The sequence below is a fragment of the Dryobates pubescens genome, chromosome 12 (genome assembly GCF_014839835.1).
Source record: "Dryobates pubescens isolate bDryPub1 chromosome 12, bDryPub1.pri, whole genome shotgun sequence".
NCBI lineage: Eukaryota > Metazoa > Chordata > Aves > Piciformes > Picidae > Dryobates > Dryobates pubescens.
In genome coordinates, this window is record NC_071623.1 from 17551991 (window position 1) to 17622007 (window position 70017).

Below are 70017 nucleotides of genomic sequence, written 5' to 3' on the forward strand. Positions count from 1 at the left end.
GAGCCAATCCTGTCTGATGAAACACACAGGGAAGATGACCTTTCCCCAGTGGGAGATACCAGCAGCAAGTGAGCAGCATGACAGTGGCTTGCCTCTTGTGGCAAAGAAGGGGGATTTCTTCTGCCCCCTCTTTGGCAAGACAGCCCACAGAAGCTGACCACAGTATTGCCTGCTGTTTGTTTACATGACTTTAACTCCAGGCAGAGCTTGGTTCCCAACCTTTACAAAGTCATCAATGGAATCGAAGCTCTTTTGGTGTTGTGCTTATGATGCAAGTGTACAACAGAAAATGTTTCTGAAGCTCCTGTTAAGAACTGGCCCTCTCCTCTCCTTCACAGTCCTTTACCTTGTATTCATTCTGAATACTTTGCTCTTGTGAGACCCCACATCAAATACTGTGTTCAGTTCTGGTGTCCCCATCATAAGAGGGACACAGAGCTGTTGGAGTGAGTCCAGAGAAGAGCTGCAAAGTTGATCCAAGGGCTGGAACACCTCTGCTATGAGGATAGGCTGAGGGAGCTGGGGTTGCTCAGCCTAGAGAAGTCTCCCAGGGGACCTTATAGCTGCCCTCCAATATCTGAAGGGATTCCACAGGAAGGGTGCAGAGAGACTTTTCATAAAGGTGTCTAGCAATAGGACAAGGGGGAATGGTATGAAGCTGAGGGAGACTAGGCTCAGACCAGATGTTAGGAAGAAGTTCTTCAGTACAAGGGTGGTGAGACCATGGAATAGGCTGCCCAGGGAGTTTGTGGTTGTCTGCTTCCTGGGGGTGTTCAAGGCCAGGTTGGATGAAGCCTTGAGAAGCCAAATCTAGCTGAGAGGTGTCCCTGTCCATGGAAGGGATGTTGGAGTAAATGATCTCTAAGGTCGTTTCCAACCTAAGCCAGTCTATGATTCTGTGACAACATTTGTCTTCAGAAACATAAACAGCCGTCACATGAACACCTATGCAAAAGAAAACAAGTACAACACCCCTTTCAGTAGAAGAATATATTATTTAGCAGATCAGTTTAAAAGTTAAAAAAAAAAAAAATCTGTACATATTTAAAGATTTTTCTTCTTCTTGCCTTTTTTTGTTGTTGTTGTGGGGTTTTTTTTGCATCCACCAGGATGAAAATATGCTTGCACAGTGGTTTCAGCTTTGTGCTCCCTTCTTTGCTTGTGCTGAAGGATCCCATCATGTCTAGCTGCACCAGGCCACAAAGCAGAACTGCCAGCTCATTAAGGTTTCTTTGAATTTCTTCTAGTGTACAAAGCAAACAAAAAAAAATTTGTATCCACTATGCTGGGCTTCTGAATGTACTTGAACACTATAAAATTCAGAGAATAATACAGAGAAATGTGTCATTAGGGCCTCCTAGGCAAGCAAAAATATATGCCAGGTCCCCTGTCAGAATACAAGCATCTGTTAAGCTATGCTGTAATTAGCATACTGCTGTACACACACAGACAGTATTTTGACTAAACCAGCTTTTTCCTTCATTTGTAGATGCCAGTGGATCATTTTCCAGAAAAGGCTTCTTAGCTAAACTCTGCTTTGTCTCTGCAGGCTGCAGTCAGTGTGGTCACAAGAAAAGGCAAATCTACTGACGGTCTGAGCAGTGCAGCAACCTGTGCAGTGTCCACAGAGGAAGTCCTGCTGGGGGGTGCTGTGGTGGGCATGCCAGAGAGTCCTTGGTGACCAACATCAGCAGTGTCAGTGAGAGCAGGCTCCAGGCTGCAGACAAGGAACCCGGGCAGGCAGGCAGGGCATCCTTGCATGCCACCTCTCCACATATATGGTCCCAGCTGGATTTTGTTGTAGCCACCACATCTGTTTGGCAAATGCAGCATTTCTCTAAACCAGAATAACCTTAGGGCTTATGTTTTCTCAATGACTTTTTTAGTCTCACTTTTCAGTGCTGCTGCTGGTCAAACTTTCACTTTTCTTTTGCTGCAACTGAAATGAAAAGCAAAGCAGGATTAATACTCACACAGTGCTGCTTTCCACTGCACTGAACTGAACACTCACTCCTGCACAGATCATGTGCAGCATTTCTCAGGAAAGAGCAGGCAGCAGCTTGGTATATCACACAGGCACCTTTCCACCCAAACAGCTGAAGGTGTATGTCCTAAGTAAACAGCGCTCGGTCTTTATCTGCCATGCTAGGCTCTCAAATTATTAACTAACTCTTTGTGTTTCAGAATATTCCTGACTTTGGGCAGCTGTTTTTGTAAAACCCCTTGTGCCAGTACAACATAATTAAAGCTCCATCAGGTTGTATAAAAATTCTGTTTTGACAGCTTCTGTAAATTGGAAGTAACATCTCAGCTCAAAAGATGAGTAGGACTCGGAAAGCCTGGCACTCATATCTGAGTTGTTCTTCCTTCCTTTGAGAAATGCTCCTCTCTAAACTGATGAATGTCCAAAAGACTTTCTTCTTTATAACTTAGTGTCCTCAACACGTGTGCTCTTTGATTAGGCAGTCTTAGTATCACAGAATCACAGAATGTTAAGGGCTGGAAAGGACCTTGAAAGATCACCCAGTCCAACCTCCACTACCAGAGCAGGATCACCTATAGCAGGACTTGTGCTGCTGATGGGCTTTTCCTACAAAGCACCTGGGAGGAGGTAGGAGCTACACCAGAAAGCTACTCTTCTCACCCAGTCAGAAATAATCACATGAATGAACTTGAATCAAATAATATCAGTGCTCCAGGGCACTGCCCAATTTATTTTAATGATGGAGTGACTGATAGTATCCTGTCTGTGCGATAAATGTGTTCCTGTCAGAAAACCTCTAGATTATAATGTCATTTGAACTGGTTTTGCTGTCTGTCTGGGCATGCAAAAGAAGAACTTGAAGAGGTATGCAAGGAAGGCATGCAGGCCCAGTGTCACAGGCTGCAGGGTGCTGCAGGAGTTGCACCAGCACACTGGCTGCTGCACTGTAGGCACCGGGGACCTGTTTACAGTGCCTGAGCCTTGGTCTCTGCCCTGCCTGGCTCCTCAACTAATGCACTCATGGCCAGAGACAGCAAGTGTGGTTATATCCTACTGTTCTTAAGCTAAGGGTCAATGTGAGAGAAACTCTGTACGCAGAGATCTCTACTCAATCCAGGCCATAAAATGGCTTCATTGGTTGTGTGTTTAATCCTGCTGGCTGCTGTGTATGAGAGAGCAGTTCCTCATAAAACTTCAAACACATCCTTGATAATAGATATGTGAGTGGAAATTTCTACTGGGAAAATAAACTTACGCACTGGTGCTTTAGTGCCTTGAACTGCCTAACCCCAAGGACATTTTGTTGCAAGCTAGCCCAGGCTAACTCCTTCATAGGGGAAGATAGCTCCCTCCAGGAAGAAGTGTTTGCTGGTGTGTTCTGGTGGTTATCTCTGGGGTTTGTCTCTATGTCCCTGCCTTGGAAGCAGCTCCCTTCCCATGGCTGTGCTTGTGTGGTGGCTGCTGGACTTTGCAAGGACATACTCTTGTGTAAGTTTGCTGCTTGTGGTTCATGCCTCTCTCCAGCCAGGTATGATCAATGTGTTTCTCATCACCGTGATTATACCATAGGCATTGCTACTATTTCAGAATGAAGTTGCTATTAAGTTACAATGTTTGACTTATTCAATCATAATATTTGCTTTATCAAAGAGATATTTAGAGCTCACCTCTTTCATAGCATCATCGATCTGTTTTAACTCCTCATAGCGATCCCTGGATTCCCAAAGGGGCTGGAGCATCACCTCCTCCACTTCTGGGAACAGCTAGGTGAAAACAAGAACATCAACAAACACTTCCTTTTGTATTCATTCACCCATACCTGCTAGGAATGGGGTGAAAGGCAGGGTGTGAACTGTACATCCCTATTTCCCTGGCTTACTAAACACTTGTTGGAGCAAACAAGAAAGCTCTTTATGCCTCCTCTTTTGGTTGTGGCCTTGAGTGACTTACCTTTGTTACTGTTTCAAACATGGGGATCAGAACAAACTTCAGGAAGCCAATCTGTGCTGTTGGCTTGGTCACTTTATCACGGTCCATGAATGGTGCCACTGGAAGCCCTTCAGATTTTTCTCGGTCACTCTGGAACAAACCCAGAGTTAATCAATGTTAATCTAGGCTAGAAGCCTGTGATGTGTGGCAAGGTACCAAGACGGTCAGTAGCTAAAGAGCAGGAGACTTTGGATACAAATCTTAGTGGTGTTTGAGGACAGCACAGAGTAGCAATATGCTTCCGCTATGTGAATGCAACCTGCTTTGCTGTGGGCATGCATCTGAATAAAGAGCACTCCCTTCAGTTACACCTGCACAGGGCTGGCATGAAAGCATTCACCTCCAGGCCACCTGTTTCCCTTTGCAAATCCATGGGATTCATGAAGTAAAATATTTCTGAGCATTCAGAAAGGTGGTAATGGCTTTTGTTGCTCTGTAAGAGAAGGTCTTTGATTCCCTCATCATTCTCCAGAGTGCTTATTTGCAGGTATTCAACCAGAAATTACATATCCTTCTTTATTAGTGATTAAAACTAGTTTCAGCTAGCAAGGTCAAATGAGAGCAATTTCACTGACTGCAGTGAGTGGAACATCTTCCTTAAGAGGAGAGACTGAGGGAGCTGGGTCTCTTTAGCTTGGAAAAGAGGAGACTAAGGGGTGAGATCATTAATGTTTATAAATATGTAAAGGGTGAGTGCCAAGAGGATGGAGCCAGGCTCTGCTGGGTGATGCCCAATGACAGGACACGGGGCAATGGGTGGAAGTTGAGGCATAGGAAGTTCCATGGAGACATGAGGAAGAATTTTTTTCACTGTGAAGGTGACAGAACTCTGGAACAGCTGCTCAGGGGGGATATCTCTGGAGATATTCAAAACCCACCTGGATGAGTTCCTGTGTGACTTAGTCTAGGTGATCCTGCTCTGTGAGGGGGTTGGACTAGATGATCTTTTAAGGTCCCTTCCAACCCCTAACATTCTGTGATACTAAGCTGCATACCTGACCACATAGCTCCCTGTTTCTTTGTGAGTTCAAAGAGGTTACACACTTCACATGCAAATAGATATGCTACAGCAGACTGTATCTCTCAATAGTAGGTCTTTCACTAGGTAACCAAAACCAATAAGGCACACAGACACTGCAATTTTGAGTAAAAAGCTGCAGATGAAGTCAGCAAGGAGTGTTTCTGATGCATCATCAGAGGCCTCTGTGTCTTGTGAGAAGCCCTCCCCAGCAGGCATCCTATCAAGGTACAAACAAAACGCGTAAGAAAGCTCTGGCATCTCATCCTCAGAGTATTGCAGCTGTATGTCTCCTGAGAATTCCACTGCTGCTGCATGTACATAACACATGGTAGCTCATGTGCTGGAGGCAGCTGAGTGCTGCTTTTCAGGGATCCTTGTTTTAAGCTATCTGAAACTGTGTCCAGATGGGAATCCAGTGAGGAACAATGGTCTGAGGAGCTTAAAATCTGACCTTGCACACCTCAGCAACTTGTCTGCTTTCTCTTTAGGCAAATGTTCACACAGAGTGAAATTTACCTAAACTGGTTCCTGTGTGACATGTGATGTATTTTACTTGACAACTTTCTCTTGCCACTGCTCTTGTCCTCAAAAATTATATATATGTCAAACAAACTTGGGAGACTGTGACTTTACACAGAACAAGCTTCAATCTGATAGCACTAGGATTTCTAAGTTGCTATTGTCTTTCACCTGCAAATTACAGTCAGCTGCATTCACTTGCTTTATGAACAGCTTTTCTTGCTGACATCCTTCTCGCATGTCTGTCAAAGAAGCCTTTCTATCCTAGAGGCAGATCAGGCTGTCAGACAGCAGAGCACCTGTAGCAGAGGTGGGATTCAGGAAGAGCAGCAAGTTGTGCAGTTGCACCTCTCTCTCATTCTTACCTGCATAAAATATTCCTCTAGTAAGCAATCTACCCAGGGCTCTGCTACTTCCATTGGGCGGACTTCATTGGAGATATCACAGCATTTTATCAGTACCATCTTCAGCTGAAAGAGGAAAATACTTTACTGCTGCAGCCTTATTGCCAGCCCTTTTTCCCTTATCCAGAACCTGCGTCTTTATAATGCAGTGGGAGGTAATGTATATTCAAACAGAAAGGACAGTAGGTCTTAAATGATCTGGATTATTTACCATTCTCTCAGTTACCCTGTCTATATCCTCCCTCTGTCTTGGTTTCCCTGTCAGTAGCACTGGGATGTGTCACAGCAGGACACATGATCTTATCTGCTGCATGAAGAGATTCAGCTACAAATGACCACGAAGTTGTCTGTGGAGCACTCAGAGGCAGTGGGGAAGCTTCCATGTGCATCAAAGACGATTGGATTACGAAATATAGAAGACTAGAGTTTGTACTTTTGCGGATACTTTTTACCTCTCGGTAATGGATAACAAGAATTTGTATCCTGACAGAGTAATTGGTAAATTTATTCTTTTTCTTGATGAGAATCCAGGATTTCTAAAACTGGATTAATCTGTTTTACACAGAGCACTTCCGAATTTCACTTCTTTGTGGTGGGGCAGAGGATGTAAGAAGGATTGGGGTTTGATAATGTATATTGACTCTTGGGTTTTAAACAAGCAAATGTTAATCTGCAAGCTTTCACACTGTGCACAGACAATGAATAATTGACAAAGCCTCCTTACACAGGTCATGTGTTCTTCATTGGAGTAATCAAAATTTTCCATTTTTTCCTTGAAAGAGTCCAGTATTTCTGCATGTCTCGCCATGTCTGTAGCCAGGATTAATGTAATTATCCCCTAGCAAAGAAAACATGTTCACATATTACCTTGACATTCTTTACAAAGTCTGCTCTTGCAGAGCCAAGCATGGTCATTCTTACACACAAAAGTCCTCAGATCCCTTACATTGTTGACATTGAAAGGGCAACTTTCTGACTTGAAACTGCCAAGCAAACTGGAAGAGAGTTACAAAGAGCTCATGGTATAAAGATCATGGTTGGCTCAATCTTTAACACTGGTGTAATATTCCAGAGGCATCAAGGGTTTTCCTTCCTGATTGTGGAAAAACAAACTGTACTTCAGGATGTCAAAAAAACCACACTCTGTTTGCCAAGATCCACTTTCAGCTCCTTGGAAAGCACTATGGGTTTTGCTGCTGACTCTTAGTGACCCTAGGAAGAGGCAGAGATCAGTAGAAGTGGATGTCCTCTGTGCTCATTCTCTTTGGGTTAAGGGCTTTGAAACACACTGAAGCAGCCAATGTGTTAGGAACTCTATATCCTCCCACTAGGCAGAGTTTATGATAGGAAAGCCTGTAGTTAATTTAAAGCTGTGGGTTTTCATGCAGATGTATCTATTTGTGGCCCACGCCTGATTCCCATGCTCTAGCAGAATCACTAACTTCAACCAGACTGGTATTTGAGCCCTTACACTGGTCTGCCTTTTCATTTGGTGTGTAGGGAAGGTGCAACATGGCAACTAAGACTGAATTTTGGCCTGTAGTGTTCTAATGGGCATTGTAGCACTGTTCACTCTCTGAGAGGAAACTATGGTGATTCCTAGCCCACCAGAGTCTCTTCCACAACAGTACAAGTGCTCTGCTATTGTCTTTTCCTGTTTTGAAGCCCCCCTTAAAATTAATGTCCTCTTAAAGCATAAACTTTTGCCTTGAGAGCTTAATTTTTTTCCCAGTCAGAGCCAACCTGCTCTCTCTCTAGACCATATCCGCATATATATATATGTGTGTGTGTGTGTGTATATATATGTGTATATATGCTCCCAAAATAGAGGGTTTAAAAGTCAGGATATATTAATTATTTCTCAGCAAGCCATTCCAGGGAGTGCTGTTAGGGAAAATTTCCAAGAATTCCTCTTGGATCCTTTCAGTGTGAGGGGCTTTCTGAGTCCTTTCCTCTAGGGAGAATGATTCACCCGCGTTGCGCAGCAGGGACCTCTGCACATGCTTACATCTTCAGGAACAGTGTGCAGAACACAGACGGGAGCAGCATTCATACCTGTCTTATCTGTTTGAATTGGTCCTGGTTGACGTTGGAGAAAATGTTGTACTCTGGCTGGGAAATGATCTGAAAAGCTACAGCACAGTGGTGGTTCTCCAGTGGGGAGATGTCATTGTAGCGTACCGCAAGCTCCGTTCGTGCGTTGATCTGATAGCTGCCGTGAAGGAAATCGGTCAGAACTCCTGCAGACGTGCACCAACTGTTCTAAACCCTGCTGCTTACTACTGTTTACATTCTTCTCAACACTTACTCCGTTAGCTGCAGTTTGGTTTTTGATTGCTAACACTAACCCAGATTTCTAGAAAAGATAGATATTGCTTTAATGTCTTCCCAGGCACGATTCCCTTGTAGGTTCTTGGTGGGTTTGGTGTTTGGGTTTGTTGGTTGGTTGGTTTTTTGTTGTTTGAATTTGGTTTCTTTTAATTTATTTTATTTTATCAAGTCTGTGTATCTTCAAATGACATAGAACAAGCACAGAAGGAATTGTCTGGGCTTCATTTGACCCCCACTAGTGCTGATGGAGAGATTCTCGCTGATCCCAGTCAGAATTGGGTTCTGCCCTTATTGAATGAGTGGCTACAAATAAATTAGATTCTCTCTCGTTCTTTTTTTCACACATACATACATGCAGACAGAAGTGTCCAGAGGTCAACAATTCTAATTTCCTCATGTCATAATAAGCAGAGTAATACGCACTTCAGGACTGACAATTAGGAAATAATGTGTAAGCTGAATCACCCTTTGCATTTTAGTGTAACAATTCCATTTCAGCTGATGGAGCTATAATCAATTATGTCCTCTCTCTCAGCTGTAAAATATTTTACCTCATTTCTCAGGAGTGGAGGGAAGTAGAATGGAAATCTGAAAAAAACACTTTCCTGACATTGCCAAGGACAGCTAGCAACTCCAACCCAGACCTGAGTTTTCTACATGAAGGTCTGCTTTGGTCCATGTGTGAGTGAACAGCAGGGCACTGGGGGAAGGTCCAGCTCAAGCTGTGAGAAGGAAAACTTAATCCACTAATAATATTGCTGTCTACAACAACCTGAAGGGTGGTTGTAGCCAGGAGGGGGTTGGTCTCTTCTCCCAGGCAACCAGCACCAGAACAAGAGGACACAGTCTCATGCTGTGCCAGGGGCAGTTTAGGCTTGAGGTGAGGAGAAAGTTCTTCACAGAGAGAGTTGTTAGCCATTGGAATGGGCTGCCCAGGGAGGTGGAGTCACCATCCCTGGAGGTGTTCAAGAGGGGATTGGACGTGGCACTTGGTGCCATTGTCTAGTAGTCATGAGGTCTTGGGTGACAGGTTGGATTTGATGATCCTTGAGGTCTTTTCTAACCTTGTTGATTCTATGATTCTATAATACCAGCTGCTGTTGCCTTCCCAGTATAGCTGAAGAGAAAGCAAGAGACAGGCTTACGTATTGTTGTAGCCTGGATGGTCCAAGTCATGGCATACTGCTGCAGTCATGAGAATCAAGATGTCAATTTGGGAAAATTTCTCCTGTAAAACAGAAAATATTAACATAGTATTATGATTTCTACCTCCCCTATCCCCAGGCAAATCTGAGCAAAAGGAAATATTTTTCTATAGATCTATTTGCTGCACTCAATAAAGAGAATTCTGCTGTCCATTCCACTACAAATGTTTCAGATTTGCCTTTGTTGCATTAAATAACAGCAGCTCCAAGGAGGCAATTTGCTTGTAACTTGCTTTTACTGGAGAGATCACATAAAGGCACTGAGATATTATCATAGTCTCCTGTTCATTTAAGCATCCTGACTAGTTAAAGGAAGCCTGGAAGATAGCTTTGTTGCCATTATATTCTACATGAATTTAGGTTATGAAAAGAGGGACAAAAAGGAACTATTGTGTTCCCAAAGCTCCTGAATAGGATGAGCTTTCATTAAAGCAAGTATTTCTTCATATTTTCTTAATTTCTCTTACTGGCAAGAAAATAGACTTAAGCCAGTAACTAGATGTTTAACTACGGGGAAGCAAGGTGAGGTTTCAACAGAATAAAACTGGTTTGTACAGAAGTGAAATTAATATATAAACAGAGGTTATCCAGCCAATGAAAGTAAGCAATGCCTATAATCCTGGACAAAGTACAGGTCAGATTTGAATCTTGATACAGTACATGCAAGTCATTATTTGCTGTAGCCTACCCAGGTGCAAACAAACATTTGGAGAAAACCTTTTGTGGGAACATTTTAGTGTCATGGATGAGGACCATATCCACAGACTACAGCTCAGCAGGCTTCTGGATCTGATCCACAGATATTTCATGCAGAGTGTCATAAGTTCTCCAGTGTACAAATTTGGGATATCCAGGAGGTGGAGGTAGCTTCCTAGCAGCCTCAGAAAGCCATGCAGGTTCTTAGGGTCTGGGGTGGGATGACTGGGTGGGCAGTCAGAGGTGGAAACACAACAACTCTCCTCAAGTGAGCTACTGCAAGTGCAGCTACTGGGAAGCTCATCACTTGCCAGAAAGATGGTGGCCTGTTTTGCAGGAAAGGTGGTGCAGGTGTCATTGTGCTCAGTAGATGAACATGTGCCCCATGATGGAAATGGAGGGATCCTATTGAGGTGGGGCTGATACCTGGAGGCTGCAGAGTGAGATCATGCTGTACATCATCTGGGTCACGCAGAAGCAGTGTCGGAAATTATGAAAGGGGTTGTTCCTGTAATTGTCATGAATGCACAGCTGCAGAGAGAGGGAATGAAGCAGTCAGAGAGAGGAGAGCTCTTTCTTTATGAAGAAATCATTACACAGATTTGCTAACCTCCCTGGAAGCACTATATAGCCCTATAGGAGCCCTATGGAGCCCAGTATTATCCTCTGCTAGGACAGAGTGACAGCACAAAGCTGTCTGACACAGCCTTGTCTTCCTGGGGGAGGGTGAGAGATTACTACCTTTCAAGAATTTGTCAGATGGTGAAGCTCATAGCAACTTCTCTCTCAATACCAGCTATCAATGAGCAAACACTCCAGCACAGCTGCAAGTGTATCTCAGTCTTAAGACAAGGCTCTGCTCTCATCCTGATTTTGCATTTCAGCCTGTGCAGTGGTTAAATGGTGAGTTTAGGGTGTGTAAAGTACTCAAAGTACATCCCAGTTCCCCTCTCTCACTGAATGTAAATTGCAGTTTTGAAATCTTCAAAGCTGAAATGCAGTTATTATTTCATTTGCAAATGCTCAGAGGTGACATTTTGGGAGGTGTTGCTTGGCAAAGTGAGGATGTGAAGGCACATGTACTAGCATATCTTTGTGGATTTCCAGCACTAGGCATCATGGGAGAGATGTAGCCATACAGGCATAAGGCACTGATCTTTTCTGTGGTTTAACTTTCCACAGATCCTGGCTATGTGCCCTTCTTACAAATGCAAGCTAAAGCTTGTCTTTCCACATGTCTTTGCTGTGGTCAGCCAGGCCAGCTGAGTGAGGCTAGCACAGCTGGGTTAACACATGTCACAGGCATTCTTCCAATGCACTGGATAGTTTTTGATATCCTGTCCTGCACAAAACAGCCAAGCATCAGCAGCATTGCTGGACCCCTTCTGCTGAATCCTCTATAGCCTGGACCCAAGAGAGTCCTTATGCACATGCTTCAGTTACCGAGCCTGAATTAATGACACAGACAGAATTTGTGTCTCCTTCTTCAGCTAAATAGTGAATTTACTTCAAGAGTCCTCAAGCCTCATCAGGATCCCTTCAACCTGGGATACAACTTTTAGGAAGCCTCAATGCTCTGAATGAGGTCAAGGGGTCTTCAATGCTTATTCAATATCTGGGAACTTCACTGCAAAAGTTGTTCATACCATTCTGCAGCAAGTACTTTAGAAATGTGTGACATTGTTTTAAAATTAATAACCAACTAATAGTTAATGGCATAACACTGTTGACAGTCAGGTACATAGGCACTGAGCAGTATCTCACAGCCTCCACATGGACACCATAGTCATATCCTGTCACTATATGACACTGCATAGATGTAATATATACATCCAGCAGTGGAGCCCAAAGCATCCCAGAGGACTCCTGACTCAGAGCATTGAAGGGCTGTATTAGTCATCTTTTCCTCCCCTTTCTGGAACATTTCTGTAACCATTGGATATGGGAGATAGAAAGCAAGCATCTGCCTGACTTGGCTGTTTCTTGGGGCTTTTAAAAACCATCTCTTTTTCTGCAAAACTAGTGTTTAAGAAAGGAAATCTCACCCTGTCTTACCTTTGTAGAAAATACATAATAAACTCGCCTCAGTCAGAGCAAGGCTGCCTTGAATGCTAGTGGAAACAAATTGCTTGGAGATAGAAGCTAGCAGGAAGCTGCCTGCAGTTCTATGTGTGGGTGGCATGTTGATGTGTGTTGACATATCACCTTGTGTTCCCATGTTTTCAGGCTGTGAGACAGGAGGAGGAAATTTTCTGTTTTATCTACACTGTGCTAGCCTTGATTGTATTGAGTTTCATCCCAGCACTTCTGCTCAGCTGCTTTATAAGGTAAATAATACTGAGCTTTTCATCTACCTTCTTTGGGGAGATATTTCCTAGGTCTTGGCAATTTTTTCTCTCTCCCTTAAATGTAATCATACAGTTTTTCAGAAAAGACTTAACCAGTCCTAGGCATAAGTTCCAGGTAAGCCTTATGCCTTCTATGGAGACAACAGCTCATTTTATCTCTTATCCCAGTCACTGATCAGCCTAATGCCTTGTTTGCTTCAGCCAGAAGCAGCACACCGTGCAGTGGCTGTCACTGCCTAGTAGGTGCTGGTGCTCAGGTGCTTTTTGCCCTTGCTATACTTTGAAATGATGAATCCAGTGGTTGCTTTGTGTTTTCTAGACACCTTCTGAATTAGTGAAATTCCATCCTGGGAATGTACATCAAGCACATAAACCAATTCCTGCTCTTCTACTCCTTGTGATTTAGGACTTCTGAATGGCTATTGCATATTCCAGGTTTTTGGGTCGTGCCTGAAGACACACATCTTGTCTCCCTTTACAGTAGGTACAAAGAGCATTCACCAGAAATGAACTGCTTTGAACAACAGAAAACTCAGCAAACAAATGTGAAACAGTGGAAAAAAGGCAATCTGTTACCACAAGAATGCAAACATTTGCTGAAATGCTTAGATATTAAGAATTTGTATGGATTGTATAGATGCCTGTTTTCAGGGGGATTATCATGCAAGTCAAGCTAATCCCATGACTAAATGCTTTGCTTATTTTTTTTTTAAATTAGAAAGTTTGCAAATATTAGGAATTTTGAATACTTACCAACCACCTCTTTAACGTGATGGGATTGATGTTGAAGTCTTTTACCAACCCAAGGTCGTGGTACATATGTTCCAAACAACTCAGCATCTGCAGCCAGGAACAGATAGGTTGTTGGCTTGGTAAAGATCCCTTTACTTTATGACACATTGCAGGGTGAATTTCCTCCTTGCAAAGCCCACTTATTAAGATGAAAGAAAGATACTCAGACATTGCAAAAGGGGGAGACACAAAGGTTCTGAAAGCTTTTGCATTAGACATCGCTGTAGACTTCATAGGTTTTGTGCAGGGCTTTGAATCACACCAGCTCTCTTTAAGTAACTGTGATTCATGTGTATTGTAGCAATTCCTTCTCACAAAAGAAGTATTGCCATTTTTCTGGTTCAGCTGACTCCAAAGGCCCTAGCAGTACAGAAATGGATCAGGTTCTAGCTGTATAGCAAATGGCAGTAGAAAACAGACACTCTTAATGAAACATTCATTCTAGGTAAGTGCCAGTATCCTCCTTCTTTGTGAATTTTTGCTGAGCTCCTTAATCCACTATCTTGGATTTCTTGTTTAACACCATGAAATAGCAGCAGGTTTATGACCATCCACTCCCATGGATGAATCTCACTAGCTGAAATGCAAAGGCAGGCTCGTCTTCTGAGACAACATCTGCTCTGTGGTAAGAAGGTGGATGCAGATCGTTTAGCACTACCACTCCTGCTTAATCTTCCAGGTTTGAAAAGGTTGTAAAAGAAAAGTAATGACAATTTCATGTGTCTGGACACTTCACAGCTGCCACCAGTCAGAAATTAACAGAATTCCAAGAGTTCAGGAGTTTGTGTGTCTCCATTCCTATTTCTGAAGGCAAAATCTGCAGGGGATGAAATTTAGTCATTGCATTACAGGTCTTAGACTGTAGCCTGATCTAAGAGTTTCTAACATGATGAGTGTAATGTCACAGATATGGCCTTGGAGAGATTTTTAATTAGGTTTCTGTTATTTAGGCTCTTAAAAACTCCCCAGAAAATTATTCAATCTAATGAAATTTTATCTGGGGAGCACACACAGTTCATCAATAATAAGAGGGTTGGTTTTTACATCATCCAAACAAGAAGAAGGAGACTTTCTTGCAATACTTGAAGGACTATATCATAAGCTAAACTGCGCTCAGATCACACGGCCAGCATTTTGCTGCAGACCACCTTGTCTGGTTCCCAGCTCCTGTGGCAGAATCTATAATTTGCAATAGTTTCAGGGAAGATTTTCTGAGACAATAAACCTGATCTAGAAGGGCTGGATTACTCTCAGAAATGCCTGCCTCTCTCCAGCTGTTGCCAAGAGAGCTTTGAGTGAGTGACAGAGTGACTGAGTCCCAAAGACCCTCTCCCTGACCATGTAAGAACCTCAGTTTTGATTTTCATTTTTCTTGGCCAAGAGCAAAAGCCTTAATATTGAACTCTACTAAGGCTTAAAAGTGGCATTAAGAAAGAGAAGACAAGTTTGCTGCATAGCTCTCTTTACAGAGATGCAGAGCACAACATTATTAATTTGCTTGCAGAACACTGTGGTTTATAACCTGCTGTCCCACACTGAGCATGTGGGCAAGTGCTCATTGTTAAATAAGCATTGACACCACTGAAATATTCTAAGTAAAAGTAAACCAGAGGTAAAGGAGGAGATAAACCTGTATAGTGCCTAGCTCACCAGATTTTGTGCTGTAGCTTATTTTTAAGCAGCACTCCTCCTTCCTCATAGGGCATGTCTAATCTCTGCACCCTCTTGTTAGCCTTTTTCCTGCCACCATATAGTATTTCCTAGTACTCTGAATGAATTACTGTGCTAAAATACTATGCTTCAGCATGCAAGAATCCGTGGAGAACTTTTTTTGTCTCTCCTTATTCTTTCTTAATAGTCAGAACAACAATCCAGCAGAGTTGTGGTCCACCTGGAGGGCCATAATTCACTCTTGATGTAAAGATCTAACAGGCATTCAAAAGCTGGGGGTGAGCCGTTTTGCCTGAGCAGTTGTATGGCCATGATACAGAGAAATGAGGCTGGAGAGGAAGCAGCAACTGCAGAGCACCAGCCTCAGGTTGGCATGGACCACACAAGGGAAGATCAGACAGCCTGTGTGAATAGGAGATGGACCTAAAGCCACCAGAGAGTCCCTCTGTTGTTCTACCAGCCAGAAAAAATATCCTGAAGGCAATATGCTTTTCCTGTGTGTGCAGTATGGGGTATTTTTCCTTGTCATGTTGATCTACTGCTGCTGAGCCAGAATGACTTGTGTGCACATCCAATCAGAAGGTAATTAACTGCTGCTGGGTCTGCTGCTAGAATCCTAGCAGGTGCTACATAATCCTTCCCCTGGGAAAAACCCAACACTAAATCCCTACTAAATCCTTAAAACTCTGTCCTCCCATTCGTTTTTCCTAGGTGAGACTTGCTCCTATTTGCTCAGTCGAGTTTTACATTGTACTATAAATTGGCCGTTACAGAAACATCTTTCTCCTTCATGTTTCTGCAAAGGTTTACACATCAGCCTTCCAGAACCTCTTGCAATACAAGTCATGAACAATGAATAATGCTAATAACAACTAAAAAAAGAAAATGAAGCAGTAAGAAAATACTAATAGGCCTTGCATGCACTTTTGCAGCCTCTTCAGAAAGCATCACAGAAAACCCCTTATCTCAAAGGGTGCGAATCAATGGATGGATCTCTGCCTGGCTTCACACAGCACCGTGCACCTTCATTGATTTGAACAGAGTTATTGGTTGCACTCTGCTGGGCATTGATTTATTCAAATGAAATAGCCACTCACGTGGCAGCAATGACAGTGCACTGGTTGTTGTGGGATGCTACTGGGAAGACATCGAACTAAAAATAAAGAGGGATTGGATTATGACAATTAGCATAATCTGGCTCACATCTGTAGGGAAAAAGTACTGTATTCTGATGTGACATGAAGATAAAAGAGAGAAAGAGATGAAAGGGCAGAAAAGGGGAAGAAGTCTGCAGACCATCTCAAAGGGCTCTCCTGGTCTGGCTGGCTCTCGGAAAGAGTGCTAACCCAGCTAACATGGCATCCTTACCTCATTGGGCTCCCACAGCCAGACGTCAAAGGTTGGTTTCCGAAGTGCTTCTATGGTCTCCTGGGACAGCATGTACTGCAGACAAAAAGGCAGTCAGTGTGAGGGTCCTCTGTCCCAGTGTAGGATTTGCCATTGGCATATCCGTGGGACTCCTGGGGTCCCATCCACACAGGATTTAGCTGTATATGCCACGGATAAAGCACCTGATCTCTCCCTCTGCCTGCCCAATCCTCCTCTCTCTCCCCACTTGTGGTCATGCCAGGATACCCACATCTGGTGGCCACCAAGTCTCCAGGCAGCTTGTTGTCAGGGAGGTGGAGAGTTTGGGAGAAAAGGGAGGAGAGTGAGGGTGTTACAGTCAGGGTAACAGGCAGATTTTACAAGGGGATGCAAGGACACAGGGCACAGATCCATCACTGGCTGCAGAAGAGCATCAGTGACAATGCAGCCAGTCATGGCTGGGTGGTGTGAAGTGTCTATGCTTGTAGTGTTACATTAGCTGGTGGGCACGATAGATTTACTTTCAGATTATTTATGCTCTCATTTAGAGTATTTTTTCAACAACACCCTTATTTTCCAATTGGTTGTCAGCCTGCAAGATTCAAGTGATGTTTTTTTATCATTATGCTCAGAGGTTTCAAATAAATTCAAGCTCACAGGCCAGTTATGATTTCTATAAAAAAATACAGTAAAATACCCAAACAACCAAAAAATTAATGTGGAGAGTTAAAAGACCAGGGGAGATTTGGACTCTTAACAGTTCATATTTTTGAGGCTCTATTGATCAGAGTCTTTCTGGGACACAAGCTGCTCGTAGCTTTAATTGCCTAATTTACCACTGCTGTCTCTAACTAATTTTGTCTTACTGTACTGAGCAGGTGAACTAATTTTTCAGAGTCATCAAACTGCTGATATTCAATCCAAAGGAGAATAACACTGCAGATGAATTTCCTTCCTTGAGAAGCCAATGGTTTTTGCATTTGCCCCTATAATGTTCATTTAATATGATGTTCTGCAAGAGACCCATGGATTAGCAGCACAGATCTGTTATTTGGCAACACTGTGGTGATGACGTTTTCTTTCAGCCGACTCATTACTTCCTCATCTCACTGACACTGAGCAAATCCATCACTTGACAACTGAGAACACATTTCACAGATCGGCCAGATAGAACCCCAAACTCCTATAAGCTATGGTGTAGGGACAACGTGGACGAACAGTTTACTTTGCAGTCAGTAAGTAGAATTCCTTTTTGTACTTGTTGTTAATTCAAGATCCTAATATCACAGCAGTAGATCAAAGGTTGATCTGACACACATATCAAAGGAAAAAAAAATAATTTGTAGAGCTGATACAGTTTATGAAAACATGTCTTAGTGTCAGATGCCTCTTGGGCATAAGTTAATTAAAAGAGATGTTAAGTCTCACGGTGCCTGCTTTAGAGACCTAGAGATCACTTTTGTTACGCAGAGCAGAATAAAGAGCAGCACCTATCCTTTGTTGCTCTGTAAGGTCCTGAAGACAAATATGGAAGGATGCAGGTCCACATCACACACCTGCATCACATGGGGACCTTGAGAGCAGCTCAGACAGCTTTGATGTGTGCAGGTGAATACCCATGTCAACTATGATCTGCACGCGTGAGACACTGTTTTGTCACAGTGTGAGCTGGCCACTGTGCGGACAAAGTCTAGCAGCTTTAAGCAACTCCTGTGCAGACACTGCTGGTGCTAGGACCAGAGATCCTGTGTTCTTCAGGATTTCAGCCTCATTTATCACTGTGGATTTGTACTTGCACTTGCCCAGTAGACATTTTTCTTCAAGCACTGCTTTTTCTCTATCAAATACAGTAAGTCATTTTCACAGGGCCAATGAATCATTCTGGAGACAATCCAATGTCTCATTTTCTCTTGGTTTCCCTAGGCTAAGCATCCCCATAAATTGCTTTTGAAATTAAAAAATAATCCATTAAGTGAAAGCAGACATCAGCACTATTTTTCAATTAGAGTGCATCATTACAGGATATTTTTGATTGTTTGCTCAGAAGACAGAGAATAAACAAATATGACTAGATAAAAGAGCATTAAATGTTGACGAATGCAAAACGTTCATTAACATTTCAAACACTAACAAGCTTTCATGTTATTAAAGACTACTGAGGATCCAATTTTAAACCATTGCAAGCAATGACAGTTTTTTTCATTGGCTTCCAGGGATTTTATGGTCCAGGCCCTGGGTTTAGAATGACTAGGAGGCAGATGTCTAGGGAGTCATGCATTGTAAACAGCACTCGTTGGGATGGCAAGCCTGTGGTGGGATTCTGGGATGAGCAAGCGTTGCGTGGTACCTTTGGATAGGATGGTACATCCCGCCAGGGAGTTGGCCTCTTGTTTTCATCCAAAAAGCTGTACTTGCAGGGACAGTTAGTCCTGAAATGAAATAATTAGCTCTTAATATAGTGGAAAGATAACCAGAGTGCCTCAGAAAGTGCTGGAAGAGCTCTAAGTAGGCATTGCTCAGAGAATTGCCACACTCCCCAGCCTCTCCCTTTCTAATGTGCTATTGCTCAAGTGGTTTAAAAGTGTGATCTTCTTGAGGATTTCCTCCCCTTGTGCAACACCACCATTACTCCTTCTCCATCTATTTGAATACAAGCAAGGAGCATCTGTCTTCAGGCCTGTATCCATGGATACCAAATCACTTCTGTTTAAACCAACTAACTTTCCTTTCAGTGATCAGCTTGCTGTCTGTTGCAGGCATAGCTGTTTGAGGAGAGCAGACTCTTGCCAGAGGCCATGCAGAGCACCAGCACCAGCATGCCCATGCTTATTTACTACTGTAGGCACCTACTGAGCCTATGGCTTATTGCAGCCCAGCTCCAGGCCTCATATAAGCTTGCACAAGACCATCTGTTTTGATGGCATGACCATCTTGCCTGATGCCCTTTAGGCAAGACAGTATCAATGAGGCATAGGCTCATCAGACACAGTCTGCTTGACTCCCCAGTCCTGGAGTCATGGCCAGCAGTTAGACATCATTAACACTTGCCTAGTTATTAACACCAGCACCTGTTATCTGCTCTTTTTTTCTTTGCATGTGGAAAAGCTAAGCTGATGTCATCTTATCTGAGCAGAAGACCTTAGAAGCAGGAGGTGCACACCAGCCTTACTAGCTTTGCAGAACATCTGGGCTGCTGCATTGCACAGCCAGAGCAGTTTCTTGCCTTACAGCCACAAAATGCACAACAGACCTAAGAGCTCTGTGACATCACCAGTGGCAGTCATGACACTTGAACGCAACATGGGTCACATGGACTTTCATAACTCTTATGTGAGGTTGATCAACTTGTATTTTGCATTTATCCCTGTAGCCCTAACATTTGGATTATCCATTCTCATTTTTCAAGCCTCTTGTCCAATGTAGTTAAAAGAAACACCAGAAGAACCTGGGCAAAATACTCCATTTACTTTGGTTGTCCCTTCTAAAATTAGTTCACATATTCTGTACTGCATCTCTTCTTAGTGCTTTTCTTCTCTGCTGGGAGTTGATCTTTTTTCTTTCCCTTCTTAACACTGAATCTCTCTTTTCCTTCCCCTCTTAATGCTGATGTCTGCTATAATTTCTTATGATGTCATCTGAATCCTGACAACAAATTTTGTCAGGACAAAATCCTGACACAAATCCTGTCATCACACAGTTTCTGGTGGTCACCTGGCTTCAACTGCCTGTTTAAGGATACTCTCAATTGGTGAGAAGCTGTCTTAATAATTTCTAAAGCTGTTTCCTCAAACCCTCCACTCTGAGGGGTATTAATAGGATAAAAATAGTGAGACTGGGGCATTCTGTGCCCTAATTGGAGCTGGCTGCCAGGGTCAATTGAGGGTCAGCCAACTGTCTGATTCCAAGCTGCAGCAAGACATCAAAGCCTTCATCCTACCACACTGGGGAACATACTAGAGCCAGGATGCATTAGACCTTTACCAATGCAAAACTGTTTCTGCAAATTATAGTGATTTTAAATGACACCATAATGTTATTAGCATCTGTCAACGGTGAGTGCAAAAATAAATAACTAAATAAAAAAGCAGCCATTTGAGGAGATGCAAGTGAGGCTGCTTTGCTCTTCTGAAGAGAAGATGCACAACTGACTGTGCGATGACTTTTGCAAACCTCGCTGTTCATCCTTACTCTGTCATTTGGTAATGTAACAGCAAATGTCAAAGTATGGGAACACACAGGAATACAGCTGTGTGCTGTGACATTTTGGAAGGAATACACATACTCACATATACCCATCCACATCAATTAAATTTAGAAGTGATGCCTGATTGCAGCTGTAACACATTATTTAGCAAACAATGCTGCACAAGGGATGACAAGTCTAAGCAGGAACAAAAACATTTTCCCTTGCCCTGGGATTCCTTTGCTCACGTCTCCCGCACCCCCAGTGCTGGTACCTCACACCAATGGGAGACAATTTACTCAGCCACTCTGGGGTAAAGCATCCCTATGCTAGAATCACCAAGGGCTGGCAGCATGGCACTTGCTGAGAAGTGGGCACTTGGGAACTTGGAATCACAGCTCATTGCTCAGCAGCTCATGATGGGGTCACCCTTAACAGCCAACCATCAAGGAGCATCCTCTCCTCAGACTTACAGCAAAGAAAAAAAAGGTGCCCTTAGGGTACAGACAATCGTGGGCAGACTTTTGTGTAAGAAGGAATTTTTGTGCACTTGGGAACAGGAAGTCCTAGCTCAGGGCAACCAAAAGAGCTCAAGGTATCCAAGAATAGCTGTGACAAGTAGCTGCCACACTGATACGGCCCAAAGTGAGGCTGAGCAGGGCAAGTTAGGCTCCTGCTTCAGTGAAAGCAGCTATGCTCAAAAAGAGCTATCTTCGGTGTCTGCGCCCAGCGCTCGCTGCTGCTGACCACCACACCCACTTTTACACGGCTTTCCAGCAACGCTCCGCTTGCTGGCGCCTGGCTTTTGGCAGCTGGCTTATCTCACTAGGAGCCCCCAGTGAAGACTACACCTCAGTGGGAGCTGGCCGCACTGGGTAGATGAAGCACTCTGCATTCCTGTTTTTCTTGTTACTAGATTGTTGTTTATACTACAAAATACAGATTGTAAGGTGACAAGGTCTGGGACAGGAATGAGTCATGGCTTCTGCTGGGACAATCTCCTACTTCCTGATGGCGTGTGGCGGCAACCAGGCGAGCATGGAGTGGCTGCAACTTTTTGGGGGTTTAATTCCCTGTCTGCCTGTGCGTCACTATAGTTGTAAACGAAGCTTTCTCAGCTCCCTACAGCAGTTGAGGAAAAGTAAAGACACATGTAGGGCCACATACATTATTCCCCCAGTGCAAATCAGCATACATGGTTTTGCATTAGTTGCCAGTATCAGCTCTAATTTTTCTGATGGGATTTCCCCACACACCTGACCGAGAAACAATGCAAGTCACAAGGCGAGCTGCAATCCATCCTACTGGTGTAAATCTGGAGCAGATGTGAGGTTAAATAATGTTGCTTTGCATTTATGCTAGTATGACAGCTGAATTTGGCCTTAGACCTAATAGGAATGTATAACACTGTGCCTCCTGACATATCTGGAGAGTAAAATGTGTGAAAGCAAGTGATGATAAAAACTAATTCTTTTAGCAAATCTCCCATTGCCCTCAATAGAAAATAGCTTTGATTGAAAGTCAGAGAATTTGACCTCAAACAAAGAAAAAGAGAGTGGTTGTCAAGACAGCATACTCACGTTTGCTGAGAAAAATCCCTTTCACCCACACTTTGAGCAATGCAGTATATCCCTTTCAGCAACCTTCCCAGAAGTGTTCACAATCTCACAGTGATGATTTGCTTGTCCTAGTGGGGTACTTCAGTGACAGAGGGGGCAGGCTGTCCAGCTGAGACTGCGTACCGTTAAACATGAGTTTTCTTTTTTTCCCCTGCTGTTTTAATTCCAGCTAAACCAAGCTTCAGAATCACAGTGAGCCTTGCATCAGAAAGTAATGTCCCAGTTTTTTGCTGAATTTGAAATGGATGTTTTATGGTAGCATGAGGTCATAATTAGAAGAGCTGCTACCTATTTATTTGATATTTCCCCAGAATATATTGGAGTTGGTTTGAGTGTTAGCTGGTTCCCAACCAAACACTAGACTATGCAGAAGTTCTTTTCCCATTCCCTCTCTAACACTAAATCTGGAAGAAGAATTCTCATTCTATATGATGAAAAATAAGTCATTTGCAAAACCTTTTTCCTCTGCTCCTGTGGCCTGAGTTACTTTAATTGCTGAATGGCTATAGATCTTCAAGTGGTAAATTAAAGCCACTGTCCTTAGTGGTTATTGGTTTCTTGTACTTCTAAGCCCAGAAGGTAACTCAAGTCTGCAGAAAAGCTGCATTTGAGTTTGAAACCAAATGTTATTTCTTTAGTTAGGTCCAAAGCAGAACTTACCTGCTGTTTCTTGCTGCCATTTCCTCCCTCATCTTTTTAATGTCGCTCTTGCATTTCTCAATCTCCACCACTTTCAGGCCTTCCACTGTCAACAAAGGAAAACAACAGACACGTTACCATGGCAAAAGTTGAAGGATCTCATTTCACAATTGTGCAAAATTTCAAAGGGCTTCCACAGTGGGGTTATCCAGTGAGCCAGCAAGCTCTTACAGTCTGCCCCAGTTCTCAGATACGCAGGTGCTGCCAAAGCAACATATCTCAAAAACCCCTAGGAGCTCTCTGCTGCCAATTTTAGATAATAGCTACAGTATTTTAATTCACAGAATGGCTATAACATCCCAGCTTTTCCACGACAGTCAGCAGCAGTCAGCTGTTCTGATGCTTTCGCTTCTCTGCTGTAGAATACAAATCAAAGGAAATCCTGAGCGAAAAAAATCCCTTCCCATGATGGGATGATAAGCGCAGCGAGGCAAACACGTCCCACCAGGATTAGAATTCCCATTAAGATAAAAGGGTTTAATTTGAAAGTTCATGCAGAGCATTAAGGAGCTCTGAGAAGCACTACTAGTTAGAGAGGAAACCAAAGTGAGGATGCAGGAGAGAGAGAAATGTTAAAAAGTTTTACTCTAGTGATTGATTTTATTTTTTTGTAGCTATTGAAGAGCTGTCACTTCGTTTTGCCAGTCAATGTTGTAACCAAAGGTTATTTCTGCATGTGGCATGCACACACACACAAATCCTATATTCTCTTCTGCATGTAATTGTGAAAGCCACGAGGCAAAAAGTTTGATTGCCTTTTTATGCAACAATACACTTCATTCCATGCAGCCCTGAGAACCCAAGGCAGAGCAAGTAGGAGAATATTCTCCCTTTTCTTCACCTTTCATTGAGTTATCAGCATGCTCAAGGACATAATACAGCATCATTTACTAAGTACACGTCATTCATATGCAATCGTTTCACAGCTCATTTCTTTACTGAACTCATTGTTTGTATGGACAAGCTGTGGTTCAGGGGAACTCAAGGGAATGTGCAATCCTACCCTCAGCTTTCAATCACTGTCTTAGAAAAAAACCTAATAGTAAAAATTGCACTGATCTGGAGGGTAGTATTTAAGTGATAAAAAATGCCCTTGGAAGGACACAACTCCGTAGATAATCAGAGACGTCAGTTTGTTTTCCTTATGCCAGTAACAACAATGATTGCTGTTGCAACTGGGAAAGGGAAAAAAGCAATAAATAAAAGAGGTGTATGGACTAAGTCAAAAAAACCACAAAGGAAAGATACAGGGGTTCGGTTTATGTTTGATTACAGAGTTACACCCCACCCTCCCCCCACCAAATATTCCAACTCCAAATTAAAGGGTTTTTTGTGTCTAGCATTGTTACAAGCAATTTCTTTGGGTGATCACAATGTGGTGATACAGGCAAGATGCTGTCCTGCTTATTCAATGTCTTCAGTCTGGATATATGGCTGCATTTTTACAGATTCTTTGTTCAACTGCTGCTGATGAGTTGCAGCTGACTTCCAAGCCCTGTGCTGCTATGTACCACCCTTGTGTATTCATCTGGAACAAGTTTGTGCCAAACAGCCTAAGTGGTGGCCTGTGCCTATTGGAAGCAGTGAGTGAAACACAGACTTAGCAGACTGACAGTGTAGTGAGGCAGGCAACTGCAGAGAGAAGACGAATTATGGTGCAAAATGGCAGCCCTGGACATTTCCTCATATTGTATCTTTAGTTTGCTTCCAAAACCTCTCCAGGGAAGCAGAGAATTTACATAATTATGTAGGTGTGAGATGCTCACAAATTGTAAAGGGTTTTTGCCAACTTCCTTGTTCATGTGTGGGCTGCTGTGCAAACACTGGAGCAGAGAAAGTCAAGCCATGGGATAAAGCATTCCCCCAGTACTTGCCCCGCATGGACACATTTTCCAAGGGGAAGTCACAAGCTTTAGATGGGATTTAAAAATAATTTGTAAAATTTGGCTCCTTGAAAATACATCCATGTGATGCAGTCCCTGGACAGTAACAGGAAGGAAGCTGAGAACATTTTATGAGAGGTACAGATGTAGGGCTGTCATGAGCACTTATCCCCACACACATATCCCCTCTAGGGAAGAAATCCTAGAGATCACATGTGAAAGTGGTAGAAAAGGGATCTCTGAAGGAGGTAGGAGAACAGGCAAAATAAAAGCACAATTCTATTCACATTTGGCTTGTAAATGATAAATGGCCTTGTCATGTGCACTGATTAAGGTCTCATTATATTATCCTGCAGCAAGAAATACCTTCTGAAAAGACCCTGTGCTGTCTAAAGAAATCCTTGGACTGAATCCAACACTGAAACATGGCTCTTAAAGCAACCTCTGTGAATCCAGCTCAAGTACAGAAGTCAGACATCCTTTTTCTCACAGTTCTGCTTTCTAAATGTGAAAGCCTGGGATTCTTTCAAAATGTTACAGATCTGGCTCTATTGGAAATTCTGGAAGTCCAGTTTCAAGTAGATGAGTGCTCTTGTAGGCAGGCAACCCAGGGAGCTCCTTCCCACAGGCTGAGGCTGCTGGAGAAGGGATCAGAAGAGCTCAGGGAGAATGGAAGCAAATTGCTACATTTGCTGTGATTTCCATCAGCCCTGAGACCCACTTAGAGAAGGAAGCCTCATCTGAGGACCAGTGAATTCTGTTCACCTGCATGGCAGGTATGGACAGGCTGTTCCCTCAATAGCAATAAAATGCTGGAGAATGCAAATGTTCAACTCTTCCCTGCCAGGAGCAGCATGCAAATCTCCATCATCTCTCTCCACTGCTGCAGGCTGCCAGTGCTGAAAGGCAGCATGTGTGCGGGGTGCAGCCAGGGATCCCAAGGCGTTGTCAGGGGATTCAGGGGCCAAAGCATCCCCTAGTTGGCTGGGATAGTTGCTTGCCTGAGCTGTCAAGGGGATAGGAAGACCCACAGGAACACTTGCTTTGTTTGCTCTGGACCATGGCTTCTAGGTCTGACGACTGGAGTTCGTCAGCAGTTTCACAGAAAGTGCAGAGTAACTAAATTGATTTTGTTTCTTCTTCAGATTTTTTTCTCTATCCTTTTTTTTTTTTTTCCTCTTTCCTTTTTGTTGGTTTCCCCCCCCCCCCCCCCCTCTTTCTTTTGGACAAAAGAATGATTCAGTGGAACCTTGGGAAAAATGGAAGCCAAGCAAACAGGGAGGACCTGCGGAGGTTTGCGCTGTGGGTAGGGACGCCGCAGGGTGCCTCCTCTACAGCTATTGCTGGAGGGCTCCCACTGCAGTGGGAGCCTGCATCCGGGATGGCCTCAGGGAGAGATTCCCCTGCAGCTGCTCTTTGAATAAGGACATTTTTTTCCTCTCCCTGCTGACAAAGGCATCAGTCTCACTGAGCAGCTGCAGGGTCAAGGTAGCTTCTGGTCAGGGGAAGTTTCAAGAAAACAGTTTCTTCCATGAACCAGGAACAGTCTTTTTTCTTTCCCCTCCCAAAACAGCTCTAGTGAGAAAGTGCTTTCTGCAGCTGTAGTGCTGGGGAAGATTCTGCCTGCTCCTAACTTAAAGCAAACATGTGGCCTTTGGTGTCAAAACAGAGATGGGTGACAGTGCCTTATTCATACCCCTTGCCTGCCTTTCTGAGACCTGTCTTCCTCATAATATACTGAAAAACAAGTCCAACACTGTGTGAGAGGAAAAAAATAAACAACAGCAGCAACAAAACCCAGAAAAGGAGCTCTTTGACCAGATGAACTTGGCTGTTGCCCAGTAAATGAATATGGTTGTGTTGCTGTTAACACACTGGGCAAACAAGGGAATTGATGCCACATAGTTTGTCAGGCAGTACGGCCAGCAAAGGGTGAAGCCCCATGTTTGCAGCCCAGAAGTCACTGGCCTGTGAGCAACGTGCTCTTGTGGTCAAGAAGTCCAATGCTGTGCTGGGGTGTATTAGAGGTGGGGTGGTTAGTAGGTCAAGAGAGGTTCCCTTCCCCCTCTACTCTGCCCTGGTGAGGCCACATCTGGAATATTGTGTCCAGTTCTGGGCTCCTCAGTCCAAGAAGGACAGGGAACTCCTTGAAAGAGTCCAGTGCAAAGCCACGAAAATGATTAAGGGAGTGGAACATCTTCCTTATGAGGAGAGACTGAGGGAGCTGGGGCTGTTTAGCTTGCAAAGGAGGAGACCAAGGGGTGACCTCATTAATGTTTATAAATACATAAAGAGTGAGTGCCAAGAGGATGGAGTCAGGCTCTTCTTGGTGATGCCCAATGACAAAGGGCAATGGGTGAAAGTTGAGGCATAGGAAGTTCCATGGAAACAGGAAGAAAAATTATTTCACCATGAAGGTGACAGAACACTGGAACAGGCTGCCCAGGGGGGTTGTGGAGTCTCCCTCTCTGGGGATATTCAAAACCCACTTGGATGTGTTCCTGCGTGATCTAGTATAGGTGATCCTGCTCTGGCAGGGATGTTGGACTGGATGATCTCATGAGGTCCCTTACAGCCCTTAACATTCTGTGAGACAATGAGACCTACCCCCAGCTGCATGGGAACACATGCTCTGCTGCCTGTTTATGAATGCTCTGTTGTTTGTGCTCTACTTGTGCTGCATGGCACCAAGCAGAAACACAGCCAGCCCTAAGTTCTGGTCCGCAGTCAGCCGTGAGGTCCAACCTGACCCTTTCACATGCAGTAAATGCCTTTCTGAAAGAAGAAAGTCTCTCTGCAAGATGTGTTTGACCCATGCAAGTGTCTGACTTAAAACAGAAGGAAAGGACCTTTGTTACCCTCCTGTCATTAATGACAAAACACAGCAGCAAGTGCCCCATGTCTGTCAAGGGAGCAGACCTGTGCAGGGAGTGCCTGTGCAGAGGCATAGAGGTCACCCCTGCGTGCTGGGAAGGTGACAGGAAGATGGGGCTGGGGGCATGCGAGGGCATGGCAGGTCAGGCCAGGGAGCTTGGAGGTGGAGGGCAGGGAGTGGTACTCAACAGCCCCTCAAAGGGAAGGGCAGGAGGTGCTCCAGATACCTGCAACACCAGATGTCCCTCCCCAGCCTTGCTCTCTCAGTGGGTGCTACCATAGGCTCTATCTTTCCCATGCCTGACTCTGGGCTATCCAGGGCCCTTTTGGCTTCAAGACTGGCCAAAACATAAGCAACTGTAGAAAGCAGAAGGGCTGTAAGGAGCGGGACAGACCAGGAGTACAGGGAGGAGAGTGAGGTGGGGGTGATTCTGAAGCACCATTTCCCCTTGCAGAATGAATAAAGGGACACTCACATTCAACCTTTTTCTCCAGCATGGCCAAGTGGTTAGCTACTTCCGTTTTCAGCTCGTTGATTTTAAAAACCCTGGAAAGAAAACTCTCATGTATCAATCTCATACATTTACTGCCATCTCTATCCTAGGTGCAAAGCATTTTTGCTAGAGAGGAGTATATTTTTCAGAGAATTGCTCTGTCCAACTACGGTTGCCACAAGAAAAAGTAAATTTTCCATGGGAATGCTAAAATTTGGACAGAAAATACACTCAAGTTTAATTTTCAGAAAAATGATTTTGTTATGGCCCTGGGAATGTACTTGGGCTCTGCAACACTTCATCAGCCACTCTCTCAAAAGTGACTTGTTATTGTACCCCTACAGGGAAGCATAATTAAATTGATGATGTTTTGTGTAACAGCAGCATCTTGGTGTCTGCATGCGTGCTCTGAAGCCCTCCTTCTCTTGAGTTACATTGGTGATTTGCTGTGCTGGCACTGATCTGCCTTACTGAAACCAGCTGGAATGAAATAAACAGCTATACAGCTCTTGAGAAGACTTCTCAGAGGAGAGTCATGTTTGGGTGATAGAGGGAAAAATGAAACAAATCATATAATTTGAACTTTTCGACAAAGAAGCATTTCTTTTGCTTCCTAAGAGGGGAGGAGCACAGTAAGAGCACTTCTGTTAATTCCTTAATTTCTTTTTTAGGTCAAAGATAATCACCAAAATTACTTTTGGTTTAAGCTACCATATTGCAGCCAGCAGGGAATAACATGTGTACTAGGCCTAAATTTGGCAGCAAGAGTGGGATTTGAAAGAGATCTTACATGCCTCTTTGTCTTCTGTAACAAGTTTACTTCAAGCTGATAAAAGAAACAGTATTTTAAATTAATAATGATGGTCAGCTTCTTACCTGGAGAACTGTTCAGCAATCTGTCCCAGTAAATTCTGGAACAGTTCTTCTTTCTCTGAAAAAAATAATGAAAAAATAGGAAGGAGGCATAACAGAAAATGACAGAGGAAAGGCAATGTCCTCAACCCCCTGCAGAGTGGTATCCACAGACTTCCAGATCTCACGGCAAGGCATTTGGCCAAAAAGCCATTCTGGTCCTTTGAACAGTGACAGTGTTTGGGAATGACTCCTCATCTCACCTGCTGTCCTGTGCCCAGAGATTACAGTCAAGGTTTCTCAGAATTTGTTTTCAGGGGTGCTGGATCTCTGAGCTGGGACTTGTTTAAAAGCAGCACTCTCTTAGTTGAGACACCCAGAATCACTGCCCACTTCTGAAAGGTTTGGCTCGCAAAGACGCCTTCTGCACCATCAGCATACTCTGCCAGGGTGCCCACGAACAACACAACAACAGCTTATAAACACAAAAAAACCTCAGCTTGCCTTTCAGATTTAGGCTGGGACATCATCCTGGAGAAGAATTTTTTGCTGGAAATTCATGGGGATCATATCACAATGCATAAACCTCAGGCAAGCAGGAGATGCCAAAATGATTGCCCAGGCAAAATGAAGTCTACCTTTTCTGGTTTGTGGGACGGACACAGCACGGCACAAATTTCCCAACCCACTTGCCCTTGAGAGCATAACTTGGACAAAGTTGATGCAGGGATCCCATCAGGATCCTGTCACTGTCTGAGCTGCTGCAGCAGTAGCTGCACTGGGAGCACTCACACCTCCCACCGCCCACCTCCCACCGCCCACCTCCCACTGCCAGCTCCAGTGCTCAGGTGCTACAGCCAACTCGGGAAAGGCAGCCCCGTGAAGCCTCAGCCCCCTTCCTGAGACCATCACAACTGCAGGAAATAACAGAGGGAAAAGCAAACGAGTCCTTAAAACAAGCCCTTAGATTTTAAGGGACAGTACACTTTAGGTCCTAAAAGGAAGAAGTACAACACCAATGTTTTCCTGTCTTTCAATATATCTACACTGTACTCACACAGTCAGGAGAAGTATAAATCACCTTTGCTGAGCTTGGACCTGCTATTTTGAGATCGCTCCCACTTTCCCCCACCAGCTGATTTAAACTGCGCTGTGGTGCAGCCGTTCTTACACCTGCAATGTGGATGTACTCCTGGCTTTTCATGCCGAAGGTGCGGAAACATTGCATGCTCTCACATACATGCCGCAGATTATAGAACACCCACTCATACCCTGCTTAGCAATACCCTGGTGGCATTTCTGAAGAGACTTCTTGCACTTGCCAGGAGGACCACAATGCCTCACAAGTGCAATCGCCTAGGCAAGACACAGGAGAGAGAAATACAGCTCAATGTTTGCACTGTATTTCTAAACAATAGCTCTTGTACCTGCTGAAACGATTTGCAGTTCCTCAGGTATTGGCAGTGCCAGAAGTCTTTGTCATGAGCGTTGGCTTTGCTGGTCAAAACAATTTGGGTGTTACAGCTGTGTATCTAAACTGGATCAAGCGCTCTGTGCTCTGAAAGTCTCTGATCCAGTTCCCTTTTTTGTTTTGTTTTGGTTTGTTTATTTTGCTGTGATCCAACTCCCAGCTGAGTGGCTCGCAGAGCAAATGAAGGCATTGGTACTTTCCACAGAGACCCGTCTCTCCGTTTTCTCACGCACCCCCTTGGAAAGCTCAAGCACTGAAACAAAGCAAACACTACGTCCTAATTAAGACAGGAGGAGAGCTTACCGTGTGCAGCACCTGGGGTGGTACCCGAGTCCAACAGTGAAAATAAGCAGAGCAACCCGTGTCCTTTCACTTCGATGCTGCTCAGCTCTCTGACAGTGGCTGTAGCATGCCAGAGACTGACAAGTTTCCTATAAACACTGTTCCAGTAAAAAAAAAAAAAAAAAAAAAGCCAATCTTACTTTCACTCCCTCCCCCTGTCAAAACTCAACTGGAGTACTAGGACATTCCCATCCAGGGAACAGTCAGCTGCAATCTTATGTTTATGGATGTAATAAAAGACTTTCAAAATGAAGATGTATGTTTTTATAACCCTAGGGTGCAGTAAAGATATACGACTAAGAGTGGCAGTTTGTCTCATCTTAAAGAGACAAAGATCCATTTCTTTGCCCTCTTCCTTTCCAAGAGGAAGAACTCTCCTGGCTCCTGATTCTGAAGAAAAGGAGACGTCATTCTGATATAGTTCAATCTTGATGGTCTACCACATTGTTAAGCAGGAGGGCTAGGTGTTCTTTTGCTCCCTTCATTGTCCTCTGTCGTCTACTTTTTTATGCCCCTGGGCAGGGCTGATACACCAGGTGCGTGCAGCTACCTTCTCTCTCTGTTGCTTCATTTGTTTTGCTGCGATTCGCTCTGCAAGAAGGAGATCCTGCTGCATGTAGCATGGGCAGCCGCAATCTCTGCACCTTCCTGAGAGCCTCCAGCTCCTGCCTGCGGCAACCCAAAAGCCAACAGCAACCCCCTTGCCAGCTCACCCCACACTGGCACCATGAATGCACAACGTTTGCAAAGGCAGGCGTATGGCAAGTCAGAATTTTGCACAAGGCTTGGGGTGTTTTAGAGCTGACACATGAAAATTAGAAACCCACCCTCCATGAGGTGCTGCAATAGGGCAATGCCATGCAGGAGACGAGCCAGCTCAGACCTCCCCGGGCTTCCCGCAGCTCATTCTTGTGCTTGCTGCGGGCAAAGGGACTTTGGCTCCTTGTCTGCTGGCCCTTGCCAAGCTCAGCAGGGAGCTTGGCCAGGGCATCACCGAGCAAGGAGCCATTTTGCTCTCCCTCCTGGCAGCCCCATCTCGAGCAGGTCTGGACAGAAAGCAGGTGCAGGGGAACATGGCAGCAGCACTTTTTCCTGTGACTCCCGCCGTGGCCAGATCAGAGGGTTGGCAGTGAGCACACATCTTCCCTGCCAGAAGGGGCCAGGTACACACTGGAGCGGATCAGGTTGCTCATGCACTGCCACAGATGGTTTATAACCCACTGGCACCACCCTCTGCTTCACATCACCCTGCTCAGCAGTGACTCTTCCTCTCCCATCTTACCTGCAGGGATCATGGATGGCAAGCCACCTCCATTCACCTACCCTCTCCAGCTTCCCTCTCCATCCTGCCAGCCTCAACTGGGTGCAAGCATGGAGTGCATGGGGTTGTGGGGGTGGGCTCATTTCCTCCAATCTTTTCTGCTGTGGCCAAGCAAGGCTGGGAGGACGTGGGTGTCTGCCTTTCCCTGCCAGCATCAGGCTGGTGAATTCCTGACACATGGTCTCTTTCTCACGTATTCTTGTGCCTCTGGCTTGGACTCCTGTCTGTATTTCACTTTCTGTCATTTGGATGTGGGCAGTCAGAGGAGTTTTAAAACCACAAACAGCCAGGTGGACATAAGCCTCAGGAAGGTGTGTGCTTCAAGCCCAGGCCCACACCTGTGAATCATGTCATATCAAACTCCAAATTTGAATGATATCTCAGGCTAATTTGAGCTGTCCCATGCAAATCCCCACTCAGGTGAGTAATTCTGAAGCACTTGTCTATGTTCCAATGCATGCATCCACATGGGATGCCTGTAAGAAGTGGCAGGTGGGAAGGGGGATTTTTCTCTCACAGTCTCTGCCTCTTCATTCTTGACTGAGATGCAAGCATGAATATGCCTCCAGACGGAGAAGGGAGAGATCTCAGAATAAGATTCAGACAGTTTACCAGTAGCAATATTCACAAGACCTTGTGTATTTGATCATTCAGGGGCAAAAAGAGGTCCCTGTGAAGCTCTGGTGCAGTTTGTGGGGGGCTCAGTGGTGGTCAAGGCAGGGTTAGTTGTGATTCAAATGTAGACCCTTCTAGCAAGTGACTACTACACAGGATGTCTTGGCTGAGCTAGCTCTCCTGCTGCAAGCTGATATTCCTGGGGAGAGACCCTAGGCTTTCCTCCATGCAAGTGCTAGAGAGCTTCTTAGCTGAAAAGGCGAGTAACTGGGTGGCGAGTGAAGTGGGAGGTAAAGATGCTGCCTACAGCCTCATCTTGGCCAAGCTGCTCTGATACATGCTGGCAGGCTTCCTCAGCACTGAGGCTGCTGAGCAAGGAGTGGCAAGTGGCAAGTTCTCTCCACTTGCTGGCTTCCATCCCAGGCAGGCACTGCTTTCTTTGGGTTTCCCTCTCCAGTTCCCCAGGGATGAGAGGATACTTGTATTGAAGGACACACCAGAGCAAGCCAGAGACAGGAATGCAGAGGCAACTGGGGCTAAGCTTGGCACATCTCATGTTCTTTCAGGTTACGTGCCTGGTGAGATCTTGAAGTGCTATGTGCTTTGCTGCCCTAACTTTGGAACTGTAGGACTAAAGTCCCCAATTGTATCTCCTCTCTGTTTAGGACCACGGTGGATTAGGCTCACTTGAGGTCCACAATTTCTCTTTTCTCTGCGCTATCAGAAACAGAGACTTCAGTTTTATTTCTCAAGAGTGTGCTGCTAGTAGGCTTTGTTCATTTAATTGGCATCTCCAGCAATATTGCAGAGTGTCTGAATCCTACTAATTACAGCCACAACACTGTGAGTTTTGAGCCTGTTCCATCACAAAGATGCAGACCAGAGCCTTTCTGCTGTCAGGAGGGAGAAGAGGTCCGTTGAATGGGTTGGAGTTTGAACACCCTAGATAGAAGGAAGGGTTTGCCACCAGGGACTTGATGCTCTGCTCAGACAGTTGTGCACCTTCTGGTCCAGGGCCACAGGAGGAGGGGCAGCACGTGATGCAAGGGACCCACAAGCTCAGAACCAGCCAGCTGGAGCCCTGCCTTTGCCTTGCAGACAGTTGACCCTATGGCGACACAGAGGTCATTGCTGCTTCCAAAAGATGCTCACTGGAATAATATTTTTTTTTAATTCCAAATGTCTCCCATGCCTACAGCCAGGAAATGAAGAACAGTTTCGTAGGAAGACTGCAGTGGATATCTCCTCTGCTGGATAAGAGCCACTGCTTATATTTTCCTCCCAAAGGACAGTATTTTCCAGTCTCACCTTTTACAACCTTTGTTCCACTCAAACATGAGTCATTCTTTTCCAGCTGCCTGGGAGACTGCTGAAAAGAGGTGCATAACTTCCCACTACTATGAAAATTGGGGTGACCGCTTGTTTTTTGGCATGTACTTGTACAAGTTGCTTTGGGAAGCAGAACCACGCAGGCAGAGTTGTTTGAGAAGTGAAGAACAGAGATGTTACCTTTTTTTAATGAAGAGAAACAATTTCCCCCTCTGTTTATTCTTCCTACTCTCAGCAAAATGTCAGGAATGCTCAAGATTAATGACAACCCATGTGAAAGAGAAACAGATACCAAGGAACATTAGTTCCATCACACTCACTTCAACTTTCCTCCTCTTTCCATAGCAGTCTCTGTCTTAGGCTTTGGCAATCTACCACCAGAATTTTTCTTGCCCTTTTCAGCTTAGATCTTTGGAAATCCTTGCTTTATAAAATGCAGGGAGGGAAGAAAGTCCTTGCTGACAGTTTGCTGTGCTCTGCACAAAGCAGAGCCATGTGCTGTCAGCTGGGGTGAAAAATGAGGGCCCTGGGAGAGTGTGAAAAGTCATACATGGTCTTATAAAAATATACGGTTAGCTTCATGTTAGGGGAAAAAAAAAGGCAGTAGATTTTCTAGGTGGGAAAAAAAAAAGGCCTATTTTCCAGGCAGCCCTTCAATCAGCTTCCCAGCTGTGTAACACAGTGGCATTCCCTGGCACAGCCCTGGCCTTTTATGCCAGTCTTTCTCCATGTTGGGGCAAATGACTATCGGTTGCCTGCACCAGCCAGAGACACACGCTCCAGTTAAGACCTCACCTTCTCTGAGCTGAAAAAGCAAGTAGTGTACTCCTGGAGCAGAAGAGTGATGCTGTTCCTACAGAGTTTGTTACAATAAGGACATTGTTTAGGAGAAAGCTTCTTTCCCACTAGTCACGTGAATCCCTTGGCTTTGACTGCCTCCTTTGAGCAACAGTGGCAATCACTGGTGTGGAACCTGTTTATGGTTTGTAAAAAATCTTACTGTGATGAAGTTCTTCCCTATTTCCTGACTTCTTTGTTCTTTTTGCTCTCTACATGCACAAGGTTACCACTGTTGCCTCTGTCATCCTTGCATATCCTCCTAAACTGCCTTGCTGTGCCCTTTTCCTACAGGTGTTTCCACCACGGCAGCTGTGGGTACCTCAGAGGGTGGCTTCGCTTCTCTGTGCCTCCCCATCTGAAAAAGGACAGTGCTAGCAGGCACTGTTTCCTTGCATAACACAGGAGCCTAAGAAAGAAGAGGTAGGACCTGCAATTATCATTAGTAAGACAAGATGGGACCAGCAAAACTGCCTTGCCCTGGTCCTAAGATCCTTACCCATTCCTGTGAACTACATTTTACAGCCCCAGACCTCCTGGCTCTGTCTTGTTCTTTCTGTGTACTCTCCTTTTCCAAGGAAATCTGTCTCCCCATTTTACTGCTCCAGACTGTGTCTCCATCTGACATCTGCTATCCTCCTGCTGCCCCTGTCCCAGTGGCCAGCCTCTCCCTCTAGCACCGTGCTGTACAGGCTAGGGCTCTAGCTCAGGCTGCTTCATAGTGAGTGGCACCAGATACTGGAGTTGCACAGATGGGAGAGACAGACGCTCTGTAGGAATTGCCCCAAGAAAACGCTCTGCTCCAGTGTCTGAGAGCTACTGGCCTGAACATGACACTGGCAGGTAAAGAGAAATGATAGAAGAGCCACTTCAGTTCTGCCTGTGGAGCTCAACAGTGTTGTGCAGTAGGGTATTTGTTCTAGATGGGTTCTTTCATCCAGGCCTGCTTTGATCTTGTCAGGTATATTTAAATATGTATTACACTCAGAGCTACCATGCCTACAAGAGAAATTATGTTCTCTCCTTAACCATTTGGAAATAACATAGGGCTCAAATGTCATGCTTTCCAACAGAACTTTGCTGGGAGCTGAACAAGTTTAACAAAACACTGCAGGACAGGCTTTCAAACAGCTTCTGCATGGCCTGAAAGAACAATTGGCTATTCCTTGTGAGACTTCCCCCAGAAAATCATTGGTGTTGAGTCAAATCAGAGCTAAGAACTGTGAAAGTCCCCTGGACCTCAGTCATTCCACCTCCCCCTCAAATATTTTGAAATCTGGGGACTTTTTTTTTTTCCCCCTTCTTTAGCTTTCCTTCAGAACACTGTGATCAAACACTTCCTATTCTGCTATAGCTACAACCACAATACCATCATCTTTCCTTCTTGTATCATAATCACATAATTTCCACATACAAATAGTCACAAAATTCAGCTGTAGTAAATTCAGTTCAAAAGGGTCATTTTACCTGAGAGCTGCCCAGTGGCAACAGGTATCACTTTGTATGGAGACCTAGAAGAGTCAGAGAGGGCTGACCTTAGCAACACTCAGAAAGCAGTATGTATTTTACATCCTTACTACCTGAGAAGCAGGAAAGAGTATCTGAACATGTTCTCAGCTTTCTTGAAACCTTTCAGTTCAAACATGCAATGGGCACTTTTTTAATGAACACACAAACCCCTGATTTACTGCTGAACTAGAAGACAGAGAGATCTTCCTTGTGCTGTATGACCATGTAATGAACATGGTTAAAATGCCATCTTTGGCAAGCCTTGATAGATTGTGAAATGAGATACTGAGGCAATTTTGTATGTTAGAAGGGAGTTCCATTTATGGGAATCATCTTCTTGCTCTGTGTTTGTGCATTGTCCTCTTGGGTTGATCCCTCCCAGCTGTTGGGGCTTTGCCATGTGGAGTCAGTGAGAGTAATGTCAATGGTAAGTAATAATGAAGTAAACAATGAAGTAAATAACAGTAGAAGGAGTAACTGCAAACAGTCAGAGTGAAACTAAAAGTGCCAGGCTGAATAAGTAACAGGAAGCTAAGGAGAAAAAGAGAAACGGATTTGGATGTGGGAAGGGACAAAACCAGCATGGAAGAGACCCACCCTCATCAAAGACTTTGACTTCTCTTTGCAAGTAATGTCATGTTTGTGTCCTAGCAGAGCAATAAAGAAGTGGGGAAACAAAGGAGCTGGGATCCTTCACAGCAAACAGTGTGGGACGGCAACAGATGTTCCCCATTAAATACTTAAAAGTAGTAATTTTTCCTCAGACAATGACTCCTACTTTAATAACAAGTAACAAAGTCTTCAAAACCAGTAGGCATTAGTGTTATAAACCAGCATGCAATCCTTACTGTCATCTCCCTCCAGGGAGCTGCCCACCTCCCACACAAAAGGTGTCTACAGCAGCCACCCCCACTTCCTTTGGGCTTGGCTGTTCTTCAAGAGCAGGTTGCAGCAAGGCTTACCTCTCCGAGTTTGCAGGCATTGTCGGATCAATGGATACCATACAGTTGTCTGCTGTCAAAAGGGAGATGGTTGTGTTCCTGAAAAGCATGTTTCAAAGAGGTTTATTTGACCTAGAAAGCCTGGCTGAAATTCTGGGCTGCTGCATATGGTGCAGCAATCTCTGCAGCTCTCCTCACCTGGCCTGGCACTATCTTGGACCCATTTTACCTTGGTGCAGAAAGGGTCAAAGCACAGGGCAGGGTAGGCTTGATGCTTCCCCCACTTCCATTACTACAGATTTTTCTGGCAAAACGTTGTGTGATCATCTTTGATCTTGGAGCAGACTTTGTTCCCTGCTAGCTTATGTATTCTCTTGACTCATCAACTAATAATTCCTGTTAAAAAGTGCTATTTTGTGATAAATTCACTCCACAGCTATGTATTGACTCACAGTATGCAAATGACTACTGGTGCTATGAATATCATGAAATTAATTAGTTACTCTTTTACCAAACCACACTTAACAAATGCCTTGATGAATATGGGAAATGTTCTTCTTTTTCATTTTCTCCTACTGTGCTATGTGTGATCTCATAAGCTCAGGCTCCAGAAACCTGAAATGAGCAGTTGAAATCCACATTTTTTTTTTTTTCAGAAGTCTTCTGCCAAGTATGCAGTGAACATCCTGATCATGAATCACTAAAACTGCTAAACAAAATTTCCTGGGTGATGGAGTAGAAATGTATGACATCATAGGCAAATACATACATAGAATACATACATAGAATAAACCAGGTTGGAAGAGACCTTCAAGATCATCGTGTCCAACCCATCAACCAATCCAACACCACCCAAACAACTAACCCACGGCACCAAGCACCCCATCAAGTCTTCTCCTGAAAACCTCCAGTGATGGCGACTCCACCACCTCCCCAGGCAGCCCATTCCAATGGGCAATCACTCTTTCTGTATAGAACTTTTTCCTAACATCCAGCCTGAACCTCCCCTGGTGCAACCTGAGACTGTGTCCTCTTGTTCTGGTACTGGCTGCCTGGGAGAAGAGACCAACATCTGTCTGTCTACAACCTCCCTTCAGGCAGTTGTAGAGAGTGATAAGGTCACCCCTGAGTCTCCTCTACTCCAGGCTAAGCAACCCCAGCTCCCTCAGCCTCTCCTCATAGGGCTTGTGTTCCAAACCCCTCACCAACTTTGTTGCTCTTCTCTGGACTCGTTCCAGCAAGTCAACATCCTTCCTAAACTGAGTGGCCCAGAACTGAGAGTTACCAACTTCTCCAGTGTCAGATGAGAGGAAATAGCCAGGCTAAATATCAAAGGGCACTCATTCTGTCCAGCAGCTCATGTAAATTCTAAGTCAATATAGACAATTTTGTCTTTCAATCCTCAGAGCTGGAGTCATGCAATAAACATTTAATTAAAGGATTATCTTACCTTTTCCTGTGCTTTTTCTCTACTGCAAGGCTGTAAGGACTATGACTTATTGATTGCATGCTGCTGTGCATCTGGCCTGTGCTGCTCACCCTCTGTATGCAGACAGCAGATGTCCCCTCCAGGTGTGACTAAGAAGCTTCCCTTCCCATGCACCATCACCCTGGTCAGGCAGTGCAGAAGTGCCTGGGTGTTACACCATGTCATCCTCCACCAGGCACTGGCCTCCCTCACCCTGACATACACTGAGATTTGACCATGGGTCCTCTCAACACATAGATTTAAGTTGGGTGTTGTTCTCTAGGTTGAAGGTAAGAAAAATCCTACAGGAAATCACAGCAGAGAGAGATACATGGACTTTGCAGGACAACATGAACGAGGAAATACTTGGCCCAGACAAATGGATTTGGGGATATTTATGTTCTGTAAAATAGTTCTGCTGGGGTACTTTGTGTTTCCAATACTTGGGGTTAGATTGTGCTGTATCAAAATAGAAAGCTTATCACCTAATTGCAATGCTTCTTCTTGCCCCCAAATTTCCCCTAAAATCCAGCCTCTAAGTGGATGGCTGCGTTTCACTCAGTATGGGCAGAACTGCTGTGCTGAGATATTACTTGTAGGTGCACTTAACCTCTGTGTACTCGAGGCTGAGATTCTGCACTTGCTTTTATTTTTTTTGAATATATCTTTATTCTATTTTGTTCTATTCCACTCTGTTCCTCAGGCACAGCCAGCCTTGAAGTGGCTCAATACCTGCCAGAGCTTCATGCCCTTTTCCAACTGGTGATCCTTGGATTGCCCTAATTTCTTCTTCCAGGAGACTGGAACACAAGAGAAATCTGACTAGCAGGTCAATCAACACTTTATGGCCTGTCTTTAAATTGTCCCCAGAAATAAAGGAACAAAAGTGAAACGAATGTCTCAAATGAAAAGAGAGACCTACCTTGGTAGCCCTGTTGCAATGCAGAAGAGGTCCATAATATCTTTGGAGTTGCAGTATTTACTAAAGAGCACCTTCCAAACCCAACAGCAGCAGGGTGGGAGGGGGGAAATTAAGACAAAGAGAAAGGACAGTTAGTTCCCATTGAGATATGAACTCTATTCAGACATGAACTGGGCTAATTTTAAAGCTTATCCTACCACTTCAGTTCTCTGATTGGGCTCATGAGCTGCAATATTTTTCTATTCCTGTTTAATACCTGTGTCTTTTTTTTTTGTGATAAAGCAAGTGAGCACTGGAGACCTAATTGCAGTGTTCAGAAGTAGAGCAAAAATGTATGTGAACTGAGAGCAAAAGGTTTCTCATAATGCAATATTGGTGCCCTATGGTAACAGCTGCAAATTTAAGGATGTAAAAGCCCAGATTTAGGAAGAAAATAGCCCAGATTTGGCAAGGTCCTTGGACAGTATAAAAGAGCACTGCTTTTTTGGACTACACCATCCTGAGCTAGCTTCAAACTGTACAGAGAGTTTTTTCCCCTCAGGCCATGCCAAATCTCCTGCTGACTATCAGGCTGTATCAATCCTGCTGTTAGGTCAGAACTCGGACCTTTGAATTGCAAAATCTGCTGCTTGTTTCCCATGCCCCCAAACATCTTTTCTTTCCCCTGCTCTTCCACACACACCAGGCAGCCCCTGTGCAGAGAAGACTATTTGATCAGTGCATCCCTTGAGCTTCTTGAGGCGCAGATATCGGGGGAAGGGGTGGCAGAAAGCTTCTCTGTGTGCCTTTGGCTATGGTGGAGGCTTTGAACTTGCCATGGAAAGAAAATGTCTCATAGCAGTCAGGTTCAGGTCATCTTCTCAAAGCCAGAAACATCAGTGAGTGGCAGGGCTGATTTGTCTGGGGGGCTGCTGGTGTTACCAGGGCAGAGCCCAGATTACTGTGGGGAAGAGGGAGAGAGTCAGCTCCCCTGGCCAGTGCTGGAGACTACTTACTTCACACTTCCCATAAAGAAAGAACCACACAGCCTCTAGATTAAGGATGCAGCCACTCAAAGGGACTTGTGGAGACCTAGTAACAAAACTCAGGGAGAGCATAAAAGTGCTGTTTTGCAGATAAAGTCTGAGGCACGGGGAGATCAAGGTCAGAAGTCTCCTCTCCTCTCCTTGCAAGCACCTTACTGGAAATGGTATTTTCTAGCCCCACCACCACACGCATCCCATAGTCTCAGGCACAGTTTCTATTGCTGCCCATCATAGGCACAGAGAGTGTGCACGACCACAGATCAGCCTTCAGATTGATGACCCAGAAAATGAGGAACATGTCACCCAGGATTGCCTTTCAACTGTTTGTTTTCACTGCCTTGTCTTATGCTGCCAGGAAAAGGCAGGGACTGAGGGTCATGGCAGCTGCTGCCACCCTCCTCAGATTGAGCAGGCCCTGTGTGTTCAGTGAGGCAAGGACCATGCTGGAAAAATAACATGTCCTCATCTAATTAAAGACTTCTGCAAGGCAGAGGTGCCAGAAGTTAATGAAGCCTGCAGCCTCACTCCAACAGCCTTGGCCTTCCTGTGCTTTATTCTTAAATTGGAACAGCGTGACAGTCACATGGTTCCCATGAGCCTCCTCTAAGGTGCCCTTTAAACACCTAGAGAAATCCTTCATCCAGAGGTGTTGAGCAGTACCAACCCAGACCTCTGCTACTGGCAATGGAGAAGCCATGGGAGAATACACAGGATGCCATGTCAGCGAGGCACTGCTAATGTTTGCTCATAGCCTGGGGTATCACAAGCCTGAAGAATCCAGAGAGCCAGGGCAACACTTCAAGATCTGGCCAGCCTGACTGAGAGCTGTTGTGCCTAGGATCAAGTGCACATACACTTGAGCTGAGGCTGAAGCAAGAACTTCAGTCCTGTTTTCACTGGTGGTGAGAAGCTCTCTTACTCTTGAGCAAAGCGTCAGGTGTTTTGTAGTAGAGAACGATGTTGGTCACCTCAAAAGGTCATTGATAGACATCCACCGTCCTTGTTTTCTGACCCTGATGAAATCATACCTGGCATTATCTTTACTTTATAATACACCAAGGCACCTGATTGCTGAGGCAGTTAGTAACTTCTGCCAGGAAAATGGGTGGGATTAATGCCTGGGTCTGTTTTGAAAGCCTACCTTGCCCAGCGATTGACCCTTGGTAATTAAAATACAGCAGCAATCAAAGCAATAAAACATGGCCAATCAATTTCAGATAGGCCTGAACCCCCAGTCCTAGCAGAGCACAGCATCCTGCTGGAGTGATAGCTGCTAAAATTGGCTGACAGAGCATCGGAGGGCAGGACAACCCGTGCACGCAGTGACCGAGCAGATGATGTTAATTGCGGCTGAACAGAGGGTAAAGGCTTATGATGTGCCAGGAGTGCTATTTCAGGTATTGAGGCTTCTTATTCTGGAAATCAATTATTATTGACCAGGACAGATAAGATTAAAAAAAAAAATAATTAAAAAATGGTGGTGGTGCTGGGTGTTTAAAAACCATAAAAGGTAAGAGAAGCTGACCTGACTCAGAAAGCAGCAGGAGCTTCAACGCATCAAGGATGAATGTTAATGCTTCCTTTTACTCCGGGTAATAGTGAAAGAGTGGGAAGCAAAACAAAGACTGTAGAGACTAGATCATGAGCTATCTCCCATATATGCTTTTTAGCTTTCCATACTTGGCATTTTTACTTAAGTTTGCTAAAAGTGGATTTGTGAATCACCCACCACACTTTGGTACTCATCTCAGGATGGTTGTCCTCATGTCTGGGTTTTTTACTTGAACCACACTTTGGTACTCATCTCAGGATGCTTGTCCTCAGATGTCTGGGGTTTTTTAATCAAAGAGCATATGCTGCTAAATTTTTCTTCTGTTGAAACCTACTGAGCTTTTCTGACCAACTAGCTTCTGTTCTAAACCAAAGCAGCCAGCCTCAGACATTTCCCATCAATATGGAATTGTTATTGACTGCAAGTTATGTTTCCAATAAGGTTCATGTCAGTTGTGTGGATGGAATATGTGTTTTGTAGAGAGAGCAGCACAGTACTGTGTACTATTGATGGCTCCAGCACAGTATAGGAATTGTATTTGCCTAAAGTCCATTATCATTGCAGGGACATTAGCAACATGAAGGCAATATAGTGACATTTGGCTTTCATCCATACTTCAGCCATCTAGATCACGTGGTTTCTCCCATGATCAGGGAAGTTGTTGACCTGCAGCTTTGAGGACAGGCAGCCCTGTTGGCACTAACTGCAGTAGTAAGCATCTTACATAGTCCTCTAAAGATGTCTTTGCTTGGGTAGTTGTCCTGAAGCCATTGCTGTTCAGTCTGGATCTCCACAGTTATACTTCTCTGGCATTGTTTGTAGGTCTGATCCATATTCACAGTCAGTGCTGAGGGACTTCATCTTCTTTCAAACCTGTCTCATCTATTTCTGACCCACAGTCATTGTCTTGGTGATGTCCTGTTCCCATGCCTGGGTGGAAAGCCACTGCTACAGCTTCTCACAGCGGCTTCTTCCCTGCATTAACACCTGGCACTGGAAGATGTCATTGTTTAGGACAGGACTGAGACCTTGCTGTGGAGTATAACAGAGGTCAAAGACAGGATCCTACGTGGGCTATGATCATGTGCGTATGGAGCACAGACAGGTTTCCCCATAATACACATCCAAAAAGTGCATAATCACACAGGTCAGCACAGCTCAAAAAAGCCAGGGATGCAGCTCCTGACACACCTCCTCCAAAAAAAAGAGTGGACACAGGGACTCCAGTGTTGCCTGCTGGTGCAAGAGTCTCCTGTAAGACAGATGGCACAAGACACTCAGCTGTCAGTGTCATTTCTGAAAGCCAAGTCAAAGCCAAAATCATGTGTAAGCAGAATCACAGTAGTGATACACTGCATGGGAATGGGAAACAGTGGCCTCTGCTTCATCTTGCAGATTGATGACTAAATGCCATGAAGAAAATCAGCCACATATAAGCCCTGTTAATTACATTTCCCCTGGATTCGTGCCAGGAGGAAAAGAATGCATTCCTCAAAAGCAAGGCAGCATCTGCACACAATCCCTTTCTACTGTGTGAGAGTTCAGTTTATTTCATATTTCTATCCTTGTTACTGTTAGCAAAGCTTCTACCAAGTCTAGGAAAAAATGCCAGAAAGACTGGTCTTCTCTGAGTGCTTATCTTGATTGTTTCAACCAGTCTCCATCAAGACCACGAGGCAGCCATTTGATTGAAGTGGGGAATACTGTCTGTCTGCCTTGGAAAACAAAACAGAGCCAAGCAGAATGAATAATAACCGAGGCTTTTTGGAGTGGAAACAATATTGTGGTGAAGCATGCAGTGACTGTGAAGTAGGACAGGGCAACTCTATGGGGATGCCTGCTTCCTAGCCCACAGTTTGCTTCTGTGAGACTGGCTTCTTTTCCAGAGACAGTTCTGCATTTTTTGGAAACATATTGTTCTGAAATAGGAGGCCATTGCCTCTTGGTCCATAGTATCCACCTCTGCATATAGGGCAAAGATTAAAAAGCCCATCTCAGAAAGAGCAGGGATTAAGAGCCGTAGTACTCTGTCTGCCTTTCCCACTCAGAGGAGCAGTTCAATATTAAGGACTGGGATAGAGATATTACTGAGGGACCACTGTGCACACACTCTGCAATCTACCAGTTTACAACTAATCACATTACATTTTGCTTTCAGATAGGACAGGTAAAAACACAGCTTACAAATCCAATTTCTGTTCTGTATTTGATCCTCAGAACAGCTAATCCTCTCTGTAAACTGCAAACCCTGCTCAGAATGCTGTCCTGTTCTGGTCTGCCACTGGTAATGGTTTTGTTCTTGTTTTCACCCTAGTAAAATTCCTGAACAAATAATGCAGAAATCCTTTCAAAGCCCACATAGTTTCCTGTCCCTCTGGTGGTCTCAACCTGCTGTATTTCAGACTTTTAGCACTTGGTGATGTCTTTCACTCAGCTCAGTGAGCAATGTTCAGAGTCAGGGATGAAATTGCAGAGTTGAAACAATCTCAAATGATAATCTTTCACTAATGAGATTGGAGGAGAGTGTGTCAGAAAAGACTCTTGTAAACTGGGATATGTGTCTTGCATGATCTGTAAAAATTGCTGCTGCTCCTGTAAGAACAGTTTGCATGGAGGATTTCTGAATTGCTAGGGCAGAGGGGTGATATGAAGCTTTTTGCTGTGATTTTTTTCTGTCTCTCTGGTGGTCTTTGTTGTCCATATCAAGACGAAGCAGGATCCAGACTTTTAGATACCACTCTGTAGAAATCACTGGATGGGATTAATAGTTTTAAATGTGTAAGCAAAGAGGTTTTCTTCAAAAAAACACACCAAAAAATAGTGATAAATGACCTGTCACCCGTAGGTCCCAATACCCAGCAGAAGCCTTACCTAAAATCCCATTTCTAAACATGTTCCAAGTTTTGCACTCTTTGGACTAAGATGTAAGTATAGCATGAGCCCAGGTACATCCAAACTATCTGCCTGCTTTTTATTTCTCACACTAATTAACAGCTGGTATTTGTGAAAACTGCTCAGTTCCTCTGTGCTTCAACTGTTAGGTAGTATTAAAAATAGTATGCCAGATTTGCCATCTGTTTGATACAGTAGGAGCTCCTCTAAGAGAAGAACAGAAAATAAGTGCACGTGTGGGGAAGAAAACAAGAGAGCCCTCAGCTGAGACTGTCCAAGCCAAAATGAAAGCTCCCCCAAGCTCTTCAAACATCACTTCTGTCAAAGGGTGGGGGAGCATCATAGAGGTTTTGCTTGGAAAAACCAGAACTCTGTAGTCCTGCTGATTCACACTTAGCTTCAGGCAGTGATGCAGCTTGACAGTGTTCACTTCAGCAGGACACCCGAGTGAGAGGTAGGGCTGGGATTTGTCTGATGTAAGTTTAACCACCTACAAGGTCGGCATCTCTCGCATGTCACTCTGCTAGACTCACTCTCTCCCCAGCAGAGGAAGAGGACAACTTCCAAAGGGTAAATCAGCTCACATGCCTCTGAAACGCAGTTTGAGGCATGATGAATCACTCTCTGGAGACACCACCGGAGGCTGTGGGGGAACCTGTGTGAGTATCTTGGAGCAGTCATCACTAACTTGTAGACAGCTGCGGTGAATGGTTAAGTGGGGTGAAGCCCTTTAGTTTCCTAGTCATGTACATTACCTTCAAATAAGAAACGAGAGCCTCCAGAGAGAGCTGAGGGATCAGGATCCTGAGGCATGTGGCTACATGGTAAGTCACAATTCCCATCCCTGTAACATCCCTGAACAGAGAGCTATGGAAAAAGAAACTGTTCCCATTTCAGGAAAGAGAAAACATCTAGGATATGCTCATTCATATGATCCCCTGACTAATCTTGGACATCCATTGAGAGGGCCAGCATGGCAGTGGTTGGCAATTTCACTATGAGCAAGGAAAGATCTCTTTACTTTTTAGAGTAATTGGGGCTTGTAGAAGAAGTGAGATTACTAGTGACTGTACTGAGGGACATATTACTAATATTCAGTCTTTCAGTACTAATGATTAATGGCACAATATAACCAGGAACTAGAAAGGCTGATTGTGAGAGGCTGAGCTGAAAGATTATTTTCTGCAGCAGCCATAAAAGTATTTCAGCCTTTGACAAATAACACAAATGCCCATGCTCTGCCTTTTCTTAACATGAAAAGGGCACATGTTTGCTACTAATGGAGTGCTAAGTGCAATTAACCCTGTAGCACAAAAATGCATTAGGCTTGAAACCAAATACCCTCACTAAGGGTGAGTGAAGCTAGGCTGCTTGCTTCAAAGCTACTCACAATTTATATCTGACATTACAACATTCTTGATCATAAAGGGCTGTTTGAAGGGCAAGGAGAGTTAACAGAGTTAGGAAAAGCAGGTGTGGTGGGAGGCCAGTGAAAAGGCAATTGGCAGATGTAGAAGTAAATTCACTAGAAAGGTGCTAGAAACAAAATGAGTTTGTTTTGCTTGTGCTAAGACAGAAGAGCTGTATACGAGTAGCATAAATTGCTACAAGTGGCCTGTCCAAATCCATCAATAATGCTAGCAGGAGAGCTTTACTCTTACACTTTGTCTTGGCTAATGTGAGATTAAACTGCTACAGCTATATTAGCATGTGACTTTGGGAAGGTAAAAGCAGTAAACAAGGCTTTCTGTGTAATGGGTATAGAACTATGCTGGAATTACAGAGATATGCTGGGATTACGGTTTGCCCCTCTAAATGCTCAGAGGAACCATTGTTGAGGAGGAAAGAGAAGGAGCACAAGAGAGAGAGGTCTTGAGTATGACATTTTCTTTCACATTTTTAAAAGCACGCTTTTAAGACATTTTTACTCTTTCAAATGTTTATGTGCTGTGTTGTGATGGAGGTTTATGAACCTGCTCTTCATTTCTTGCTGCTTTACAGCAAGAACATCTAGAAGCCGCCCTGAGTTCACTGGGGCCAGCTAAACTCAGGGAGGCAAGGTTAGCCAGGACCACTGGCCAGACACAGGCTGTGCTACCTTGCACACCTCACCCACAAGGATCTGCCAGCACTGAGAAAATGGCTTTAATCACACAAAAATATACTTATGCCTCACTGTGCTAAGGCTGATTTTGACATCAGCTTGCCCATCCATGGGAAGAACCTGCAAACACCAACAAGACAGAGTGGGTCCTGGAGGTATCTGTGTCCTGACTGCCCATGAAGTGGGGGGGCTTCTTTCCCCCTCTCTGACAGTCAGCAGCTGAAAGGGTGTTGTCCTATATCCTCAGTTCAAACAAGTAGGAATGAATCACTTGGTACTGATCATCAAGTCCTTAGTTTTCTGCTGTGTTTTGGGTTTAATCTGAATCCAGTTTGGCATGTTGAAAATAGCACAGGGAGCTTTGGAAAAATCTGTTGGGTTTGCTAGAGTGTGAGCATTTATACCACAGTTGCTGTTGCTCTAATTAAAAGGAAAAGCTCACGTGGCAGAAATTATTCCTGTACACTGACATTTCCATGTAGTAACTACAGCACCAAAGCAGTCCAAATGTTGTTCTGTTCATTGCAGACCTTGAATCAAGCGGAACAATGGTTGTGGAGGGCTCAGTGTCCTGCTCCATGGGTCAGTACAGTAGATTACCAGAAATGTTGAAATCAGTAAATTTCTTTGAGGAAAGAGAGCAGGTCATTTCTCTGGCATCCAGAACGGCTCAGTAAACCAGAAACAATAACTCAAACATTCTTTGCTTGGTTTCTGAAGAGGAAGAAAATACCACTCTGAATGATTTCATAGAATCCATGACAAAGGCAGCAGTTCCTTTCTTCCCCCTCCCACCCCCCTGCCAGTTAGTTCAGGCTCTGTACCCCTATGACATTCCATCCTTGTTACAAGTGTGGTGTTGATTAAGACACTGGAAACAAACCCTCTCAAATTAAGCATTTTGCTCCTTACAACTCTGTAAGTAAAGCCCCTAGCCTGTCAGAGTTGTCAATGAGAGCCATGAAGCCACCCACCTGGGAATAAGACCACTGGGTGATTTGGCTCTGCTACCATTTCAGTCTCAAAGGTCAAAAGAAAACGTTCCCAAGTAGCTTCTTCATGGAAAGAAAAAAAAAAAAGGAAGGGCATGAGCTAGGGAACATTTTCTTGTTGGTGGATTATTAATTGGAAACAGACTCAATAGGATTCTTTTCTGAAAAATGCAGACAAAGGGTTAATAACATTATGAAGAAAATAGGACTCCAGTTTAGGCTGAAGTTTGATGCATTAAACCTCACTTCTCAGCTAGCAGGTTGGGGGTTTGGGTGCTTGACCCCATCTAGTGGCATTCCAGGAACAAGAAGCACCATGGTGGTACTGCAAGATTACCTTATCTACATGAAACGGCCGTGGCTTCCCCCCTGCCCTGCCCTCTTCTCAGCCTGGCAGCAGAGCCGGCTATAGTAGAGGTGGCACACGGACATCTTTGAGGGGTGTGCTGAGCAGAGGGAGGTGTGTGTCCAGGCGGGTAGGTAATGGAGTGCTGCACCGCTCTGGGGGGAGGCTTCTTTAAAAATAGATAAACTGAGCAGCTCTTGTTTCCCCCAGGTGAACGCTGCCTTTGCTCAGGCACTGGGTAGGAAGTGCATTACTCTGTAATTTCGTGTTTCAATCAGCTCCCAGAACAAGTGACACCTTTGAAATTGGTTTGCACAGAGCCCTGGTTCAGTGTGCGATTATAATGCCATAAAGCTTTGATCTTCCCTCTCTTACAGCTCTGGCACAGCTGTCCCCTCCATCTCTTGCTTCGTGCTTGGCTCTGCCTTCACCAGCTCAATAGGTGACTGTCTCATAGGAGACCCCCATCCCCTGCCCCTTGATTGGGATGCAGCTATTAGCCCAAAGCCTTCCCCTGACAACCCTTCTGGGGATCTTGATCTCACATGCCTGTGGGGGTACCATGGTTGGCACCCTGTGGGTTGGGCTGGGTCATCTGATGTCCCTCCCAAAGCAGAACTCTTGCTGCTCCAAGATGGAGAAATGCTCAGTCAGCTCTGCCCACTGGAGGACAGCCCATCTCTATGGTCAGCTTCGGAGAAGATCATTTTGTGCCTGCCTATACCTCTGACAGGTCAGTTTATCAAACAACGAGGAGTCTTTGGGGATGCAGGCAGGATGGGGACAAGGGGAAAGGGCAGGAGCTGTGGAAGTTGTGGAGACAAGGGCTAAACTTCCCCAACGTGATGTAGAAGTGATACAGAGCAGCACTGGGCTGGGCTCCTCTCTGCTTCTCACCTCTCACCTCCCACTTCCCTCCCACAGGAGGCTACTGGACTCCTGGGTGTTCATGGCACTGGCCTTGTGTGTATGTGGACCTCAACCCTTCCTCTTGGGCAATCTAGTCTCAGATGTGGCTCTGCATTCAACCTCCTTTATTTCAGTGATGACTGAGAAGGGTTTCAAAGCCAGCAAGCTCCCCTTTGGTGATGGCTGCATCCCTTTGCCCTCCCCACTGTGCCTCTCTGGGCCTGCCAACACACAAACCTACTTAGCTTAATTCAACTCTCCTGTTGCCGAGCATTTTCAAGTACTCATCTGCAATGCGTGGGTTCCCGGGGGAGATGGCACGCAGCTCTCTGTGCCTCGTTTGTCCCTTCATGTACCTTGAGGAGAAACAACTTTTCCCAAAGTCAGCAGCACATCCTACGGTTGCTCAGGTAGAAATTCAGGATGAGGCCATGGAAACACCAAATTACCTGTGCATAATTGCCACCTCAACTAGTGCCATTGTAGAATGCCCATTTCCATAGCATGACTCTATGATGTCCAGCAAGCCAGTTCAAACTTAACAAGTGTTGCTATAATGAAGCTTATACCTTATTACAGGGTTGATGAATAGCTCAGCATTGATTTAATGAGTTCCCTTTCAGAAGCCTCCAATACTGCATTCCTAGGAAGATTACTGGTTGGTGTGGGGTTTTTTCTTTCTAATGATGTTGTTACTTAGGAGGCATGAGAATCTGAGGCATGCCCTGCTTACCCCTGGGTGAACCCCATTTACATGGTGTTTTTACAGCAGGAATTCTTCCAAACATTGCACAGATGGAATTTCACATATGACAAAAGAAACAGATAAAGTTTATTGAGGAAAAATAACTCCTTAATATTGCCAGAGTATGCATTTGCTCGCTCCTACAATTGTGCCTCTTCAGTGTTTTTAGCGTCACAAGTGCTCGCCAGGGACTGGTTCTGAGAAATGTTTTGTTCTTTGTTGGTTTTGTTTTCTTAAACCAGCACAGATGACAGACAATGTGTGTTACCAGCAGCTATGGAAACACTCACTACCCTTTCAAAATACTGAAACATTTTCATACTGAACTGTAAGGATGCCAGAGCTTCATACGAGCCTTGCCTCTAGGGACTGTCAGGTAACCAACTCATTAGAACCCCAGCAAAATCAAAGCAGTGCCTCCTGCACAGCAGAGCCAGCATGCTGCTGCCCACCAGTACAGAAGAGCCCACAGCAGCAAAGGGACCACTGTCACGTGTGAGCCCTGAGATGGTTGAAGGGGAACAGTCTGCTCTGGGGAACCTGGCCCAGATTTGGATTCTCTGAGGTCTTGTTCCTGAGGACACAACTTTGGTGGCTGCGGTGGGTCTCCAGGGAAATGGCAGAGGGGACCAGAGGTAACAGAGGCATGGGTGATGGGATGGGACTGCGAGTATCAGCTTTACCTCCCTCCCTGTGTGGTCACCCACACAGCAAAGGGCAGGGAAGGAAAAGGATATCTTTGCTGCTTCTTTTTAAAGGAGAGACATAATGTGAGGCTGAGTGAAATTACAATGAAGAGCAGAAAGACAAGAGAGAGAGATTTGAATTTTGCAAGTCGGAGTTTACTTGCTCTTGAGCTTGGCATCAGCTCTCTGTTACCACAAAGGCAATTGGTTTGTGGCCAAGGAATTGCTGACAAAAAAAAAGAAGACAAAAAATACCCACAAAATCGCGGCGGCATTGTTTCTGTTTAAAAGCAGCGGGCTGTCAGCTCAGCGGCGTGCGAGCTCTCCCTGTCAGCCAGAATACATTTCTCCAGCAATTTTCTCTGCGCTGTGAACCGTGGTTAAGCAAACAAGGCAGGCTAATGGAAGTGAAAGTTTTAATTAATGTTTACCGTCATTTACGAGCAACTTGGCAAAGGTGATGAGGACGCCACAGCCCCCCCAGCAATGCAGCAGCACACCCCATCGCGCAAAAGCCAGGCACCTGCCTGCCTACCATTAGGAAATGCCCATTGCTAAACCCCCCCCTCCCCAGGCAGGCAGTCTCCAAACAACTCAGCACAACATGGTTTCCAGCTCCCTCTGCTTGGGTGAAAACATCTCCGCAGGCAAAACTTTGTAATCACATCGCGATGCTACTCGGGGAGAGGAAGTCTGCATGGCTAATAAAGCAAGGATCCCCTCCTGGCAGTGCCCAGCCCTCCCCTGCTGACAGCCTCCCCTTCCCCTTTAAATAAACATTCATGTACAAAGCAGAACCCACTCAAGATCCCCCCGCCCTTCCTCTTAAAAAGAGGTTTGAAGCCCGCAACGACGCTGAATGCAAGCAGGAGTCTAACTCGCGGCACAGAAAGAGGTCGTGCAGCAAGCACAGCCGGCAGCCGCCGCCGCTGCCGCCGCCGAAGATGCTACTTTGTGAAAAACAGCAAAAGTACCTTTTGAATTCTTCCGTCGATATCCAAATAAATGCACTTGGACCGGTAAGTTGAAGAGGCAGATCCCATCTTGCTACAGCTGGGCTTTCACTGGACCTTTTTTCCCGGCGTCAAGCAGAGCAGAAAATAAGGTTTATTGTACCGAGCCGAGCCACCGCTGCCTGACAGTTTGGTGTCCCCGCGCTTCTGTATCCCACTGCACTCTCATTCTGGGAAGGTCCCTCCTCTAACGTGCAAGCATTTTGCTGTGTCTCTGTCTCTCTCTGCCACCTCCTTTTAGTTTTGCTTCCCTTCAAATCCAGCTGCCTCGGACAGGGAAAGACACAGGCTCCAGACGCTGTCTGTAAGTGCCCTCTCGATTCCCATAGCAACAGCCCCCCTTGGCTTTAGGGCTGAGAGCTGCTGGGCATCCGCATTGCCACTCTGACCCTGAGGCTGACCGCCTCCTGTTAGAGGCAAGATCTAGTGTCACTTATTCCTTGGGAGGGGCTGGGAGGTGGGAAAACCTCTTTCATCAGGATGGTGAGAGATGTCATTTATGTTGAAATAGGACCATAATTAGTAATTAGTGCCAACCCTTCTAGTGAGCTGCCTGCAGCACCTTGCAAGCAGTGTGGCGGGTTCCCAGCTGTGCCCTGCATTTGAAGTGAGCTCATATGGGGTTCAGACTGTCTCAGCCCAAACTCAGTAGCTTAATTTCCACATCCCCCCTGTAACCATCACAAGGACAGAAAGAAAAAGCACCAGCTTTTTTTCCCCCCTCCCTGTAAACTCCAGGAGCTCAAAGAAAGCGTAAAGCCCATGCTCTCACCCAGCGCCATCTGTGCCACCCCCAGAGTGAAGGAATTTGTTATTTAACGGAATGTGAAGTGTCCTGGCAAAGGCATCTCCCATGGGAAGGCACAGCCAAAAACCAGGAGGGACCAAACCGTCCGATGGTCGATTCCCTGAGCAGATGCCAAATGCCATCTGCTGTGTGTCTGTGCTGTGTTGCAGTGCCTCTGATTGTGGGGAGCTGAAGCAGCAGTGGGTGATGCTCAGCCACAGAGGGGACAGGGTGTTGGAGGCAGCAGCTCCTCCAGCCTCACCTGGGAGAGGCTGCCTGACAGGCCACAAGCATGCACAGTGCCTAGGAACAGCTCATCCTGCAAGTGCCAGTCTTTGGTGTTTTCTGAGGCTTCTGATGGAGAAGCTGCAAAAACACTTCCCAGCGTCTTTTGCACTGCAGGGCTGAGCAGGCCCTGGAGCCAGTCTAGGACTCAGAGCCAGGCTGGCCTTTCAGGCTGAAGCCATCAGTAATCCCACTGCACTCAGAGCAAGGTGAGTCTTTTGGGAGCTACAAGGCTTTGGTTCACATCCTTCCCTTTCCAGCTTGAGGCAGGAACTGGAAGTCTTCCAGGAAAGAAGACTTCCTTGCCACTGTAGAGCTATGGTGTAAGATATTCTTTAGGCTATTTTGTGGCCGATCCCATAGTCTGTGCTGTAAAACATCCTGGAGGCTAATCCCTCAGGCTATCCCATAGTCTGTTCCCATGGCTATTCTGAGGTGGGCACCGCCTCTCCCCCTGCAACAGCCTTTCCATGTTAAGCCCACCACTTCTGTACATCAGTTAGGACATACACAACTAATCACTCTGATAAGCATTACTTTAAACCTGTTTCAGCATGATTCAGTCCCAAGTGACTTCATTGACTTTGATATACAGCAGATACCTAAGGAAGGCAGACATGGCAATGAAAATGCAACCATTTAGAGAGAGGCAGTAAGAGCACTTGTGCTGGGAAATGCATATGAGGTGTAGAGGTGGAGACCAAGATCTCATCCCTGATGACCTGCTCCAAGCGTGCTTGGATGAAGTCACTTGTGCATTGCAGGAATTGATCCTACATTATTGAGACATCTAATGATCAGCATTGTGCACTGATGAGACTACGTTTTGATTTCTGTTTTAAAACTGAGACCAGCTGCTCCTGTTAGCAAAAAGCCAAGCTCTGAAATTCAGGTAATGACCCTGTTCCTGCCTCTCCATGCTCCTGCTATATCTATCATCCCTACCTGTTTCAGTTGTCTTTCTTAAGCTCCAGCACAGACACACTTGCCATTAATTATATTAATACTATTATCTGGTGAGACCTCATCTGGAGTACTGTGTCCAGCTATGGAATCCTCAACACAGGAAGGACACAGGTGTGCTGGAGCAGGTCCAGAGGAGGGCCAAAATTATGATCAGAGGGCTGGAGCACCTCTCCTGTGAAGACAGGCTCCAGCACCTCCAGATCCTTCCTGTAATAGGGGCTCCAAAACTGGATGCAGCACTCTAGGTGGGGTCTCACCAGAGTGGAGTGGAGGGGGAGAATCACCTCCCTCAACATCCTCCCACTGAGGCTGCTTGGGGCTGGACTCAGCACCAAATAGCTTGCCCCAGCTGAAAGGCAGGGAGAGGTGCCTGCGGCCACGGCTGAGAAGGGAAAACTTTGGGTTCTGTGCAAAGCTCGGAAAGTACCCTGGTGTCTATGGAAGGGGCCAGTTAGGGTCTAAGGTTGCATTTGACTTCCTGGGCCTTTGGAACTGGAAAGGTGCAGTCTGGCCTGAGAAGATCACAAAATCACAGAATGAGAGGGGTTGGAAGGACCTCCAGAGATAATCATTAAGTCCAATCCCCCTGCTAAAACAGGACCATCCAGGGCAGGCTGCACAGGAGCACATCCAGGAGGCTTTTGGAAGTCTCCAGAGAAGGAGATTCCACAGCCTCTCTGGGTAGCCTGTTCCAGTGATGGGCAGCTAAAACATAATTCAGACCAAGTATTCTAAGAACAGTGACAAGTTTTGAACCAAGTTTGCCTAGGGAGAAAAAAGAGAACAATATTTTTAAAACAAAAACAACTACTCCCTATCTAAGAGTCTCAGCTACTTCTTCCACTCACTAATCCTTTCTCTTGCAGGTCTCCTTCACCTGCAGGTCTCTTGCACGTGTCTGCCTGTCTCCACATTCCTGCAGGGCCTCATCTTACTGCTTTAGCTCTCCACATTTCCCCCAAACCTACTGAAATGCCCAATTGTCCACAGGGCCAGGAACGTTTCCCTTTCACTCTCCCAGCTCCAATTCCCCCCTCAGCTTTGCTTAGTCTTCTCCACGTTCTTTCATCATCTTTGGTGTTTCACCACTCTTGCTGACAGGTTTTTCTCCACCACAAACCTGTGAGTCAGTGTTGAAGCTCCACAGGAATGAACTTTTCCGGGCAGCTACATTTTTAATAGCTGAGCTCATGGCCATGGCCCTGCAAGCTCCTCCAACAGGCCTATTGCAGAGCATGACTGAGCTCCTCAGTCCAGCTCTCACTCGTTTCCATAACCCTATGGAAAGTGCATGGCTTGTTGTATAGAGAAATTTTATCTCATTTCTTTGCACATTTCTTTCATACTCTTCCAGGTTTCCACAGGACCAGTCCCAGAAATCATAGAACTGTCAGGGTTGAAAGGGACCTCAGGAACCTCCACCCTACCTGCCATGGGCAGGGACACCTCACACTAGATCAGGTTGCCCAGAGCCACATCCATCCTGGTCTTAATAACTTCCAGGGATGGGTCTCCTACCACATCTTTGAACAACCTGTTCCAGTGTCTCACCAGTCTTATGGTGAAGAACTTCTCTGTAACATCTAATCTAACTCTACCCTCCTCTAGCTTGGATCCATAATGATACTTAATGCTAATTACAGAATGACTGATTATTAGTACTAGGACAGAATACAGAATTAACCAGGTTGGAAAAGACCTCAGAGATCATCCAGTCCAACCTATCATCCAAGACCATCTAATCAACTAAACCACGGCACTAAGTGCCTCATCCAGTCTCTTTATAACACCTCTAGTGATGGTGACTCCACCACCTCCCTGGGCAGCACATTCCAATGGCTAATCACTCTTTCTGTGAAGAACTTCCTCCTAACATCCAGCCTAAACCTCCCCTGGTGCAGCTTGAGACTGTGTCCTCTTGTTCTGTCACAGGTTGCCTGGGAGAAGAGACCAACCCCCACCTGGCTACAACCTCCCTTCAGGTAGCTGTAGACAGCAATAAGGAGCTTTGTATGATTTGTCTATGCAGGCCCTGAAAGCCTGTATTTGGCCCTGAAAGCCTGTATTTGGCCCTGAAAGCCTGTATTTGGCCCATCGCCAAGCAGCAGCACAGCTTCCCACATTGCTTGTGGCTCCAGCCCCATCTCTGTGTCTGCTGCTCACCCCAGCTGCACCTCTAATCTGTGTGGTGCAGCGGTGCCTGCATCCCAGTTTCCATGGCAAATCCCCAGGCATGTGGGCTGTAAGGGAGTTGCAGCATCTCATGACGTGGCTGACCCCGGGCACTGGGGTGCAGATGCAGAGTCTCGTGGGCTGGGGATGTAGTATTACTCACTCAGGAAGCAGTCTTGCAATGCTGGCCACCTTGATGCTAACACTGCCTCTATCCTGATTACAACTGTTGTTACAATTCTGGTACCAATAGTTCTTGCTTGTGTCTCTGCACTCACACAGAGCAGTTAATAGGCTCCAACGCTGGGAAAGTGAAAACAGTAAACCCACAGGTCCATGTGTGCAGTACTGGCTTTGAGAAGCAGAGCAGTCTCAAGCTGCAGGCAATCCTTCCACTTCATGACAGTACATGTCTGTTGCAGCATCTGGCATTTCTTGACTTGCCTCTTTTGTCCACTGGGGGGGAAAGTCCCTTCTTTCTCCAGCTCTACACTAGCCATTCTTTTAGTAACCTGCTTCAGAAAGCGCTTGCAATACCTGGCAGCTCCTCAGATTGATTTCCTGTAAGCCTCCCAGAGGAGGAAACCCATTGCCTTTCCCTGTTCCCTGCTGGGTGTGGAGAAGGCTCGGCCTCCACAAGCATTTATTTTCTTTCCAGTGCTAGCATTAGGTCCCCGACAAAGACCCAGCAATGCAGTGGCACAGACAAGCCTGTGTCCTGGCTTTGCTAAGAACACTTTGCACCACCTCCTGAGGAAACACTTTCTCTTCACCAGGAGTGAGCAGGACCTGGAGCACTGCCATACCCCATGCCTTGGTGCTGAGTGCTGACAGATGCCTATGTAGAGACTTGGCTACTCTCTCTTGTGTTGCAACCTCTCTGCTTATTCTCAGGTTCCCTTCCCTCGCTTCTTTCCATTTTCCATCTCTTCCCTTCATTTCTCATTCCACTCCCACCTTCTCAGTCCACCTATTTGTTCCTAGGGCCCCATTTAAAGTGTCAAAGTGGAGCCAAGAATGCCTAAGTGCCTTGCAGTCTTGCCCTAGGCACTGCTGTATGCCATAGGACCAATACAGAGGTGCTCACATAGACCATAACTAGCTGCTAATGACACACAGAGTCAGCATGCAGCATCCCTGGTATAGATCTTCTGGGAAAGCCCAGCTATAAAAGCTGTGTTTTCATAAGGTTATGGAAGAAATTAGCAGGCCCAACTGGAACTTGCAAGAGCTGATGAGAAAAAAATGGATTAACTGTGTCTGGAGTCACCCACTAGATCACTCAGAGGGATGACAGCCAAGAAGTGGAAAAGTCAGTTCCCTCTGTTGGACAAGGCTGGCTCATGCCCTTGGCAGAAAAGCCTGAACAGGGGCCACAGCCATGCTCCCCAACGGGAGGGAAGCAATGTATGGCTCGACTTGAAGCAAACTGCCTGGCATTTTATGTGGTGCAGGAAAGTGAAGTTACTTCAGATGCCTGTTTTGGAAGACTGCCATCTGAGCAGCTCAGAGCTGTTCAGTGACTCACTGTAAATCAGTTATTTCCATCTTTCTGACAAGCAGACCTCAGACACCCTAAAGTCTTGGCAACCCAAAGATTAATGAAGGGCTGTCAACACCAGTTTCAGCCTGGCTGAATGTATTCCACAAGCTCATGAGATGTGGAGCCTTGGGGATGGTGGCATCCATGCACGCTTGTGTCTGGGCTAAAGACCCAACACGGGCAGAGCAGATACAATCACTGCTACGTCTGTGACTCATCCCTGGGTGCCTCCCCATCTCCATGCTGCCCCTCACCCCCTCCTTACAACACTGAGCCAGCACCACGTGAGCAGGAATGGCTGCGAAACCTTTCACTACTCAGGGTTGCTTTTCAGCAAGCTAGGTGCATCGGCAAAGTTCACACCCTGGGTGGGACATTTGTACCTCAGCTGCATCATCACTCCTGCATCTCACAAAAATCAGAACTAGCCTCATGGATACCTGGGGGTTTGGCATAAGGGGCCTTTGCACAGATCTTTGTACTACAGATTTCTTTGCAGTACATGCTTTAATATGATTTTGAAGGTACAGCCCTTCATAGACAGCTGGGTAATATCTCACATGGAGAACACTTCTCTGCAATGCATAGATTTTCTCATATTTGTTCTGTTGGCACAGACCATTCAGCCCTGTTTCCATTAACAGGCAGAAGCACATTTGTTTCATCTTTTCAGGTGGGAGGCCAGAAGAGAGACACAGACACTGTGTGAAAAGGATGACAAAAGCCTCAGGAAGCACTGAAACTGCCTGAGCTGCTCCCACAGAATACTTAAGGTTGTATGAAATGGAGAAACGTTTACCTATTCCTGTAGTTTCCAAAATTACATTGAGTTCAGTGATACTTTCTCCCAAGGAGACTTACCCAGAAAATCACCATCAGAAGTCTCTCTATCACTGTCACTGTCTCTAAAATGATAACATTCTCAACCAAAGAAACTCCAAAGACTGGATGAGGAGTCATTAGCCTCTGCTTTCAAATAACACATTTGTGCCTTTTCTTTTTCACCTGTCTCCTGCCTTCTGAGCCTGGCTGTTCATTCACATCACATGCATGAACTTTCTGAAAGCCAGAAATGTTCACCAAGGAATAGAATTGAACAGAGATTTTTCATGCAATAAGATGACTCTGTTTCCCAAGGAAAACAGTGACCATCGTAAGCAATGGCACAGGCAGGGGAAAGAGCAGCAGTGAAACATTTCAGAAAGTGAAATGGAAGTAGTTCATGGGGGGAAGAGAGAGCCTCACACAAAAATTGGCTTGTTTTTCCCTTTTGGTAAATATTTTTTGCTACCCTTCCTTCATCCCCCATTGGATTTTGCCCTGCACAGCCCAAGCTTTCACTGTGGTGCTGGGTCTCAGCCAATCCCTCTTCCCTTCAGTCCTGCAGCTTTCACTTTCTTAGAGGCAAACCCTAAGACTAGTAATGCTTGTTCTGAGGTGTGAACATTCAAGTCCAAGATATTGCAAAAGGTAAAGAAAATAAACTCAAGCCAGTAGCTTCCCTTCATAGCTCCTGCACAGGGAAAGACCCAACGTCACCACGTTGAAGCTAGCTCTGCAGCATGTATTTATCCTCAAAATCAAGGAGAGCAGCTCACAGACTGTCACTTGGGACAGCTCTCCCAGCTGTCCTTGAGGGCTTTTGGCATGACAGCTACTGGCATTTCATGAGAAGCTTTATCCCAAGGGGCTTTCCTCTCTTCACAGAATCACAGAATGTTAGGGGCTGGAAGAGACCTTGAGAAATCATCTAGTCCAATTCCCCTGCCAGAGCAGGATCAATCTATACCACATCACACAGGAATGCATCCATCCAGGTGGGTTTTGACTATCTCCAGAGAGAGAGACTCCACAACCCCCCTGGGCAGCCTGTTCCAGTGTTCCATCACCCTCACAGTGAAATAATTATTCCTCCTGCTTCCATGGAACTTCCTATGCCTCAACTTCCACCCATTGCCCCTTGTCCTGTCATCACTCCCATGCAGCTGAAGCAATGTCTCCTTCCTAGACTTTCATTCACCTCTTCCTCTTTCCTTCCTTCTTTTTCCTTCTTCTTTGAATGAATTTCACTGAAATCACCCAGATTTTTTAACTTTTTTTTTTAATCCTCATGCCCTTACCTGTAGCTGCTGCTGCACAGCCTAGACAATGGTTGTGAAGGTTTCCCCCTCCTTAGATCACTTCCTCTGACCAAGCATTTGATCAAAATGTACTATTGCTTCTTTGACACTATTCAAAAACTTCACATAGGCAGCAAACAAGCTTTTGTACAAGAAACTGAGAAGAACAAGAACATGGAAAAATAAACACACAGAAATAAAACAAGAACCCAGCAGCCTTCCACTGAAAAGAGCCCAGCTCTGCCCTCCAGCCCCACACCTCTTCCTTGCACTTCTCCTCTTTCTGTTTGTTTCTTATGCTGCTTTTCCATCATCATCTCTTCTGATCAGTACTCTGTTCCCCACTATCTGCCCCACTGTCTTCATCTGCCATGGCTGCGGGAGCTTCACACTCTTCCCTCTGCCCCATTTCATCCAAGGAGCACAGTCCTGCTCTCCTGCCATCAGCCAGCTCCATGCCATCCCTCTGCCCAGGAGAAGAGTGCCCACAAGCGGCAGAAAAGCCACCGAGCCAGAATCCTTCTCTGACAAGATGGGATTCCTGCAGAGATGCCAAGCCCTGCTTGCTTTGGAGCATGTGAATGCTTGAGACTCACGCTTGCCAGCGAGACAGCCAAAGGCAACACATCAGTTTGTTTCTCTTCATAAAATGCTGCTTTTAGTGTATTTATCTTCTACACATCTTTCTCCCCTCCTCCAACCCAATCACACCAGGTTGCCAGAACCATGCTGGTTGCTGAGGAGCTGCTGCTCAGAGGGACATCTGGTTTGTGTGCTCATCTATGTACAGAGATGTGTCTGAGTGAGCCTCTATAAATCTTTGAGCAATGACAGGCATTAGGAACATATCCCCACCCACAAACACACCCACCCCTCAGAGGGGTGGTGCCCACCATGCATTGCTACCATGCTGGAGCATCAGACTGCAATATGCAAAACATCACCATTGCTAGCCGTTTCCACATTGCTGAAGATTGTTTGTAGGAATGTTCATGGAGCCTTCCATGAAGATACCCAAGCCCCCTTCAAGGTTAAGACATCCCTCTGCTACCTGAGAGGAGCTGTATGCTCTTCTTGTGCCTTCAGAGTCCCCTTTCTCCCCAGTGCTGTCACCACTGCTCTCTGGGTACATTTGCTGTGCGCTTCTTTTGGTGTTGGTTGCTTGAGAGCCTGTCAGCTTCAACAACTACCTCTGCCTCATATTCTGTGGTGGGTTGAATAGCATAGAATAGAATAGGATGGGATAGAATAGAATAGAATAGAATAGAATAGAATAGAATAGAATAGACCAGACCAGGTTGGAAGAGACCTTCAAGATCATCATGTCCAATCTATCACCCAACACTATCTAATCAACTAAACCATGGCACCAAGCACTCCACCAAGTCTCCTCCTAAACCTTGAAATTACCCCCCAGCATAAACTTGCCAGACCAGCTCAGCTGAAAGCAAATGAAGCTGTGTTTACAAGCAAAACTACAATCTAGAAATATAGAATGCAATGAATATGTACCAAATACACAACAGTTGCATTTATTTACAATTTATAAACAGCACAAGGACCCCCTTTGACAAAGCCAGGGAGTTACCAACAGCTTCCCCCTCTCCACCTCTTCCCCCTTGCACATGGGACAGGGGAAAGAGAAGGGCAGAGCTAGTTAGTACTTAGCCACAACAAAGAAACACAGCCAAGATAAGAAGCAACCAGCTAGTGTCACAGAATCACAGAATGTTAGGAGCTCAAAGGGACCTCGAGAGATCATCTAGTCCAACTCTAGTATCTGCTAGAGCAAAAGAAGCTGAAAAGAGAAAGATTTAATTTACACGACTAAGTTTATGTTAGTAATCAGACCAATGGGACTATTTAGACCTTATAATTATTTTCCCTTTTACAGCCAGTGGTGATTTATTTGCATCCTACTACTTTTCTACTCAATCTGTGGTAAATTTTCCTAGGCACAGCCTAAAACTGCCACGTATTCTAAAGGTGAACAGGTTTAAGCTTGGATGAGCTCTCCCAAGACACAAAATCCATCACAGTGGATCACACTGTGAAAGTGTCCTGTCCTTGGCACCTCAGCCCAGGCTCTGACAGCCAGTGCATCCCTTCAGGGACCATTAGCTGCCACAGACAGCCTACATACCTGTGCAGACAGAGCCCAGCAAAGACTGCATGCTCCAAAACAATCCAGGATCTGATTGTGGGTGAATCAATCTGTAATTCACAAAAGAAGTAATAGCTTGAACAAACTTGCTTGCAAATAGACTCAAGCCACAGAACTTACTGGAAACTCCTGCAGCCCCTGAGTGCTTACTAAATGTGGTTTTGGACATAAAAATTAAGACTAGCAACATAGTTTATCATGGAGCTATTTGTCATTGTTTTCAAGGGAACAAATCTAGGAGGACAACTTTAACTGTGCTTGAAAAACAGAAACAGTAGAAGGCAGTTCCTGATGGGAACACAAGGGATGCATGAGGTGAATGTACCAGAGCTGCTCATCATCCATTTTGTCTGCTTTCATGGGGCTAGAAGAAACTGTGTGCAGGAGCCACTCTGCACTTAGGAACAACATTTCCTTTCTGATGACACAGAAATGACATTTAGATACTGCTTTGACAGATGCATTATTTTATGAGAGGACTGCAAGCAAGCAAATACAGGGCTTTGTTTTCACTGTTGCTGTATGACTCACATTGTCTGCAACCTTTCTACCAAGAGGTCTCATTTCCAATTCCAGTGGAAATTGTTCCTAGATGTTAGTTCTATTTCAGATGTTCAGGGGATTTCATCCATTCACCATTTCTAGGTGCTTTGCTGGAGAGGGATTTCATCCTCCTCAAAAATCATTTTCCTAGAATCTGGGGTTAGTTTAGAGTCTCCTGAGTTGCCTGGCAGCAAAGTATACATAAAGTTAGTCTAATGTAGCTCTAATGCAGATCAGTCCTCAAAAGCACATTCTCAGGCTCCTCTGCCTGCACCCTGGATTTGTCAGGCAGCCCAGCTCTGCCTTTCTGGGCAGTTTTATTTTGAGAACTGCTGCTGTAAAAATTAGAGCAAGAAAACCAGAAGGTTTCTCTTTATTTCTCTTTGCTTTCACCAACCACACCATTTTTCAAGGAGACCTGCAAATGAGCAAACTTTCTTACTTCCAAACCCATCCCCTAGCTCAGCCAGCAAGAAAGTAAAGAGCTAGCACCAAGCTTAGTGCACTCGTGCTTGGGTAGGGTGACAGCCACCTGGGAGCGGCTCTCTTTTGGAGAGAGAAGATGCTTTGGATACTTTCTTGTGAGCTCTTCTGTTCTTTGTTAATATGTTTTCTTCCTTCCATGTAACTGGTAAGCTGCAGCCAGAGGAAAAGGGAAGGAAGCTTTATAAAGGCTTTTAAGAGGGATGGCTAAATCCTTCTTATATTTAGTGGTATAAACCCAAATCTGTAGATTCTGCCACAGAACAATGTAACGTTCAGGTGTTTCCTACCAGACAACCAGAGCAGTTGAAGAATAGGTCCAGAGCCTGCTGTACTTATTAAGCTGAAGCCTCACGTGCCCTATGGTGAAATTGGGTTGACTCAGACTCAAAACCAATACTCTGTCCTTTGCAGCAGAAATAATATCACTGGGTTTGGCAGAAGATGCAGAAGAAACCCATTCCCTCCAAAAGTTTTGCCTTTACATCACTCAGCTGTGAGGGGCCTCCTGTAACAATTACCTTTCCTATCACAAAAAAAGAAAGAGCAGATGAGAACTGAAGATGCTGATCTTCACTGCTTCTTTTGAGCTAGACTCCCTGTGCCTATTGGACAGTGAAATCCAGCTGTCTTGGTTTAAGCTGACTGGCTCCAGTAGAAGCCCTGCCTCCTGGCAGTGACACAGTGCAAGCTGTATCGTTAGTCTGATGCATTCCTGTGCAGACTACCCTAGGAGATCCTGCTTTGGCAGCGGGGCTGGACCTGATGATCACTGGAAGTCCCTTCCAACCTCTAACACACTGTGATACACCATGCTGACAGTCATGCTCACTGAATGACAGGAAGGGGTTGGTGGGAGCTTATTTATGGCACTTGAAGTATATTCTGTAACTTTCAAAGCTTCCTGTTCCTGTTTTGTGTGTTCTTTGCCCTGGCTTCCAGGCACAGAGGTGCTTCCTTTTTGCTGGTCCTTCAGTTTCACAGGGCTGGGCAGTTCATGTTTTGTCTGATCCCCTGCTGCTGCATACTTCACTGTTTCTGTTTTCTTTTGTGTAATCTCATATCCCTGTAACAGAGTAGCAAATTGTTCTTACCTCAGCTAACATCTCTGCCTCCTGGGTGCTTTTCTTCCTCAACCACCCAGAGGGGAGGGAAGGGGAAAGAAGAAATCCCTCAGTCTGTGGATGTTAGGAAGAAATTCTCCACAGAAAGAGTGATTGGCCATTGGAATGTGCTGCCCAGGGAGGTGGTGGAGTCACCATCCCTGGAAGTGTTTAAAATAAGACTGGATGAGGAACTTAGTTGCATGGTTTAGTTGATTAGATGGTGCTGGATGATAGGTTGGACTTGGTGATCTCGAAGGTCTTTTCCAACCTGGTTAATTCTGTGTGACTTATAGAGTGCTGGGGCTCAGTTGCCAACTGCATTAAAACCAGGAGGGTCCATATTTGGTGCTCAATGTGGGGCCTGAGTGTTGAGATAACAAGAGAATTCAGTTCTGCTGGAGTAAATCTTTTCACCCTCTATTTGCTTTGTTATGCTTCCCTTTTCTTGTTGTGTTGCCTTTTCTGGTTACACTACATAAGCTCTTGCACATTTCATGCATTCGTTTTCCTTATGCTATCTTTTGTGGTGCTGTTTGTCACTTTGGGGAAATGGCTTAAGGCTTGCACTTAGCCTGGAAAGGACATCCAAAATCCAGCTCCACTCAGGCTTTCTACTAGCTGCTTATTTAACTCTGCATCCCACCTGCCATCGCACAAAGGAGCACAATGATGCCAAGAAGTAAAAAATAACTGAGCCCTATTGGATGCAAGTCCCATGACAGCTCCACAGGGTCCTGCAGAGACCCTCAGTGGCTGTGGCACTGAATTAGGACCAACCCTCGCTGGCACTGGAACCAATTAGTTCCTGGGGGGTACAAAAAAGAGAAAACAATTACAGATGTTAGAACAAAAATGCCAAACTTCAAATGAACCCTTGGGCAAATTAAAAATCAGACAATTCTTCAAGCCAAAGCATCTATTTATTTTGCAGGTTATGTAGGCCAAAATAATACAAGAGAAAGGACCCAGTAGCTGAGTAGCTCCACAGCAGCCCTCTTCCTTCAGTCCCTGAGAGGCTCCCAAGTTCTCCACAGGCCAACCTGGTGCCTGCCAGAAACACACAGGGAGAGCAGCCCTCTTTCTTCCACCTGAAACACTGCTTAGCACACAGAATCTTTGGGGTGAGATGGCTCTTCCCCTCCATTGGTGGGGTGGGGGTTTCTTTGCTTTGTTTGTTTGGTTTTTATCCAAGCACCAGATTTTCACCTCTTCACAGTAGGCTGGAGGTTAGGAAGAAGTTCTACAGAGAGAGAATGGTTGCCCATTGGAATGGGCTGCCCGGGGAGGTGGTGGAGTCACCATCATTGGAGTTGTTCAGAAGGAAACTTGATAGGGTGCTTGGTTGCATGGTTCAGTTGATTAGGTGGGTTGGATAATAGGTTGGATGTGATGATCTTGAAGGTCTCTTCCAACCTGGTCTATTCTATTCTATTCTATTCTATTCTATTCTATTCTATTCTATTCTATTCTAGTTACCTCAGTCTTCCACACTTTGCCTTCTTTGCATTTTTACCCTTACCCCATCCCACTTTCACATTTCCCTAGCACCTCAGTTACACTCTGCACTTAATTGTGTTACCACTTGATGCCCTCCGTTCTTTTCATTTCCAAAAACTGAATCATCTTTCTGTCCTTGCTCCAGCTTCAAAAAGGGAAGTGCAGATTTTCCATACCAAAAGGCCATTGCTCTCTTATGACAAAATCTGTTCAAGCTCTTGAATGAAGCTTTCTGCTTGACTTATGCTAATGGACTCCTGATTTCTTTTTTTCTTTCAAACCTCACTAACATGCAGATGTAACTCTAGGGTAGGGAAAAGAAACCAAACCAACAACCAAAAGGCAACAAACCCAACTGACACTGGTTTGTGTTTATTTACATCTGGATATTTATTTAACAGCCACAAGCTGGGGGTGTGTGAGTACCCTTGTGCATGGCACAGAATACATTCACCAACTCCTCAACCAGAAAGGCAGGATCTTATGACGTTGTGGCACAAAACACTCATTAAAAGAGTTCTTAATTGTCTTCCATGTCTGAATGGCTGGGGTCTTCATTTAAAGAGCAGACAGGTATCATTTTACTCCCAAAGGAAGTCAAAATAAAGATGCTCCCATTAAATTGGAGAGAAATGCAGAATTATGTTCAAAAATGTACAGGATGCTACAGAATGTGTGAACCCTTAACACCTAACACAGATACAGATTAGATGAGAACCCTTAACACCTAATACAGATTACACAAAAAAACCCCCAACCAGACTAAACCACAAGCCCCAGTGCTCCTTTTCTCCCCATCCCCAATTGTCTCCCTTCTGCTAGGCTTAAACAGGCCAAAATTACACAGGATAAATCAGCCAGACCTCCTCCCCCATGTTACCAAATAAGAACTCCCTCTGGAGAGCCAAAAGGAGGGAGAAAAGAGACCTAGTTGGCCTGGCTGCCAGTTCATAGAATTATGGGATTGAGTAACAAAATTACAGTTTCCTGGGTACACCTCCTGGACTGTCTAGCCCCTGGAGGACTTTGTGTCTCTGCGGTTAAGACTTCCAGTGCTTAACCCCACAATAGCTGGAAAAGCCTGGAGTGAAGACTGTGATCAACCCCTAGGAAGGAAATACCCTATCAATCCCATCTAAGCAAGAGACATTACCTGGGGCATCAGCCTTTTGACAGCATTCCAATGGTTAGACTTATGTGGTAGTACACCTGAAGTGTAGAGCCCTCCTCTACCTGAAACAAACGGGCCAAAGGGAGCATTGCATTGCTTTTATAAGAGGAGGGAAAGAAATCCTACTCCCAGTAACACTATGAGGTAAAGAATCATAGAATTGTTAGGGTTGGAAGTGACCTCAAGGATCATCTAGTTCCAGCCCCGCTGCCATGGGCAGGGACACCTCACACTGGAGCAGGTTGCTCAGAGCCACATCCAGCCTGGCCTTAAAAACCTCCAGGAATGGGGCTTCTACCACCTCCTGGGCAACCTCTTCCAGTGTCTCACCACCCTCATGGTGAAGAACTTCTTCCTCACATCCAATCTGAATCCACCCATTTCTATTTTTGTTCCATTCCCCCTAGTCTTATCACTACCTGTCACCCTAAAAAGTCCTTCCCCAGCTTTCTTGTAGGCCTCCTTAAGAAAACATCCTTAGAATCCTCTAGGTAAGAACAGCATCAAGAGAAACCTTCAACACATTTTTGATGCTTAATCTCCTGATGCAGCAGATGAGCAGGTCCCCTGAAATATGCCTACAGAAAATCTGGTTCTTTGATTTACAATTTAGAGAGAGTTTCATTGCAGCAGAAGGGTAACCAGTATACTACACCCAGAGTGAAATACAGAGGAAGAAATAACCCCCCAAGAATCAGGTGGTGATGGTAACTAATTCTCTCCTTATTCCAAACTGAAAAATAACCAAAAGAAAGGAGACAAAGAAGGGAACAACAGCGGCAATCAAGTTTATTAAAGTCAGGCAGTGAGACAGAAAACATTAAGGTCACTAGAGATGAGGCTGAAGCGTACCAGCAGCTAAATCCTCTCTTTTCCCCTTCCCACCTTAAAGAATGACAGATTCTTAACTGAGCATTGCAAAGAATGTGGTTCAAGGTTACCCAAGTCACAGAGCATGCAGATGCAAACCTCCCAGTGAACTGTCTATAAGCATGGCAGGCTGTGAAAGGAGAATGGGAGGAAGAGCCTGTACCATTGCATGGGTAGTTTAGCAGAGAGCAAAACAAAATCAAACCAGACTTGCTGTAAGGTAAAAGTGACGTAGTTCAGCAAATCAGAACATCATATCAGATATACCCTGAGGTTGGGACAAATAATGAAATAATCTAATCTAACCTCTTTGATAATAGGCAGGCCATAAAATTTCATTCCGGCCAGAGGACACCACTGTTATCAATTCCAGGCCTCATCATTTGATGGGACTGTAAACAATTGTCCTCAAATTAACCCCATATGAAGAACAGTTGTCTCCAACAGCTCTAAACATCCTCTGATTCAATTCATACCCTCTTACATCTACCTGACTTTGAGCAACACTTCCCTTAGAAACAGCCCCACATTTCAGTCACTGGAGAGACATACCAACAGCAACCAAATTCCCAAGAACAGGCATGATGAGGCCACCCAGGCTGAGGCAGGGTGACATTAGCACAAGCTCATGAGAAGGATTGCTATTGCTGCTGTTATTCTGAGGATGTTATGCCACAGACACATGCAATAACCTCCCAGAGCGGATGACAGAACCCCTTCTGGAATTTCCTAACTGGCAAAGCATATGGCAGTGGATCTCTCTGTGTACAGAGCACATTACCAGTTCAACCTAGAGGCAAAAGAAGTCTCAAAGTGACTTGTGAGCATGACACTACCTCCCCTGCTACCTATTCATCTTTTCCCCACTCCATAAACCCTTCCTACACAGGATGGAGAGGTATCTGTACTGCAGAACACCCAGCAACTGCCAAAGTACTCTCAAGGATACAAGCATCCTCCTGGAGGCTCCTGCCGATTCAGGCAGAACAGGAATGTGAATGTGAACCACCCTGCTTTTGCATGATGCCCTAGCTACTATTTGCTGTATCTGGGAGGCACTTTGGATACATTTTGATGGGAAATTCTGTCCAAATGCCGCAGATACCTTTTTCTAACCAAGAATTGCTTTCCTTTCTACACTGTTTTACCTCAGCACACCTACCATTTTGGACATAGTGTTTCTGGTAGAGACAGAAAAAACTCATCAAGCATCGTAACAGAACCGAGAGAGTAACTGTTCAAGATGATTAAAGATGCAGAACAGGCAAACCACAAAAAAGCCATCTTAAAGCTGTGCTGGAGGAGCTGGACTCAGCCCCTGACTCAGGTGGGTGTCCTTCTCCCCTGTTAGACCAAGTAGGCCAAGAAGGCTGACAGCATCCTAGCCGGTATCAGGAATAGTGTGGCCAGCAGGACTGGAGAACTGGTTCTCCCCCTGTACTTGGCACTGGTGAGGCTGCACCTTGAGTACTGTGTTCAGTTTTGGGCCCCTCACTACAAGAAGGGCATTGAGGTGTTCAAGCATGTCCAGAGAGGAGGAACGAGGCCGGTGAGGGGTCTTGAACACAAATACTATGGAGGAGCAGCTGAGGGAACTGGGGTTGTTCAGTCTGGAGGAGGCTAAGGTGAGACATCTACCTGAAAGGAGGTTGCAGTGAAGTGTGACCCAGCCTCTTCCCCCAGGTATCAAGTGACAGGACAAGAGGAAATGGCTCCAAGTTGCACCAGGGAAGGTTTAGATTAGAGATTATGGAAAATTTCTTCACCTAAAGGGTCATTGGGCCCTGGAACAGGCTGCCCGGGAAAGTGGTGGAGTCACCGTCTCTGGATGTGTTTGAACGACGTTTAGATGATGTGCTCAGCAATATGGTCTAACAACTGTGTACAGGGAGAGGCTAGGTTATGGCTGGACTTGATCTTAAGGTCTTTTCCTACCAGGTGATTCGATGGTAAGTAAGCAGCATACAGCCATCTGGTGTAGCTGACTGGACATAGTGATGTTGTACAACCTACAGAATCCCAAACTGTGCATGTTCAGGTTGAGGAGGGCACTGTTTGCAAACCCAAAGGCTCTAATTTGTTCTTCCACTGAACCATTTTCATTACCCTCACAAGAGACAGGAGAGCTGTCGCAGCAGGGACACAGAGATATAAAAGATCAAATGCACAACATTTCTCATTTTAAGGAGGTTTTATTCAACACAGGAAGGTAAATGGATGACATTCACAATAACCAGCATTAAAACCAACGCACAAACCCTGCAGCCATATTTAAATCTGGCTCTACCTACTGGGCACTCACATTTCTACACACAAAATGTCGTCAGTCTTGCCCATTTCCAGATTGATGGATATTGGC

General features: G+C 45.2%; 1 protein-coding gene across 3 annotated transcripts; it reads right to left on the minus strand.

Annotated features, from left to right (window-relative positions):
* Positions 1–1742: 1742 nt before the first annotated feature.
* On the minus strand, positions 1743–52425 carry PDE9A (phosphodiesterase 9A). 3 transcript variants are annotated; one of them, XM_009905821.2, is made up of 18 exons: positions 51913–52425; positions 39688–39758; positions 37319–37396; positions 36315–36358; positions 28957–29011; positions 28063–28133; positions 22791–22875; positions 18676–18757; positions 16329–16403; positions 13251–13337; positions 10576–10680; positions 9394–9476; positions 7973–8129; positions 6642–6755; positions 5879–5983; positions 3935–4063; positions 3652–3747; positions 1743–1939 (listed from the first exon to the last, which is right to left on the minus strand). In XM_009905821.2, exons 1-18 carry the CDS (start codon positions 51979–51981, stop codon positions 1889–1891), a joined length of 1557 nt encoding a protein of 518 aa, XP_009904123.2. In that variant the 5' UTR covers positions 51982–52425; the 3' UTR covers positions 1743–1888. The 3 variants fall into 3 exon arrangements, with proteins under 3 accessions (XP_009904123.2, XP_054021810.1, XP_054021809.1); XM_054165835.1 differs by lacking the exons at positions 36315–36358; positions 37319–37396; positions 39688–39758; positions 51913–52425 and adding an exon at positions 30707–30836; XM_054165834.1 differs by lacking the exons at positions 36315–36358; positions 37319–37396; positions 39688–39758; positions 51913–52425 and adding an exon at positions 30360–30498.
* Between the last annotated feature and the right edge of the window lie 17592 nt (positions 52426–70017).

What these genes read in the sequence shown, in the direction of transcription:
- PDE9A (XM_009905821.2), bottom strand. Translation starts at nt 51,981, where the DNA reads ATGGGATCTGCCTCTTCAACTTACCGGTCCAAGTGCATTTATTTGGAT. An exon ending in TCTCACTCTGCAGCCTCCAG is followed by an intron (nt 9,477 to 10,575) that starts GTATCAGCCCCA and finishes TCTGTTTTACAG; the next exon opens with GAGAAATTTTCCCAAATTGA. An exon ending in TGTTTGAAACAGTAACAAAG is followed by an intron (nt 3,748 to 3,934) that starts GTAAGTCACTCA and finishes GTTTTCACCTAG; the next exon opens with CTGTTCCCAGAAGTGGAGGA.